This window comes from Eulemur rufifrons, chromosome 24 (genome assembly GCF_041146395.1).
Source record: "Eulemur rufifrons isolate Redbay chromosome 24, OSU_ERuf_1, whole genome shotgun sequence".
Taxonomy (NCBI): domain Eukaryota; kingdom Metazoa; phylum Chordata; class Mammalia; order Primates; family Lemuridae; genus Eulemur; species Eulemur rufifrons.
Genome location: NC_091006.1, coordinates 14,186,591 through 14,254,442, shown reverse-complemented (window position 1 = coordinate 14,254,442; position 67,852 = coordinate 14,186,591). Strand labels below are relative to the sequence as shown.

The window sequence follows — 67,852 nt, the reverse complement described above, 5'->3', positions numbered from 1 at the left end:
GCTCACAGCAACCTCAAACTCCTGGGCTCAAGCGATCCTTCTGCCTCAGCCTCCCGAGTAGCTGGGACTACAGGTGTGCACCACCATGCCTGGCTAATTTTTTCTATATATATTTTTAGTTGTCCAGCTAATTTCTTTCTATTTTTTTAGTAGAGACGGGGTCTCGCTCTCGCTCAGGCTGGTCTCGAACTCCTGAGCTCAAACGATCCGCCCACCTCGGCCTCCCAGAGTGCTAGGATTACAGGCGTGAGCCACAGCGCCCGGCCAGATAGCATAGGTCGTAAGGTCCCATATAAACACTGGGCACTCCTTGACCTCAAGACCCCTGTGTTTGTTCATTCATTCATTCAACAAGTATTTATGGAGCACGTAATTTGTGACAGCAGTGAACAAAACAAAAGCCTATTTTTATGCAAGAGACAAAAAAAAAAAAACACAAGAAAAATGAGTTGCATATATAGTATGACAGATGGTGACAGAGAGAGGGCTGGGAAGGGTGTCACAGATATTGAAGTAGGGTGGGTAGGGAAGGCCTCGGGGAGAAGGACACATTCATGCGAAGACCTACACAAGGTGAGGCAGAGAGCTCTGTAGATTGGCAGGAAAAGCATTCCTGGCAGGGAACAGCCAGTGCAAACTCTGAGATTGGAGGAAAAGGCAGAAGGGGTGCGTGGAGGAGAGAGGGAAGAGGGAGAGGTCACACAGGCTCGGCTTTGGGTTTTAGTGCTATGGAGCACGGAGGATTTTTTGAACAAGAGGAGTGATAACGATCATTCGTTTATTCACGCAGCAAACATTTCCTGACGCCTCCCAGGAGCCGAGGGGCCCTGCGCAGGGCAGTGGGGAAATAGAGCTGAGTCAGCCCAGTCCCTGCCCTCAGTGGGCTCCCTGTCTGGTCGGGGAGGTGGGCAGGGACACCAGCCAAGTCAAGTCCCAGCAGGTTACCTGTCACCGTGGGGGTTAGGAGCGACACAGGGGAGCCAGAGGTGGGGCGTCTAACCATTCCATGGTGCGTCATGGAATGCTTCCCGAGGAGGCAGTGTTTAAACCGAGACCCAAAGATGAGTAAGAATGAGCACAGGGAAGGGTGAGAGGGACAAACGTGCAAGGTAGACAGAACAGCAGGCACACAGTACCTGCGAGGAACTGCTGCTGGAGCAGGACGCAGGGCAGGTTCCCTGAGAAGGGTCACACTGCCGTGCTGGGCGGGCGTCTGTCTGGGCTGACGGGCCGCTAGGAAGGGCCAGCTCTGAGTGTCAGAAAGATCCCTCCGGGGCCATTTCAAGGGAAGAGTGGAGGGGGAAACTTATAAGCCACGAGGCCGGGGAGAAGGCTGGGGTGACAGTCCAGGCGTGGATCCAACCGCCAAAACTTAAGGCAGTGGCAGGGGCATCGAAGAGTGGGAAGAGATGTGAAGGCTACTTAAGAAGTCCTCACTTAGAGCCGGGGTCCTACTCAACACTGAGAGTGTGTTTCGTAATCCCTAGAAGCTCCTACATGAACTCAAAGACGATGCAAATCCAAGGGAAGTCTCTCCTAAGCAGGCTGAACAACAATGAACATGCTCGCCCCTTGGGCAGGTGGTCACAGTAAACCCAGGAGACTCTGGCTGAGGAGGAAGCCGTAGTAAACATGGGGGGCCAGGAGGGGGCTGCTGAGGCTGGAGGCCCTAGTCATCGTGGTGGGGGTGGCTTTTGCTGTGGTCTATGGCCTTGGCAAACACAGCCCTACAGAAACACAAGGGACTTTTTCATTCTTATAGGTTGTGACAGTGGATCTGTGAAATTCCAGCATCCCATTCCCTGGGATCGGAAGCGTTCTCCCCCCACCCCCCACCCCCCGCAGGAATCTGGAGCTCAGTCTCAGAAAGATAGGCTTCCTGCATCTTCCATCTGTGTGTGCTCTTCAGGGCTGGGTAATTGGAGGTCACTGTCAGGGCTGAAGAAGAGGCATTGGGTGCAGAGTCTGGAGAGAACCAGGCTCCAAGATAACCTCACTCACTCGGCCTGTTTTCATAGAGCCCCTGCCAAGTGCCAGGCACCAGACTGGGCACCAGGGATCCAGCAGTGAACGAGATGGACAAGGTTTCTGCCCTCAAAAAGCCTCAGTTCTAGTAAGAGAGGTGTTTCTTTGTTCCACAAATGTTTGCTGAGCACCTACTATGTGCCAAGACACAGATGCAGGTCAAGCAGGTGAAAATCTCTGCCCTGTCGGAGTTGACACTCAAGCTGTGGGAGAAAGATTACACCAAAGAGTAAGAAAGTCAATAAATAATGTGCGAGGGATGTCTGACAGTAAGTGCCGTAGAGAGAGAAAATAAACAACAATAATAAACAAGGAGGCAAACACATAAAGCAATTATAGATTAAAATAAGGTGTAGGAAGGAAACCAACACAGGGCTGAGACAGAAACTAGAAGGGAATGTCAGCTCCACAGAAGGTGATCAGGAGGTGACCTTTAAGCTGAGTTTTGCATGATGATCATGGGCAGAGTGGCAGGAAGTGTGTTCCAGGCAGAAGGAACAGCAAAGACTAAGTCCCTGAGGTGGGGAGGCACCTTTGATTTTCTCCATGAGGAGAAAATCAAAGAAATACAAGGGGCTGAGGCGCAGTACCTCATGGGGTGATGAGATTGGAAAGATGGACAAAAGCCAGACACAGGGCACCTTGGGGGTGTTTAGATTTTATTATAATTGCACTGGGGACTCACAGATGAGTTTTAAGCAGGTTTTAACACGATACTGTTTCACATTTTAAGACGTTGGTTGCCGAGTGGAGAATGGATTTGGCATAGGAGGGAGAGAAGGGTCAGGGGTCGAGCAGGGAAGCAGCCAGACCAGTTCTGATGCTATTGCACCTGGGCAGGTGAGAGATAAGGGTGGCTTGGAAGAAGGTGGCGGAGAAGAGATAAGTGGGTGGATTCTTTGCCTTCTATTTTGGAGCTAAGGCGACAGGAAATGCCACAGTGGGAGATGAGAGGAGGGAGGAATTTGACCGGAACAGCTGGGGAGAGGATGCTAACGGGGAAGACGGGGGGCACGGTGGGACAGAGGCATTCCTTGGCTGTCGACGGAGCATCAGGGACCCCAAGGTGTACACGTGGAGGCTGTCTGGCACATAGCAGAAAGGTGGCTGGAAGATTACGCAGAGAGCGACTGGATAATCAGAGAGAAACATGAAACCGGCAACAGAGGGACATCGAGTCAGGCGGGCTGGGGAATCCCAGCTCTACCATACAACATTGGACAACTGCCCTCATTTCTCTCCATCTCCTCACCTGCCAATGGGTGTCACTGTGTGCACCTCACAGGGCTGACGGGAGAATTGGGAGAATTAAGTGAGACACGGCACATGGTAGGTTCTAGAAAAACTGCCATGCAAGAGCCATCGGGACACAAGGGAAGACAGAGGAGAAGATCTGTTCGCTCATTCCACAAACATTCATTGTGCACACACTCGTGCCAGGCTGTGTGGAATGGCATGGTGTTTAACAGCCAAATGATCTGGGTTCAAGTCCTGACTCTGCCACTGGCACAAGATGCTTCCAAGGCCTGGTTTCCTCACTGGTAACATGATACTAATGAGTCCCTAACACCTGAGGCCTTCCTGAGGATTAAATGTGACAAGTACAGCCCTTGGCAACCTGCCTGATTCTGTTACAAGTGGAGACAGAGCCAGGCATTGGCTGACGCAGGGAGTTGGAACCCGTGGAGAAAGGGCCCCGCCGCCAAAAGCCTCCAAGGGCCATGAGCTGCACGTGGCCAGAGACCACCTTCCCCGCCATCCGTTCCCACAGTCACGCCCGCCACTATCTCCATGCGGAAGGGCCCCACCTCTGAAACCACAAAACCCCACATCCCACTCCCTGGCCACGGCCTCCCATGCTTCCCGTGCAGGGGGTGGCTCCGCCGTTCCTGTTCTTCCACCTCAAACACACCTGCCCCTCTTCATGCAGCCTCCCCGCCAGCCCCCTGCGTCCTGCACTCCTGCACCCCGCAGCCCACTCCATGCCGCGGTCTCAGCGCCCGTCCCGCCGCCACCCAGCCCCGCCCGTGCCCTCCCTGTCTCTGCACGCGCGCAGTCGAAGGAAAAAACAAAACCATCCAGCCGCCGAGACGGTGCCCCTTCCAGGCACGATCGCCCACTTCCCCGGACGCCTCCGCCGCCACCCGCGGCTTTCCCAGCCCCACCCGCCCAGGCGCCCCGGAGAGGAGCCGCCGCTGCCTCCCCGGTGGAAACAGAGGCCGCGGGACCCACACCCCGCCCGCACCTGGCCCGCCCTTTCCTCCTTCCTCCCTGGAACAATGGCAGAGGCGTCTTTCCCCGAGTCTGGGGCTAATCCCACCGCGCCGCCAGTTGCACCATCCTCCCTTTGTTCCCGAACATTCCGTGCGCTGCGGTCAGGAGCCCTCCGCCTGGGTCCCGGTCGCGGCGCCCCACTTAGCGTTGTGCAAACCCGGGCAAGGGGCCGGCCTCGGTCCTGGCTTCCTCCTCTGCACAGTGAGTCCAGTAACAGTCCCCGGGTGCTCGGAATTCTCACGTGACCGGAGAAGCATTAGTGAGTTATGTGAAATGAGTGAAAACACACAGATCAGTGCGCAGATGAAATTGGCAGCCTCCCGGGGCCACGATGGAAGGAGCAGTAAGGACTGGGGAGCTGAGGTTCAGACCTGAGTTTGTGCGCTGTCTCCTGCACTTAGGAGCTGCGGGACCTTGGATAAACCACTTCCCCTGTCTCAGCCTCAGTTTCCCAGTCTGTAAAATAGGGACAAGATAGTGCCTGTCCCATGGAGTCCGGACTTTCCGTGACCTCACTGCCCCCATCCATCGTCTGTTCTCCCCTCGCTCACCTTCCCCTTCCCACCCCAGGGCCTTTGCACTTGCTGCTCCTTTTCACGGGCCCTCATAACTTGTGATGTCATATGTTTGATTTATTCGCTTTTTCTTCCAGAATATGACCATCAGTAGGGCAGGGATTTTGGGGGGAGGGCCTGTTCTGTTCATTACTATACCCCATTGCCAGGGCCATGACAGAGCCACAGCAGGTGCTCAGTAAGTATCTGTTGAAAGGAGGGACGGGGACGCTAACCCACAAAGAGGACTGAGCTGGGCAAACAGAATGTGGTATATACCTACGTGGACTATCATTGAGCCTTAGAAGGGAAGGGAATTCTGACACATGCTACAACATGGATGAATCTTGGGGACATTAGATTGAGTCAACTTAGCCAGACACAAATGGACAAATGTCGTGCGATCCCACTTACGTGACGCACCTAGAGTAGTCAAATTCACAAAGATGGAAGGTATATTAGCGGTTGCCAGGGGCTGCGGGGAGGGAGACGTGAGGAGTTAGTGATAATGGGTGTGGAGTTTCAGATAAGTTTAAGTATTAAAAAAAAAACATTTAGCACAGTGCCTGGCTGTGCTGAGTGCTCAATAAACGTGAGCTACTTTGTTCTAAGTATCATCCAGTGGGTCCTTTCTCATAAACGGCCTTCACTGGCCAAGCACCCCTTCTCCTCTCCCTCACACCCAAGAGGTGTCTGCACGTACGGTCTCCACCCACCGCCTGGCTTCTGCCCCCACCACACCACCAAACACCTTTATCTCCATAGTCGCCAGTCACCTGTGTGTTCCTCCCAGAGCCATCTGACCACCCTGCCACCCCCTCATTAAAACACGCTTTCCATTTCCCTAACCCAACTCTTCCCTGGTGTCCCTCCTCTCTCTTCAGTTGTTCCTTCTAGTCCCTGGGTAACCTCTTCTCACCCTCTTAGCTGTGGGTCTTCCGTGAGGTCTTCTTACTCTGTACACACTCGCTGGTGGGTTCCACACACTCTGGCTTCCAGTGCCATCCGTGCTAGTGACATCACCTCCCAAACAGAGGGGTTCGTTCTTCTGGCAGCTATCAAGTCAATAGACACAGCCAAGTTGGCTGTAGCAAAGGGGTTTTTATTACTTGGCACAACTAAGGAGCACCCTGGGGATAATTGCCAAAGCAATGTATCCCCAAACAAGAGGGATGAGTTGGTTTTATGGCCAGAGGGTCATGAGGCATGACCCGACCAGATCCTGCCATGGGGCTGATGGCACGGGGCAACCTGATTGGATCTTGGGTCCTGCCATGTGGTGTCACTTTTTAATTCAGTCCCCATGCAGCCTCAGTCTAAGCACTTAGGTTCCGCCCGCAGTTGTACACTTGATTCATCTGGGCATGCTCAGGTTATATGACCTTCATCCCGCAGGGTCCATGGCAACTGAAAAACAACTCACAGCTTTGTTACAGGAAAGTTAAGCCAGATTGGTCTGGTGCAGTTGCAGTAACGCCCCACCACTGTCTCTACCCGGGCAGCTGTCCTCACCTTCAGAGAGTCCCCAACCAGTGTCCTGAAGGGCTCCTCTCTCCCCATCTCACTCCATCTCTCCTGTTCTCCACCCTCCCCCTTTGGGAATCTGTGACCCCCACTCTAGATCTGTGCCCCTCTCTCTGGGTCTTCATCTCTTCCTCCATCTCTGGAGAGCAGGAGTTAGGGACTGCCAGTTCTGGCACCAAACCTCCTCCTCCCTGCTGGGGTCCCTGCTCCCTCATCTCTCAGGACTATGAGTGTCCCAAAGCGAGAAAGCAAGGTGGACAGCGCTGCCCCACAGCCAGGTGCCTCCTGCCCCGTCTCCTGCCCATTCTCCAGCCCCATCGCTGCCTCTCCATCTGTTGCTGGTGCTATCGTCTCTTATCTCTACGTCCCTGTCCCCTTTGTCTGTGTCCCTGTCACCTGTTGGTATCCATTGCTCCCCTGACTCCCCACTGTTATCTACCTCTTCTCGACCTTCCTCCTTCCCTTCTTCCCCTGCATCAGGTTTCCTTCTAAGGCTAATCCTGCAGCTCATTCCGTCCTCATCATCGCCATTATTGTGGGTATGTTTGTGAGTGTGCGGCAGGCTGGGGGTATCTCTGACTCTTTTCTTTCTCTTCACTGTTGTCTGCTTCTATTCTCTCTTCACCTTCTTCCCTCTGTTTTTCTACTTTTCCACACTCATCTCTCCATGCGTCTCTGTGCCTCCCTCTCCCTCTGTCTTGATTTTCCACCTGCCTCCTGTGTTCCCGTTGCGTTTGCCTCTCTTCTCTTTCTCCGTCTCTCTCCTCAATTGCTTCTCTCTTTGACACATCTTTCTGTGTGCCTGTATTTCTTGGACTCTCTGTCTTTCTGTGCACCATTATATCTTACGTCTTATCCATTTCCCAATGTGTGTGTGTGTGTGTGTGTCTCTCTCTCTCTCTCTTTCCTCCCATGGCTGCCTCTCTTGGTGCTACTGTTCTTCCCTCTCTCAGCCCCTCCCAGCACCTTCCTCTGACCACCTCCTCCCTCAATTTCCTGAATCCACAACGAAATCCACCACCACCACTGCCTGGGAACCCTCTCCTGCCCACCCTGCCCTGAGGTCCCCCTCCCTGGATTCCTTCCAGATTATAGCATCTTCACCAGGCAGGTTCTCATTAACAATTGTGGCTGCTTCTCTGGCCAGAGAGGGGAGGGAGGGGATGGGATTAGGGAGTCCAGGAATGGGAACTAGGCAATAAAAAAAAAATATATCAAGAACAGGGCGGTGGGGGGCAGGGCCAGCTGCCTAGACCAGGGATAAAAGGCTTTGCCGGCATGACTAGGAAGAGAGACACCACTCCTACTTCCTTCACACACCAAGACGTCAAGGACAGAGCTGCACCCTGCTCAGCATCCTCCGTGCTACCATCTGAGGAGCCCCCAGGCCCCACCCTCTTGCTCTCTGGCCTCTACCTCCCTGTCCTGTCTCCATACCTCTGAGAGTCTTGGTCTCTGTGTGAGTGGCTCCCCTTGTCTCTGCCTCCAAGCCCCTGGGTCTCTCGCTGGTTCCTTCTCTCTCACTTACTCTTTGCACTTGCCAGAACCCGACCTCCAGCCCCCAGGATGTTCCTCCTGCTGACAGCACTGCAAGTCTTGGCCATAGGTAAGAGAACAGTGGAGTGTGAGGCAAGGGAGTACCCTGGAGACTCTGCAGAGAGATGGGGAAGGGTCCTGGGGACCTAGAATGCTCATGGGTGGCCTGGTGAGAAAGAGCAGGGAATGGTTTGGGGGTCATGGCTGAGGAGCATGCTGGAGGCTTGAGTTCTGAGTTGTGGATACCCTAAGAATTTTGGGGCTGGGGAGAGAGGCGGTTATAGGAAGTGGGGAGAAATGAGTAAGGAATTATGGAGAACTGTTAGGTCCTGAGTGGATCATATGAGCAGAAGGGCCACAGGGCCTTCCTTGATGGGCTTGGGAGGAAATAATATAGGGAAGATGGCTTGTCCGAGGGAAGGTGAAGGATGACGATGAGGTGCTACCATGGCAGGTTGGTGTGGTGGACCGTGTGAGTGGGGGTAAGATGGTGGATCCTGGGGGGTCGCGCTGAGTGGGGAGGTTGGGGAAGAGACAGGGAGCTCCTTGGATGTGTTGGGGAAGGACTAATGGAGGACATGTGGGAGTTGAGAGTTGTAGATGTAGCAAGGCCCCACATGAGGTGGCTGTGGGACAAAACAGTAGATACTATGGAGGTGCCTTGGGGTGGTCAGAGAACTCCCTGATTGCGTTGGGGCAATAACAGGTGCAATGTTGGACATATGTCACACTGGGTGGGGCAGACAGCAATGAGTGGTTTAGGGGTTAGACCAAAAGGAAGGCGACTTGTCAGTTCTGGACATCCTGCAGAGTTGGGGGGTGGAGAGTGTTTGCTCATGTGCTTTCCCCACTCCACCCCACCCCATCTACTCCTAGGCATGACACAGAGCCAAGAAGATGAGAACAAGATAATTGGTGGTTATACATGCATCCAGAACTCCCAGCCATGGCAGGTGGCCCTGCTGGCAGGCCCCGGGCGTCGCTTCTTCTGTGGAGGGGCCCTCCTTTCAGACCAGTGGGTCATCACTGCTGCTCACTGCGCCCGCCCGTGAGTGATCCGCACCCCGATTCTTGTGTTAAGTGAGTTCTGGAATCTAGAGCCCCAGAGCTCAGCTGAGAACCTGGAGCTCCATATAGAACCCAATGTTGTAGCTGGGTCCTGGTTTGGGGTCTAGAGAAGAGCCTAGACACAGCTCAGGTTGTGGAATCTACCCATAAATATTGAACTCAGTTTAGATTCTGAAGTCAGATCGGCAGCTTAGAACCCATTGGCCAGCTAAGAACCTAACATGTAACCAGGAGATCCATCCAGAAGCCAAGCTTTACATCGAGCCCAAAATTATCCCATTCCAGATTGGTGACTGACTCAGGGCACAGTCTACATTCCCAAACTCAGAGTGCTACCTAGCACCCAAAGCCCAGTTCAGAACCTGCAGTCTAGTGATATATCCAGAACCCCACTTACAAGTGGAACATACAGCTGTAAGAATAGAAACAGAACCAAAGTTTATTCAGAGTCTAGTCTATAGCTACTCTTTGAGTAGCCTAGAACCCATACCTCAACCTAGTGTTTAAATCCCAGAATTGTAGATCATAATCTGAAGCCACATATAAAATCCAGAGTTCGTTCCATATTTTAGACCTGAATCCCAGCCAAGAAGTTGAAGTCCAGGCTAGAGCTCACACAGTGCCTTCAAGCCATATATAATGCCATAAACTCAAGTTTAATCTAGATCCTAGAGGCCACAGCTCAGCCACGCATCTAGAACATAAAGCCCAGAATGCAAACCAGCCTCTAGAATCTTGGATCTAGGTCATAAACTAGAGCACCATCTAGAACCTAGGATCCAACCTGAGGTCAAGAGCTCAGGCCAAAGTCTAGAGCAAAGAGCCCAGACTATACCCTGCAATTCAATCTGAAACAGGGCCTTGCCTGGAATCAAGAGCTCAGACCAATGTTTAGAACCCTGACTCCAACTGGAGCAGAGCTCAAACCGTCATCTCAAACCCAGTTCATAAACCAGAGCTTAATAAAGAACCCAGAGCATAAGCTAGAAACTGGAGCTCATAGAAGTGTCCAGGGTCCATAGTTCAGATTATAGTTCCTTGCTCAAAATAGAGCCCTGAAACCTAAAACAGAAATCTCACATCAGAATCTAGAAACTATGCCATAATCCAGACTCGATCTAGAATCCTGACCCTAGCCTACAGTTAAGAGTTTAAAATGTCTAGAACTCAGAGCCCAGGCTAGAAATGGAACAGAGCCTACTCCATTATATCCACACTGATTTAGCGCCTGGAACCATAATCGAGAGTCACGCTTAGAAGTCAAAGCATAGAACCCGGCCCAGACCCTGGAACTGAGGCCAGAACTCTTGACCATCAACCTATACCCAAGCCAGGAGCTGAAACACAGCCCAAGAGAGGAAGGGGAGGAAGGTGGGGTTGGGCCAAGAGAGAATGTCCAGGAAAGGGCACAGGAGGCCAAGAAATGCTCAGCCTGCAGTTGGAGGGAAGCAGGTTAGACATAGGGGGGGAGAACTCATTGCCAGGTAAGGGCACAGGGCTGGAGGGTGGGGAGGCATCTCCTGGACAGACCGTGAGCAGTTCTACTCTTGGGGGTCGTGGGCCAGGATCCTCCGGGTAGCCCTGGGCAAGCACAACCTGAGGAGGTGGGAGGCCACCCAGCAGGTGCTCCGCGTGACTCGCCAGGTGACACATCCCAGCTACAACGCCCGGGCCCATGACAACGACCTGATGCTTCTGAGGCTGGAGCAGCCTGCCCGGCTGGGAAGGGCAGTCAATACCATCCCCATCGCCCAGTCCTGTGCCAGCCCTGGGACACCCTGCCGTGTGTCAGGCTGGGGGACCATATCCAGTCCCATTGGTGAGGGTGCCTACATCCTGGAAAGGAGGGGCTGGGAGCCTGGACCCTGGGTCTGAGGGAGGAGGAGCTGGGGGTGGGGGAAGACCCCTGGGTCTGAGGGAGGAGGGGTTGAAGGCCTGGACCCTGGGTTTCATGGGAGGGTAGACCCTAGTTGTAACCCCTCAGTTCCCCCCCAGCCAGGTACCCTACCTCTCTGCAATGTGTGAACATCAACATCTCCCAGAACCAGACATGTCGGCAGGCCTACCCTGGAGCCATCACCGCCGGCATGGTCTGTGCGGGGGTCCCCCAGGGCGGGAAGGACTCTTGTCAGGTAAGGCCCAGGTGGGAGCTGAATGTGGGATAGTTTGGGGCTGGGATTTGGATACCAAAGGATCTCAGGAGCATGAAAGTCAGCAGAGGTGGTGAGAAGAGAGGGAAATCCCAGAGACCGAAAGAGGTTTTGGTAGCTAGGCTAGCCTGCTTCCTAGCCTTCTGCTTCTTGGGTGATGGGCTTAATGCCTTTATGCCTCATTTTCCTCATCTGTCCGATGGGGATAATACCTCTCAGGGTAGTCAATGCAGTTGGATGAGACGGTCCTTGGAAAGAGTGTGGGGCAGTGTCTACACATGTGGGCAGTGGGGAAACTGTGCTGGGACTGAGAAATCTTAATCCATCCCCGAGAGAAGCAGATAGAAAAATGAAGACACATGGTTTTGTAGAGATAGAGCTAAGATGGAGAAGGGCGCAGTGAGAACGAAGGGACAGAGGCAGGGACAAAGACAGAGACAAGACCCAGGGAAGAGGAAGAGAAGTGTCCCCCACCAGAGGGCTGAGGGCTCAGAGCTGGGGCAAGATGGTGTCTCAGCCTGTCCCCCTGTCCACCTGTGCCTCTTGGGTTCTCTGTGTCCCTGGCTCTGGCCATCTCTCCATCGATGTCTCTATCTCTGTCCCTCCCCCTCAGGGTGACTCTGGGGGACCCCTGGTGTGCCAAGGAGAGCTCCAGGGCATTGTGTCCTGGGGAATGGAGCGCTGTGCCCTGCCTGGCTACCCTGGTGTCTACACCAACCTGTGCAAGTACCAAAACTGGATCCAGGAAACGATGCTGGGCAGATGGCGGTCCCCATGACTGCGTGTCAGCTGTCCCCACTGGCCTCCCCAGGCTTCCCCTGGACGCCAAAGCCCTGTCCCCCAGCACCCTGGTCCTCACTCTTGGCTCTGGCCTCCCTATTCCCAGAGCAATTGCTCCAGGTTTTTTCTCCCCAGCCATGCCCCCACCACAGCATCACCACCGTTACTCAAGACCCCCTTTAGGCACAGAGGCCAGGAGCACAGACACTCTGAACCGCAGTTGTATTCCAAAGAAGACATTTTTTAAACTCTTTGTGTCTCTAAAAACCAAATAAATAATATCAATAAAAACTGAATCCCAAATTTCATTCATCCATTTATTTAATGCATTTGCAATTAGATTAAAGAAAATGTGGTCTATATACACAATGGAATACTAGTCAGCCATAAGAAAGAATGAAATCGTGTCTTTCACAGCAACATGGGTGGAGCTGGAGCCCATGATATGTGAAACAACACAGACACAGATATTGCAGGTTCTCACTTACAGGTGGGAGCTAAATAGTGTGTACACAAGGCTGCGGAGTGTGGTGTGATGGACAAGGAGACTCAGAAGGGTGAGGAGGTGGAGGGGATGGATGATGAGAGATTACTTAATGGATACAATGGACATTACTGGGGTGATGGATACCCTAAAAGCTCAGACCTCACCACTACGCAATCTATGCACATAACAAAATTACACTTGTACCCCATAAATGTATACAATTTTTTTAAAAAAGAATCATGTACACAGTGGCCCCATCGTGACCAGCCAGGAGCCATGTTCCAACAAGTGGCTGCCTCGTTTGTGTTGTTCCTTGGGAGTCTGCCCCTGTCCCCAACCGTATCTGGAGTCTGGAAGGAAACGCCCCAGCCCTGCAGTGTGCCCTTGCGCAGGCTGCCCCTCTCCCAGCATCCTCTCTGGACGTGCTACGGTCTGGGACAAGGAGCTGCCTTGGTTCGTGGAACATTCTATGCAAATGGAGAGGTCCTCTTTTTCCTAATCAGATTCAGGTGAGGAGAGTTGAGTTAATCACACTCTTGAGTTCAAGTCCAGGCAAAGCCCTTCTCTCATTTTATTTATTTCCACCCTTCACCCCTGCCTCCCTACCCCTCTTTCCCCCCAGACACCAACACAAACGGCCTTGAACACCCTGCATCCTTAGAAAACAGGGCATTGTCAACATTGTCGTGTTGTTTCTAATTTACATGAAATCCTTGTGTTAGGAATCTCATTCTCTCTCTGCTTTCACTCTTCAAACACTATTTATCGCACATCTACCACGAACCAGGCATTGGTTTACTTACGAGCACCTTCCATGCACCAAGCGTTGTTCTAGCTGCGGGAGGAAGAGCCGTGAGCAAGCCAGCTGGAATCCCTACCCTCGCAGAGCTTATAGTCCAGCAGGAGACGACAGACAAGAAACAATAAACGCAATTTAAAAGCAAAGCAGAGTCCCTGTGAGTAAAAAGGCCCATAAACTTGGGCTGGGCGGCAGGCCCAGTGTGTGCCAGGGCCAGCTCATACACGCTCACAAGAGTCTACTGGCAAGTTCTCAGGAATTTTGAGAGCCAGTTGCCAAAGGCAGCCATTATTAAATATTAAATTACATAAACTGGCAATTAAATAATTTATTTTAAAAATAAAGGCAGTAAATACTCAAAAACTCATCCATTTCTAATTATTTTAACTAATCCCTGTGCTTTGAGGTTATCCATGTCGGTCGCATTACATCTGTAATGCTGAGCTTCTGCACATCTCTTCCCAACTCTCTGCCCTGTGACATCACATTGGTGGGTGGACATCAGCCAAAGTGGGAGTATTTACACCACAGACATCGGCAAACACTACAGAACTACAGATAAGGACTTATTTTTTTTTTTTTTTCCTGAGAGAGCCATTGTTAATCCTTTGCCAGAGCATCCCTGAACAGGTCTGCTTGGAAATGACCTAATGATCTTAGTGTCTGTCTTCTTGGAAGTTCTGTGCTTGGATACTAGAGTACAGGTAAAGTAGAACGTTGTGCTGACCTCATGTTCTGTGGGGGACAGCACAGTACTGGGGAGCTCTTAGGTGGCAGGTCTAGGACCTGCATGACTACAGCAGCACAAAGGATTGCTGGGAAATGGAAGCTGCACCTTCTTTTTTCTCCCCCTACACCACCCTTCAGGCCCTGGCAGCCACCATTCTACTCTCTGCTTCTAAGAGTTTGACTATTTTAGATTCCACATGTAAGTGAAAGCACGCAGTATTTATCTTTCTGTGCCTGACTTACTTCACTTAACATTACATCCTCCAGGTCCATCCATGTTGTTGCAAATAACAGGATTTTCTTCTTTTATATGGCTAAATAATATTCCATCATACATACATAATACATTTCTTTTATCCGTTCATCCTGAGCAGGCACTTAGATTATTCCCATATCTTGACTATTGTGCATAATGCTTCAATGAACATGACAGTGCAGATATCTCTTAAAGATATTGATTTCATTTCCTTTGAATATATATACAGAAATGGGATTGCTAGATTACATGTAGTTCTGTTTTTAGTTCTTTGAGAAGCCTCCATACTGTTTTCCATAATGGCTGTACCAATTTACATTCCCCACCAACAGCGTACAAGGATTCCCTTTTCTTTACATCCTTGCCAACATTTGTTATCTCTTGTCTTTTTGATACCATTCATCCTAACAGGTGTGAGGTGATATCTCATTGTGGTTTTCATTTGCATTTGCCTGATGATTAGTGATACAGAGCACCTTTTCAAATTATTTATTGGTCATTTGTATGTGTCCTTTTGAGAAATGTCTATTCAGGTTCCTTGCCAATTTTTTTAATTGGGTTTTTCTTCCTTGCTATTGAGTTGTTTTCATTACTCATGTATTTTGGATATTAACCTCTTATCAGATATATCATTTGCAAATATTTTCTCCCATTCTTTAGGTTGTCTTCTCACTCTGTTGATTGTTTCCTTTACTGCACAGAAGCTTTTTAGTGTAATATAATTCCATTTGTCTATTTCTACTTTTGTTGCCTGTACTTTTAGGATCATATCCAAAAAATCATCGCCCAGACCAATGTCAAGACGTTTTTTCTCTATTTCTTCTTCTAGCAGTTTTAGAGTTTCAGGTCTTATGTTTAAAGTCTTTAATCTATTTTGAGTTTACTTTTGTATATGGTGTGAGATAGGGGTCCAGTTTCATTATTCTCCATATTAGTATTCAGTTTTTCCAACAGCATTTGTTAAAGAAACCATCTTTTTCCCATTGTGTGTTCTTGTCTCTTTTGCTGAAGATCAGTTGACTGTAAATATGTGGATTTATTTCCTGGCTCTCTATTCTGTTCCATTGGTTTATATGTCTCTTTTTGTGCCAATACCATATTGTTTTGATTACTACAGGTTTGTAGTATGTTTTGAAATCAGTGTGAGGCCTCCAGCTTTGTTCTTGCTCAAGATTACTTTGGCTATTCAAGGTCTTTTTTGGTTCCATATGGATCTTAGAATTATTTTTTCTATTTCGTGAAAAATGCCATTGGAACTTTGATAGAGATTGCATTAAATCTTTAGATTGCTTTGGTTATTATGGACATTTTAACCATATTAATTCTTCCATTCCATGAGCATGGCATACCTTTCCATTTATGTGTGTTGCCTTCCATTTATTTCATTAGTGTTTTCATTTTCAGTGTACAGTTCTTTTTACTTTCTTGGTTAAATTTGTTCCTAAGTATCTTATTGTTTTTCATGCTATTGTAAATGAAATTGTTTTCTTAATTTTTTTCTGATTGCTCATTGTTAATGTGTAGAAATACAACTGACTTTTTTGTATGTTGATTTTATATCCCACAATTTCACTGAATTGGTTTATTTGTTCTAGGAGATTTTTGGTGGACTCTTCAGGGCTTTCTGTATATAAGATCATGACATCTGCAGAGATAATTTTATTTTGTCTTTTCTGATTTGAATGTCTTTTATTTCTTTTTCCTGCCTAACTGATATGGCCAGGACTTTCAGTACTATGTTAAACAGAAGTGGCAAGAATGGGCATCCTTGTCTTGTTCTTGATCTTAGAGGAAAAGTTTTCAACTTTTCACCTTTGAGTATGATATTAGCTGTGTACTTATCATATACAGCCTTATTATGTTGAGGTACATTTCTTCTATACCTAATTTGTTGACAGTCTTTGTCATGAAAAAATGTTGTATTTTTTGCATCTATTGAAATGATCAGATGATTTTTATCCTTTATTCTGTTAATGTAGTACATCATATTTATTGATTTGTATACGCTGAAAAATCCTTGCATCCCAGGGATAAATCCCACTTGATCATGGCATGATCCTTTTTATATGCTGTTGAATTCAATTTGCTAGCATTTTATTGGGTATTTTTGCATCTATGTTCATCAGAGATATTGGCCTATAATTTTCTTTTCTTAGAGTGTCCTCATCTGAGTTTGTGAAGGCTGTACCTTCTATGTCAAAGTGATAAACACACATTGTGGCTCTCATATATGGCAGCCATACAAGCCCTGTGGGTGAAAGGAGACAAAAGAAGCATGTATTTGGGTAGCTTTGGACCTCCAGTGAGATGATATAGCCCATACTGTAATTCTCATCCTGCATCCTTCTATAAAGCTAAGTAAAAATAGTTTAGATTAAAGATTACTTTAATCATATTTCCAGCTCAAATCGCAGCTGTGTTGGTTGAGCACCATATTTTATTGATTCAGAGACATGCATTCTTTTCATGTTTTTAACATCTCTGAAATTGAGAAACATCTTACAACTGAGCATCATGTCTTAGCATAATTTCATAATTTAATTGGCAGCTTCTTTTTCTTTCTGAGTGATCTACAAAACAATAGCACAAATATGATCAACAGCATTTTCTATTCAATGAAATGGAGCATGAAGGAAGGCAAATACATGTGAGGAGTTAAGTTGTAGTATTAAATAGGTGGTCTGATTTCCCTGAATGATCTTTTAGCAGTTTATCTACCTTACTGTTTGCTATCTAGTTTGCTGCTTCTAACTGCCCCAGAGTCTTCTAGACATGTACTATCCAATATGGTAACCATTAGCCACAGGGGGTCACCTAATTTTTGGTTAAAATTAACTAAAATTAGATAAACTTTAAATCCCACTCCTCAGTCTTCCTCACAACATTTCAGGTGCTCAAAAACAATATGTGGCTAGTAGTTTCTATATTGGACAGTGAAGACATAAAATATTTCCATCATCACTGAAAGTTCTATTGGACAGCACTACTCTGGTCTTTACCTTTGCTTTCCCTGTGGTCCAGGGAACAGCAGCATCAGAGTCACTTGGAGCTTATTAGAAGTGCAGAATCTTGGACCTCACTCCAGACCAACTGAATCAGTTGGTATGCAGTGTAACAAGAGCCCCAGGGAACTCAATGTACATTAAGATTTGAGAAGCACCACTGCACAGTATATATCCACCCAGTCCCCCAGTGACGTACACCTAGGTTCCCCTTACCCAAGCAACAGTACAATGACTATTTTTTAATATGCCACTGTGTACCTATAGAAGACTTCTGTGGACTATTCACACAAGAGTGGGACCACTGAACCAAAAGACTTACTCTTAATAAATTTCACCAAATATTGGCGGGTTTTATCTAGAAAAGAAGAGCTACTCTCTCTCCACCCCCTCAACAATGTCTGCAGTTCATTGATTCATTCAGCAAATATTTAATGCCTGTAGTTCATTCATTTATCCAGCAAATATTCATTCAATCCTATTGTGCACCAGTTGTTGTTCTACTAACAAAATGGTTAAACATCCCTGCCCTCAGGGAGCTTACATTCTAGAGGGGAGGCAGACAAGAAACAAGTGAATGAATGAAACATAAAGTATAACAGATGGGAATAAATGCCAAAGAGAAAAATACATCAGAGTAAAAGGATGGAGAATGTCAGAGGAGAGGTGCAATTCTACATTGGGTGATTGTACAACCCAGAAGGCCTGGGTTACCCTAAACATTGGAAAGAAAGGTTTGGCCCCTGCCTGGCTTCTGGGAGATACCTTTTAAGCCCTTGGAACATCCTGCCTGATAACAGTGTCTTTGTTTACCTAGGGGCTTTGAGCCATGCCAGACAGATAATCTACGCTAACAATGTGACTTGCAATGTGGACCTGGGGACATGTTGTATCAATCAGTTTGACCTATGGAGGATCTGGAGACCAGGGCAGCCACACAGGTGGGCAGCCTGTCTATGTGACCAACCCTCAATAAAAACCCTGGACGCCATGGCTCAGGCAAGCTTCAATATTCCATGTGTGTTGTTGCTGGGAAAATTAAGCACTGTCCCTAAGACTTCACTGGAAGAGGACAAATAGGCCCTCATGCCTGGTCTCTCCTGGACTCTGCCCTATGCACCCTTTTCCTTTGCTGATTTTGATCTGTAGCCTTTCAATACAATGAATCAAAACTATGAGCACAATAGCATTTCTGAGTCCTGAGTCCTTGAATCATTGAATCTGTCTTGGGGACCCCCAACTATAGTGGTTAACAAAGTCTCCATGGACAGGATGACAAAAATGGAGGGAACCATGTGGACCCCAAGAGGGTTCTAGGTACATAAGCCCTGAGATGGGAGCAGGCCTGGCATGAGAGGGGCACGAGAAGAGGAGAGGGTAGAAGATAACATCAAAGTGGTACTGGGGGCCAGCTGGTCTCGAGCCTTATATGCCACCATAAGGAAATACCACTACCACCCTGAGGTGGGTGGGAGCCACTGCAGGGTTTTTGAGAAGAGGAGTGACCTGCTCTGACTTACATTTTAAAAGGTCACTCTGGTGGCCGTGTTGAAAATAGAGTATAAGAAGACGGGAACAGGCCGGGAGCGGTGGCTCACGCCTGTAATCCTAGCACTCTGGGAGGCTGAGGTGGGCGGATCGTTTGAGCTCAGGAGTTCGAGACCAGCCTGAGCAAGAGCGAGACCCCATCTCTACCAAAAATAGAAAGAAATTATATGGACAGCTAAAAATATATATAGAAAAAATTAGCCGGGCATGGTGGCGCATGCCTGTAGTCCCAGCTATTCGGGGGCTGAGACAGGAGGATCGCTTGAGCTCAGGAGTTTGAGGTTGCTGTGAGCTAGGCTGACGCCACGGCACTCACTCTAGCCTGGGCAACAGAGTGAGACTCTGTCTCAAAAAAAAAAAAAAAAAGAAGACGGGAACAGAAGCAAAGAGACCAGATAGGACACTTGCCATGATCCAGGTGAGAGACAGTGGTGGCCGGTTGGGACCAGGGTGGCAAGGATGGAAGATGGTGAGGAATGGTCAGATTCTGGATCTATTTTGAAGGTAGAACTGACAGAGTTTGGTAACAAAACAGATGTGTGGTGTGAGAAAAGAAATTCAAAGGTGATACTATGGTTTTGGCCAAGTAATGAGAAGAACGGCATGACCTTCTACCAAGAAAACCAAGATCACAAGAGGAGCGAGTTCAGAACGTGAGAGGGTGGAGAACAGGAGCTTAGCTTTGAACGCAGAGATGTTGAGTAGGCAGATGGATGTTATGTGGAGAGTTCAAGAGCAAGGTCTGTCTGGAGACATAAATCTGGGAGTCGTCAGCATGTAGAAGGTATTTAAAGCCACGAGACCAGATTAGGTCACCAAGGGAGTGAGTGTAGACAGAAGAGAGGAGAGGGCCAGGGACTGAACCTTGAGGTGTGCCACCATGTAGAGATTGGGGAGATGAAGAGGAACCAGCGCTAGACATGGATGAGAATGAGCCAGCAGGTTAGGAAAACCAGGAGAGCACAGTGCCCCAGAAGCTGAGGACAGAAACTCTTTGAAGGAACAGGGAGTAACCCACTTGTTAAGTGCTGCTGACGACTCAAGTAAGATGAACCCTGAAGAGCTGGCCCTTGGACTCCGCAACGTGGTCACCGGTGCCCTTCACAGGGGTATGGCTGGTGGAGCAGTCGGACAGAAAGCCTTCCTAGAGTGGGCGTGAGGTGAGGGAGGATGGGAGGAGGGGAATTGCAGGCAGTGAGCATAGCCAACTTCTTAGGGAAGGCTTGCAGTCACGGGGAGCAGAAAATGGGCCAGGAGCTGAAGGAGAACGTGAGTGTAGAGAAAAGGTATCTGTCTGTTTGCTTTTAAATTTTAATGAAAGAGGGGACAAATTGTAGCATGTTTTTATGTAAATGGGACTGCTCATTGAGGAAGAAAAAAAATTGATGATGCAGGCAATACAGCTGAGCACTGCTGCCTGGAGCAATATCCTGGAGGAGGCAAGGGGGGACGGGACACCAGCACAAGTGGAGGGGTCTGCCTTAGCTGTAGGTGCAGACTGTTCCCCTATAGAAACGGGACAGGAGGCAGAGGATGTGGGCACGCAGGTAGGTGGCAAGACTGACCTTTCTAATTTTTGCTGTTCTGATGGGTGAAAAGTGGTATGTTGTTGCTGGAAGGGACGGGTGATCACTGAAGCCAACATCCTGAAACAGAGGTCCAGCTCTAAAGAAGAATTCATGTCTCTCAACTCCTTGTGCATCTTTCTCTCTGAATGTCCGTTTCTCCCTGGGTGTGCTGTCTATCTCTGTGCCTTTGTGCCTCTGTCTCATTTTGCATTTCCTCTGTCTTCTCCCACCCACCCTGTCTTTCTGTCTCTGTATATTTCGCTCTTTGTGTCTTTCTCTGTGTCCCCCTCCCTTCACGTTTGCATTGGGGCCTCTCCTCCGGGCCTGGGTGTGGGGCCTACTTTCTCATCCCAGCTAGCACTTCCAACCAGAACTTCTAGTTCCTGCTTGACAAAGAATCCCATTTTGAAGCCAAGCTAGGGTGGGGACTCCAGGAACCTCAAGCTGCCTCCATCTCCAGCTTTACTTATTTAACAAGAACATTTGTGCCCTTGGTCTGTGCCAGCCTCTCTTCTAAGCACCTTCAAATATTAATCCACTTAACCTTTCTCTATAAGGTAGGGCTTATTGATTGTGCCATTTTACAAACGGGGACACTGAGGCACAGAGTGGCCACATCACCTGAACTTAGGCAGTTCAGCTCCAGAGTGAGTCTGAACTCTGAACCACTAGGAACACTGTTTCTTTTTCCAGTCCTTTCTTTTTATTTCTCCAGCCGGGCTCTCTATAGGGGGAAAGATCTTGATCTGTGAGAGAGTGCACTTGGATTTGGTCCAGTTTGTGGGTGAGTTTCAGTAGCCCACTATGTGTGACTTTCAGCCACGGGTTCCTTGTTGCCTTGTTAATCACGTGAGGAGGTGGAAGGCACCCAATCCTCTGTGGGTCCATGACCTCATTTCAACCAGAGTCAACAAATCTGAGTCCCAGCCAATCACAACCCCTAATACCAGTGTTGACCTGGCACTCACCCCTCAGCAAATGCCAAAGCCAGCCACCCCTACTCTAGGCTCCAGCCCTTCCCAAGTGAGAAAGACTTCTCTGGAAGCACAGACCCAAGCCACAAGAGGACACAGGTACCCCGACTTCCCACACAACCCAGTAACCTCACTTAACCTGGCATCCTCCCTCCAGCCACGCCACCTGAACCCAACTCCACTCAGAAAGGGTCAACTCAGGCTCTGCCCTGTGAGGTGGGGGAAGTTTAGGGTGGAGAAAGACAGTATCCTTCCTTTCACCTTGAGAGGAGCTCACAGCCATGACCCAGCCCACCCTCACCAAAACCTACCTCAGCACAGACACCCAACCTCACATCTATTCCTCACCACCAATGTCAACCCACAACCCCAACTCAACCATAGCTCAACAATTCCCCATCCAAAACCTCAATCCCATCCATCTCCAGCCCCAACCCAACAGGATCCTGTCCACCACCTTATCCCCAGATGCATCCCATCTACAACCCAACCCTATCCCCAAAACCAACCCAACCACCACCTCCAACCCTATACCCATCCTCATCCAATTTCCATTCTCCTCCCCAAATGAATTGCATTCCTAATGCTGTCATCAAACCCATCCTAAGCCTGACCACAAACTCTACTCAATTCCCATATTAAGCCATAATAGTGAAAGACCTTGAAATGGACCCAACAGGTGTCCTCAATGGAAAGCTAGATAGGTTATCTGATTTTATGGGGTCTCCACATCTTTTATGGCCTTTGAGCTACTTTACAACTGTGTAACTTGTAAATAGCTGAGAGCAATGCAAATATTATAATTTTTGTCCATAACTGTGCAAATAAATTTTCCCAGGTGGAAATAAAATTGATTTCTTTCCTTCCCCCAATGTGGAACAGCCAGTTTTGCATCTATTTGTAAATTCACTTCAGCATTCCTTATTGTCTATAGAGCATGGTTCTTCATAACATCTTACTGGCTTCTGTCATTTATTAATGAGTCAAAATAAAATCTTTGACATCTGTTCATTTAGTATAGGTCAGAGAGTCATCGTTAGACCATTTTTAAAAAGTTATCTTATAACACTATTTGATCCTTACATCCAAACCTCAACTCCTCTGGTTTGGACCACACTAGTTTTGATGGGAGCCCTCACCCCATTCATCTCTACTCTTTATCCTCACTGGGACACCACCACTCTCTCACTCTTTCAAAACTTTATCTGGTCCCCATCCCTGGCTTTCTTCCAAATTCTGACTCCACCTCTATCCTTCTTAATCCCTAATCCTGCCCCCTCCACCCCCTGGATTAACTCAGGGCCCCACCCAGTCACAGTTCCTGGAGACACCCACTCATTCCCAAAACACCACCCCTTCCTCCTTCCTCCCCCCCCCACCCGGGTCCCTTGCTTTTCCCTGTCGACCTACGTTATGTCCCCATGGACTTCCTCACCCCATCTGGCCATGATGCTAAGAGGCCATTTGTCCTAAATATTGCTTTCCCAGGCTTAAGCTCTGCCCTCACCCAAATCCAAGGGCAGTTGATTTTCTATCCATCCAGTGGATAATTCCCTTCTTGTGCCTGATGGTTGGGGTAGGGGGACGAAGAACAATGGAATAAATTTGAGTATCCCTGTGTCTTTTAAAGGAAAAGGGGCTGAAGATGAGGCTGGGAATTGGAACCTGGACCAGTGGGGTTTGCTATTGAGAGATAAGCCTGGGATAAGGTTGGAGATGGGACTGGGCTTGAGGATAGGCTAAGGTAAGGGTACAGTCAAGGTTGGGTAGGGAGGTGGGACTGAGGTTGGAAACGGGCATCTGGGAGCTGACTGCGTCTTAACAATGTACACGGGCTTGGAGAGGTTAGAAAATAGGATGGAAAATGGGTTGAAGCTAGGGCTGAGCATGGGGTTTCGGGGAGGGGCAGGGAAGGAAATGAGCTTTCCCCTTCCCCTCCTGGGTCCTGCTGCCTCAAAGTTCACAGTGGGTTCACCTGGCTTGGGCGGGGCCAGATCTGGGTCCCAGCACGTCCTGGACGCTCCGCCCCAAGCGGAGGGCCAAGCCCAGGCTGGGGGGTGCCAGGCGACAGCTTGCTGAGCCATTGGGGGTGGAGAGGGGGAGGCCAGCGACAAGGAAATGCTGAGTGAGCTGGGGGAGGGAGTTCAGGGGTTAAAAGCCATGGGTCGGGGCTGAAGTTCTGAGCAGCTGGCAGCTGAAGCTCCACAAGCGGGCCCCTCACTCAGGTAGGGTCTGCCCGGGGTGGGGGGATCCGGGGCAGGGGTGTGCAGCGTTCAGGGGAGGGGAGGGCCCGAGGGGAGAGGGAGGAGGACAGCTAAGTCAGGGCGATGGAGAGGGAAGCTAGAGGCTTAGATGGAGAGAGATCAACCTGCAGAGATGCAGAGAGACGAAGCGTGCAAAAAAGGTAAGAAACGCAGGTTGACACCGAGCGTCCCGGGCAGACGCAAGACTGGGGACATGGGCTCCGGAAGCGGGGTGGGCTCCGGAGGAGAGGAGCAAGAGAGTGCACCCACCGCCGGCTTTCAGGACGTAGGGAGGAGCGGCCTCCTGGGGTGAGGGGCTGCCAACTGGAGCCCTAGGGGGTGCACCTGCCCCTCCCACCTTGCTCCTGGACCCCCACCAAGGATGGAGAGGGGCGCGGATCCCAGGTCGGGGAGCAAACGAGGGGAGGGGAGATCGAGGCCTGGAAAGCGCAGGGGAGGAGAGATCCCAGACACGCGGTTCCGGGCCGGCCCTCAACACCCCCTGCAACTTCTTCTCAGGCCCCGCCCGCCCTGCCTCTCCATCCCGGAGCCATGTGGCCCCTGGCCGCAGCGATCGCCTCCCTGACCGTGGCCTTGTCAGGAGGTAAGAATGCGCGGGGGCGGAGGCGCGGCGGCCACTCGGGACAATGGTGGGAGGGATCAGCCGGGGGGAGGGGGCGTGGGAGCCGCGAGCTCCGCCCCCCGCCCACTCGGGGCCGGGTCCCGCGGGGCCAGCCCAGAGCGCTTCCTGCTTGTCCCTGCGTGACCTGGTTTCTCCGCTGAGGTCGGCCCGGGGACCACAGTTCCTTCGCCGGACTCCGACCCCTCCCTGGGGCGTCCCAGCTCGGAGGCGCCCACCCCTCAGCTCCTAAAATACCCCCGCGGCAGCCCCTCCCACATGCAAGGCCTCCTGGGCTCCCTGAGCAGGAGTCGGAAGTACACGGGTTCAAATCCTGCTGCCGTCCCTTTGAGCAAGTAGCTTAGCTTCTTTGTGCCTAAGTTGTTTTCGTCTGTAAAAGGGATGATGTAAGTACTTACCACAGAGGGTCCTTGTGAATATTAAACTAAGGTAATGCATGTCAAGCGTGGCAGATAAAAAAGACTTGAAAGTTAGTCTTTACTACTTTATTAACAGTATTTTCTCTTCATTCTTAGCCCTTTCCAGAATCTTCTAATTTGTTCTTCCTTTAATCCTTGGGGTACCCCCAAACTTACGTGACCCCACCCAAAGTTGGTCCCCAAAGAGCCCTCTCCTGTCATTTAAGCCCCCTTTCTCTGCCTTTGCAGTCAGGTTCTCTGGAAACCCCATTCATGCATCATTCATTCAACAAACAGCCATCAAGTACCATGCAGTGTGCTGGCTGCTGTACAGAGACACAGTCCTGCTCTCAGCACCCTGAGTCTAGCGGGGATGCACGCAGATATTATTCAAACAATTACCCAAATAATTAGTTAATAGTTGAATGACGTGAGGTGAAGTCTTCAAGGAGTCAAGCCAGGAGCCTACAGGTGTAATGAACTTGACCCTTGAGCCAAGACCTGAAGGAGGAGAGGTCCAAGGGCACCTGGCATCTGGCACCATCCTTGACCTGAAGATGGGGTGGCTTCTCTTCCTTGGTGACACTCCCTGGACTTGTGCCTGTGCCTCTTCTGGGTGCCACACCCTAGGCTAGGAGCTCCACATGCTAAGTCTTGTGCAGTTCTCAACAGCATGCTGAGGTAGGTGCACTGTAATTACTCCAGTTTCACAGCTGAAAAACCCAAGACTTGGAGAAAGAAAGGTTCTGCCCCAAAGACACCAGCAATGCCTGAGTCAGGACTGTAATCCTGGTTGTCCACCCTGTACACCAACCATATCCTGGACTTGAAGCTCTGCAAACCATTTCATAATTTTTAACCTAATGTTCTTCTTAAAGTGAGATCATTTTGTTTTCTTTTACTAAAACAAAGGCATGTTCGAAAGTAAAATTTATATCACTGTCCTGAATAGAAAATGACATCCTTTGCCATAAATTAAAGGTAAGGAAAGAAATAAATTCTGCACAATGAAAACAAAACAATATATTTATTGGGTTGGACCAACCTAAATTGCCAACACTGACCTTTTTTGATCTCCCTTAAAACAGTTATTGCAGATGGTTCGACTCAATCAATTTTAGGTTGCCTGCTGAGGCTTCTGGTTCCTCCTGGTTTTAAAAAGTGAGCTCAGCGAGGATTGGAGTGATGTTAAAATCATATTAGCACCATCGTGAGACTTTATCCTCAACAAAATTAGGATTTAAAGAGGCTGGATGCTGACTCAGCGTCAGAGGGTGCCATTCAGTGTTACTTAGGCCTCATCTCTCCGCCACCTAAAATGGTCCTGTGACCACCAGGGACTCCTGTCCCTAACTGAGAACCACTGGGCTAATCGCACCACTGGCCATGCAGTCGGGGAAGCTGGCAGGGAGGAGAAGGGACCTCCTGTTGTAGCTAATAATTAATAATAACCGTCCCCACTTACTGAGCCTTCACTTTGTGCCACCTGCTATGCTGCAAGTTTGAAATGCAGGATCTTATTGAACTGTACAACTGCCCGATGAGAGAGGAACTATTACTCTTGCTACTTGACGGCTGGGGAAACTGAGGCTGATAACATGTACAAGACTGAACAGTCAGAAAGTGGGCATATTCAGGACTGGATTATCTCTGTCCCACTGGCCCATGCTGTGCCTCCAATGACAGACACAGGGCCTGGCATACACAGCATTCATTTATTGAGCACCCGTGGTGTGCCAGGCACTGTGCTAGGTCCCGGGAATGCAGCACTGAGTAAAGCAGTGGAGGTGCCTGTTGTCAGTGGAGCTTACAGTCAAGGTGGGAGATGAAAATGAATAAATAAATGTAAGCAGATTATAAAGAGAAATCAACAGTGATCATTGTTCTGATGAAAATCAATTGGAGAGATGTAACCAGGAATGACTGGGGGCCAGGAAGGGCAACATTAGACCCGGTGGCCAGGGAAGGCCTCTCTGAAGAGGAGACATTGGGCTTGAACTCTCAGAATCAAGAAGGACCCAGACATGTAACCTATAGACTCTCAGGGCCATCCCACAGCATATTCCATATATGTACATATATATATGAAATGTCCTGTGCCTGCACTGTCCAATATGGTAGCCACTGGCCACTTGAGGCTATCGAGCATTTAAAATGTGGCTGGTGTAACTAAAGAACTGAATTTTTAATTTACTTTTGTTTCATTTTAATAGCTACATGTAGCTAGTAGCTACCATATTGAACAGCATAGGTCTGGAGGAAGAACTGTCCAAAGAGCAAAAACAGCAAGTACAAAGGGTCTGATGTATTTGAAGAACAGGTTTAGGAGGCTCGACCGGAGTGAGGCAAGAGGAGAGAGGCAGGGGATGGGGTCAAAGAGGCTGGCTAGGGCCAGATGATGCAGAGTCCTGCAAACCTTGGAAAGGTTTTGAGACTTTATTTTAAAGGAAGTCAAGACTGGGAACGACATGTTCTGACTTTCTTTGTTCAAAGAGTCCTCTGGCTGCTTTGCAAAGACTGGATTGAAGGGATCCAAAAGCAGTAGGATTTAGGGTGCTGTTGTCATTTAGGCTACACAAGATGGTACTTAAACCTAGATAGTGGTGGGGAAGCTGGAGAGAACTGGAGATTTAGGAGATAAAACGAGCAGGACATGTTCGTTGTGAGTGTTTGAAGGAAAGAGGGAAGCAAAGATGACTCCTAGGTTTGAGGCTGAGCACTGAGGTGGGAAAGATCGGATGGAACAGTTTTGGTTTAGAAAAATAAAAGTGTAAGATGCTGGTAAGGCATTCAGGTTGACAATGTTTGGGTTTCGAGCTTAAACAAAGAGTTCAGGGCTGGAAATGTGAATTTGGGAGTGGTTAGCCTATGGGTGGTATTTAATATGTGTTGAAAGTAAATATGTTTTGAAAGGATGGATGGATGGATGGATGGAGGATGGATCCATGGATGAATGGATGGATCCATGGATGGGGGAATGAGTGGATGGATGGAGGGATGGAGAGATGGATGGATGAGTAGATGGATGGATCAGTGGATGGATGTATGGAGGGAGTGAGGGATGGATGGATGGATGGATGAGTGGATGGAGGGAGGATGGATGGAGGGAAGGAAGGAGGGAGGGATGGATGGATGAATGGTTGGATAGATGGATGAGTGGATGGAGGGAGGGATGGAGGGACGGAGAGAGGGAGGGATGGGTACTACCTAGATGGATATATAAGTCAGTCTCATTTCCACCTCCTGAAATCCATCTCCACGGTGGAATGATAGAGAAAATGCAGGCGGAGAGAAAGTCAGACTTCCACTTACTAATCAGAAACATTCTCATTCCATGAATTCTTCTCTTAACCCCTAGTGGAAGATTTGGCACTTCTGTGGAAAACATCACCTCTTTGCCCTGACTCATCTCTACTTAATAGAGAATGGCAACTGTCAGAGGCTAAGAAATGAATCTTCAATTCCTGGTCACCCAGAGCAAGATCCTGACCCTTTCCCCAAGCCCAGGGATCACAGCTCCAGGGCTCCTCCTCACCCTGGACTCCAATTCTCTAACAAATTCTCTTCTTCACCAGGCATCTCCCAGGAGTATCCCAAGATTCTCAACAGCACCAATGGGACCAATGGATTTCTCACAGGTGGCTACACCTGCCTCCCCCACTCTCAGCCCTGGCAGGCAGCCCTACTAGTGCGAGGGCGGCTACTCTGCGGGGGAGTCCTGGTCCACCCGAAATGGGTCCTCACTGCAGCACACTGTCTGAAGGAGTATGTGGGGGCCAGGGGAGCCTGGAGTAGGGATGATAATGGAACCGGGATGGTGGGTGGGGTGGAGCTGGATTTCAGGATGGGATTGGAGTTGAGGATGGGGAAGGAGATGTGTTTGGAAATGAGGAAGGTGGGATGGGGAAGAGGCTGCAGCTGGCATGCGGATGGAGATGGGCTCATCCTCTCCCCTAACCACTCCCTTCCTGCACCCATAGTGGATACAGAATTTACCTGGGCAAGCATGCCCTGGGGCGTGCGGAGGCCGGTGAGCAGGTGAGGGAGGTGGTCCGCTCTATCCCCCACCCTGAATACCAGATCAGCCCCACCCACCTGAACCATGACCACGACATCATGCTTCTGGAGCTGCAGTCCCCAGTCCAGCCCACAGGCCATGTCCACGTCCTGCCCCTTTCCCACCATGACTGCCTACCCACTGGCACCTGCTGTCGGGTGTCTGGCTGGGGCACTACCACCAGCCCCCAGGGTAAGTACTCACGCAGGCAGCCGGAGGTCCCACAGGGGTGGCTGGGGAAACTGGGGCAGAGATGGGAGGGAGGTTTGGAGGAAAATTCCTCTCTATATATAATAATAACATAAATATATATAAAGTTGTATATATTTTTATATATTTTATATATATACATATTTAATATATTATACAAAATATATAATATCTAACATATACTATAGATTAGCTATTATATGATATAATATACATTAGATATTCTATAGTAATATAATTTATATATTTTGTATATTAATTATATTATATAAATTGAATCAAATGCATTTTATTAATTATAACATATACATATATATTTTAGATATAATGTATCTATAATGTGTATATTATAAATATATAATATATAAATTATATATTATAAATGATTTTATAAATGTATACATTTATATATTATGATATAAATGAATTATAAGTGTATAATTTCTATATTATAATGTATAAGATACATTTAATATATTAATAAGTATGTATTTATTAATATTTTTAATAATTTAGTAATTGGTGTTTGTTACTGTTATTTATTAAATGTGATGAAATATAAATAAATATATCCTTTACATATAAGTTACATATATGTGAATATCAAGTTGGTATCTATGCCACCAAGGGCCCTCTGCACGTCCTTAGCAACCCCACACCCTCTCCCTGTCTCCTGTAGGTGTCTTTCTCCCCACATGCCCATCTCTCTTCCCGCCACTCTGTCCAGCTCTCCCACACCTCTTCCCATCACTCCTCCTGCTTCCTCCATCTCCAGTTCTCTATCTCTTACCATCTCTGTCTTCCTGTTTCTCTCCAGTCTTCTCTCCCTGACCACTGGTTCTACTTCTCTCCCCGTCAGCCTCCCAGTCCCCGCCCCATCCCTCCCCGTCCTTCCCGCCCCCTCTCTCCCATGTCTCTCCATGTTTCTGTCTCTTCCATCACTCTCCCCAGATACATGCCCATCTTTCCCCCATCTCTCTCTTCCCATCTCTACTTTCTACCAATTCTGCCATCCAACTTTCCTATTTAGCCCCCACCCCACAGCCTGCCTAGGTCAGATGTCCTTAGACCTTCTCTCTTTCCTCCCCAGTGAGTTACCCCCAAACCCTGCAGTGTGCCAACATCGAGCTACGCTCAGATGAGGAGTGTCACCAAGTCTACCCGGGGAAGATCACTCCCAACATGTTGTGTGCTGGCACAAAAGAGGGCGGCAAGGACTCCTGTGAGGTGAGGCCAAGACGTGGGTGGGTTGCCATGGCTGGATGGGAAGCCCACATGGAGGTGGGGACAGGTACTGGGCGAGAGGATTTGCTTCCAGCCTGCGAGAACCGAGATGTCATCTGCATAGAAGGTCAAAAAGGGAGTACCCAGGGGTGGCAGATAGAACTCATCTTAAGCCCCAGCTTTGACTAAGTGTCCAGAGCCCTACATTGAGATGCATAAAGGTGGAGATTCCTTTAGTTTCAAGTGACAGAACCCCAAGTCAAACTTTCTTGAGCCAAAAAAAAACCCCCCTGGCTTTTGTAACTGAAAATTTAGGGGTGTCTGACTTTAGGCACAGATGGATCCAGGTGTGCAAGTGATATGTTTGGAATATTCTTTCTTCTGTTTTGGCTTCATTCTCAGTTAGGCAGTTCCCATGGCAAGATGGCCCCAGCAGCTTTGGGCTTACATCCTACCTTCTAAGCAACCCTACTGAAAAGAGAGAACATCTCTTTTTCATAAGTTTACACAAATGTCTTGAGTACGATTCTCACGGTGCTGACGTAAGTAGTGTGTCCTGGGCCGTCGCTCTGGCCGGAGCTGTGGGAGTCTCTGACGGACCACGCTGAGTCCCACGGCTAACTGTGGGACCGGGGGAGGGGCAGGGACAGACTGCACGGAATGAGTGGGGAAGGGCAGTTCCCCAAATGCAAAAATGAGGAGGCTGTTACCAAAGCAAGGGAAAATGGGTATTACATGAGCAAAAACCAACCTATGTCTATAGAGAAGGCTGCTGAGATTGAGTATTGGTTCAGTGAGAAAGAGTGTGATGCTATAATATTTTAATGACATGTGTCTTGTTAGCTCAGTAATGTCTGCCACGGGCCCAGAGGGAGAAGCAGAAGTACACGTGTGATTCGGGTGGGTTAATGCAATACTAAGAGGTGCAAAGGACCCTTAAAGCAGGAGCAGGGTCAGCTGGTGGGGGACAGGGAGTGTGATGTGGGATTGAGTGCCAGGGAACCAAGAGTGGGTATATGAGATGAGCTGTCACCATTTTAATGAGACTGAGAAACAGAGAAAAACAGAGACGCTTCTCTCTCTCAGGGTCTATCCCCATCTTTCTGTCCCTATTTCCTTGTCTCTCACTCTCTGTCCCTCTGTGTCTGTCTTCTTATCTCTGTTTCTCACTGTCTCTGTTGCTCTGTGCGTGTCTGACTCCATCTCTCAGTCTCTCTTTGTGTCTCTCCATCTTTCATTCTCTCGCACATCTTCCTGTCTCTGCCTTTGTTTAGCCCTAGCAAAGACCCCACCTTTCTCTTTCCCTCCCACTCAGGGTGACTCCGGGGGCCCCCTGGTCTGTAACGGAACCCTCCATGGCATCATCTCCTGGGGAGACTTCCCATGTGGACAGCCCAACCGGCCTGGTGTCTACACCCGAGTCTCAAAATATGTTTCGTGGATCCGAGAAACAATCCAAAAACACAACACCCCGGAACACAAATGGACAAAGGGCCCACAATAAAACCTGTGTTAATTTACCTGCTTCCTTCCTCTCCCCATGACCTCCTCGCCTTGTTTGCTCAGCCCTTCTCCACCCCTTCCTCCCAAAGTGTCCTATTTGAACAGTGATCCACGTTCTCAAAAATGCTCAATCCCGGCTGACATTCCACGTTTCAGAAGCATTCAGGCACTGCCTGCCTTGCGGTCTCCCAGACGTCGCATCCCTGAAACATCCTGGCAACCCGAATGTCCCAATCCAGACGACATCCCAGTTCTTGCAACTGTATCAGCACGACTACTGTAAACCCAGATCACCACCAGAACGTTCTGTCTGTGGCAACATTCTTAAATACCTTCATCTGCCCGTCTCAACAATATTATGTGTCCTGCAAACAGACCGTCCTTAACATCTTGTAACCTTCCAAATATTTATTCAATGCCAGTAGTCTAAACCTTTCTGTGTTTTATAGGAAAGTTCAAGACTCCATATTTCATCCTGAAAAATATTCTCTTGTGCCCACAATCTTCTGCCCCTATGACATTCCATGAACCTCTGATGATTCAACACAGCTAAGCTTGGGTCTTCAGACTGGTTCATTCTCATGCTGTTCTGAATGTCCCAGATGTCCTGATCCGACATACATCTCGCATTCTGCCAACGCCTGGCCTCTGCCAACATTCCCCCCTCTCTGGATCCCCATCCTTACTAATGATTAATGATACTCTAGTCTAGAGTTACGCGGTTCACCATCCCAAAGGGCCTCCATGCCTGAACCATATCGTCCACCAAATATCCCTTCCTGTATCTCCTCCACAAGCATCCTTATTCAATGTCCCATGCTGTTACATCTTTGTCCATGACCCCAAAACGTAGTGATTAAGTGCTCAGCCACTGCTTTTATGCAGGTCCTGGCTGTGGACAAGTCATAAAACTCACAGCTTCTCTGCTTTCTCATCTGTAAAATGGGCTTGTAATTTTTCCTCACAGCATCATTACAAGGATAAACGTCAAGTGCCGACCACTGTTATTATTTGCATGGTTCCCTATAAAATATTACCTTAGGATGTTGATAACAACCCCTCAAATCTGCAGAGTGTCCAAAAAAAGTGTTGCACTTACTCATTTTCCTCAGCCGACGATTCGGTGCTGACCATGTGCAGGAACTCCCCTGCCTGGGTGTTAGCAAATACAATTTTGTTTGTTTTGCAGTAACATTAAAGAAACGTAGGGATACAGTCGATTCTCATTCTTCACAGTAGTTACGTTTTATAAAGGCACCTGAACACTGAATTAGCAAATACTGAAGTTTCACTCCTAGGGGGAAATACAGGATTAGGTTCCTGTGAGCCTCTGATCACAATGTTTTTATCAGTTGATGCATATGTAACCTTGTTTTATGTGTGTTTTTCTTTAAAGACGCCTTATTTAATATATGAGGGCTTCCAGAAAGTATCTAGTCATTGTTAATATAACGAGAACAGTTACATGGCTGGATACTTTCTGGGCAGCCCTCATATATTGTTACTCATTAGCAATGAACTCTCCGCTGAGGACATTATGGCTCCCGTCTGAAAGAAATTTACCTAATATGCATATTCTAATAAGGCACATCACAGCCTTCTTGTGCTCAGGAACACTAAACAGCACTTCAGCACCATGCTCAGGAGGCTCTGTCTGTCTTTCTCTCTCTCTTTCTTTCTTTCTTTCCTTTTTTTTTTTTTTTTTTTTTTTTTTTTGACAAGTTCTCACTCTGTTGCCCAGGCTAGAATGCAGTGACATCATCATAGCTCACTGCAACCTCAAACTCTTGAGCTCAAGGGATCGATCCTCCTGCTTCAGCCTCTCGAGTAGCTGGGACTACAGGCCCAGACCACCATGGCTGGCTAATTTTTCTATTTTTAGCAGAGACGGGGTATCGCTCTTGCTCAGGCTGGTCTTGAACTCCCCAGCCTTAAGCGATCCTCCCACCTTGGCCTCCCAAAGAGCTAGGATTACAGCCGTGAGCCACCACGCCCGGCATAGAGCCATTTTAAACAGTGAATCACCAACGAAAAGCACAAAAATGTGGCAAGTGTGGCACTAACTAGACCACGAAGTGGACTCTTGTTTATAGTGTGAGAGCTAAAATGAGAAGGCAGAGTGTCGCCGTGGTCAACCTCAGCTGAGAGCGTGCGCATGAGGCTGCTTGAATTTTTCACCATTCTGTGCATGTCTGCAAATGGCCACATGAGCCCTGAGAATATTGGTTTGGGGTCTACCTGTAGATTTTATCAAGTAGGCAAATTGGAAAACATGAAATCTGTGAATAATGAGCCTCAACTGTATCCGTGGGGGTGACGGGGAGAGTTGAGGATGGTTCCTCCCTCTCCCCTGGTTCTTACAGGGGGAGACTGTAGGTTAGTGTTCAAAGGCACAGAGGGTAGAGTCGGAAGGATCTGGTTTTGCCACCTTATATTTCGGGAGCCTCAGTTCCCTCATCTGGCAATAACAGGCCCTGCTGCTCAGGGCTGTGGGGAGGACGGAGTGAAAGATTGGCATTAAAGGCTTTGCACGCAGCCACTTCTGAATCATGGATCTTCGTCAGTGGAGAAGTTGGATGACACAGCAGCTGAGGGACACAGTTTCGGAGGCCAGGCTGCCTGGGTCTGAATCCCAGCTCTGTCACTTACTGAATTATATAACCTTAGAGTTACTCACCTCCTTTGTGCTTCAGTCTTCCCATCATTCAAGTAGGTATAACAATGGTATGTGTAGCTGGGCGTGGTGGCTGACACCTGTAATCCCAGCCATTTGGAAGGTCTGAGGTGGGAGGATCACTGGGGGCCAGGAGTTTGAGACCAGCCTGTGCAACATAGTGAGACCCCGTCCGTAAAAAAGAAAAAAATAAAAATCACCGAGGCGTGGTGGTTTGCACCTGTATTCCTAGCTACCGGGGAGGCTGAGGCAGGAGGATCGCTTGAGCCCAGGAGTTTGAGGCTACAGTGAGCTAGGGCGACACCACTGCACTCCAGCCTGGGCAACAGAGTGGGATCCTAACTTTAGACCCTAAGTTCTAAAAAATGGTACGTGACACCAAATGGCTTTAAGACCCATAAGGAAAAGGTCAAACTACAAAGTAAATAGAAAATAATGGCAGAGAACACTTTTGTGACTTAGGGATGAGGAAGAACTTTTTAAAACTTCAGAAGGATTAATCTAAAGGCAAAAAAAAAGTTTGATTATATCCAAGTTAAGGGTTTCTTTTCAACGAAACACACTGTGGACAAAGCAAACTGATGGATGACAGCCTGGGAGATGATGTTCAAATCTGTAATATTGACTCGGGATTGTGATCTCAAACGTGCAAGGAAATTCCTGCAAATGAATAAGCAAGGATTTGAACAGGAGATTTAAATAGAAGGAAACCAAAGAAAACTCATACAAAAAGATGTTCAGACTCATTAGTTATCTAAAAAATGCAAGTATAAATAACATATTGCTTTATATTTATTAGATGGATTTTTGAAAAGCTTTGAAGTTAAATAACCCCAAGTATTAGCAGGGATGTGGAAACACAGCACAGCTGGTGTGAATGTGGACTGGTGTAGTTATTTTGGGAAGTAATTTGACATTCCTTGGTTGAACTAAGTATACGTACACCGTAGGACCCAGAAGTTCCACTCCTGAATGTCTACACAAGAGTAATAATTATGCAGGTTACAAAGGGGCAAGGATGAGGTGTCTGTCACAGAGTTATTTGCTGTGGTGGAAATTAAAAGAAACCTGGAGGCCGGGTGCGGTGGCTCACGCCTGTAATCCTAGCACTCTGGGAGGCCGAGGTGGGTGGATCGCTCAAGGTCAGGAGTTCGAGACCAGCCTGAGTAAGAGCGAGACCCCATCTCTACTAAAAATAGAAAGAAATTATCTGGCCAACTAAAAATATATATAGAAAAAATTAGCCGGGCATGGTGGCACATGCCTGTAGTCCCAGCTACTCGGGAGGCTGAGGCAATAGGATTGCTTAAGCCCAGGAGTTTGAGGTTGCTGTGAGCTAGGCTGACGCCACGGCACTCACTCTAGCCAGGGCAACAAAGCGACACTCTGTCTCAAAAAAAAAAAAAAGAAACCTGGGAGTCCACTAATGAGGGAGTGGATGGGAGGATGTGGCAGGTGCCCACCACGGGGGACTCTGCATCAGTTAAAAGCAACAAGCTAGATGTACACACAGCAACATGAATTGAATCTTAAAGGTATAGTGCTACCAACTACAATGGTGGGCATTTAAAAGACTGACAATACCAAGTGCTGGCAAAGACGTGGGGCAACTGGAACCCTTAAACACTGCTGGTGGCAATGCAAAATGTTACAACCACTTTAAAAGACACTTGGCAAGTTCTTGTAAAGTTAAACACACACTTATCTTAAAATGCTAGCAGTCCCCCTCCTAGGTGCCCATAGAAATGAAAACGTATGTCCACTCAAAGATTTATGCATGAATGCTCACAGCATCCTTACCTGCAATAGACAGAAACCGGGAAGCAACCCAAATATACAACTGGTGAATGGATAAAGAAGTCGTGGTATATCCACACTATGGGACACTGCTCAGCAGTGGCAGGAAATAAACTATTGAGAGATGCAGGCAGTCAAAAGACAAAATTACAAGTTTAGTTTGAAGATCAAATTGGCTTTTATTTGCAATTCTGGAAAAGGGCAGCATCTCATTCTATAAAACAGAATGGGTGTTCCCATGAGCTGAGCAGAGGAGTTTGGCTTTATAGGCAGAAAAGGGCTGGAGCAGAAACTGGGAACAAAAAGTAGAGTGGTCTTTTCACAGTTACTTTCCTTACAGGACTAAAATGAGTGAACTTTCTTATCATGCCAGCTCAGGTAAACTGGGCTCCTTCTGATTGGTTGCTGTAAATCTCCTGGCTGTTTTTTGTTTATTTGTTTGTTTTTGAAAACATGCCCATTTCAAAGTTCAGTTTGATTCCCTGGCGACTAGCATACATGACCTGAATCTGGTTTGGTCTGGTCTGCTGGGGCCCAGCGCAGGAGCTTTGTTCAGAACAATATCCTCCCCTGAGTTTATTTAACGGTGCAAAACACCTGAATGAGTCTGAACTGTATGATGCTAGTGAAAGAAGCCAAATACTTATATGAGGTTCTAAAAAAGGCAAAACTTTAGAGGCTGTGTGAGCAGTGGTTGCCTGGGCCAGGGTGGGGAGGGGAGCTCTTGCAAAAGGGGCACAGGCAGCTTAAGGATGGGGGGGAGGGAGGGAGAGAGAGAGGCACACTCCCATGTTTTGACGATGGAGGTGGTTCCATGGCTGCATCCAGTTTCCAAAATGCATCAAACCGAAATCTTAAAATGGATGAATTTTCTTTTATGTCAATAATACCTTCTTGAAAAATGAACAAAGCACAACGCTGAGTGAAAAATAATGGAATAGGCTACATACCACAATACCATTGATATAAATCAAAAATACATTCACACAAAAACAACACACAATTCATAAGATCATACAATAATAAAAAGATCTGCAACTACAACAAGGTGAATGACTAAATGCCACTGAATTGTCCACTTTAAATGACTAATTTTACGATTTGTGAATTTCACTTTAATTTTTTTAAAAGGCTGTGCACTAATAAATACAATAGCAAAAGATACACAATAACAAAGATAATTGCTAAGGATACACTAATGAAAACAATAGCAAAGGATACATATAAACAAAGATACTAGCAAAAGATACACAATGATAAAGACAATTAGCAGAAGAGAATGGGATAAAAGAAAATAAAGTAAACAAGCAAAATCACTAATGATAATGTGACACCAATTAATTCACTGCTCTCCACCTGAGGGTCAAGAACTATCTAAACAGATTAATAAACTTTTTAAAATTAAAAAAGTACCCCGACTTCAGAAGGCTCTTGGGAGGATTAATTAAGCTGCTACGTGAAAAGCACTCAGAACACCGCGCACAGAGCGAGTGCTTAATAAGTGGTAGCTGTCATTATACTCATTATTGTCGCCCTTATTATTGGTGTAATTGTTATGAGGCTATGTCTCCAAGTCCCCGGTGCTGGAACAAGCTGTCTTGAGTGACAGCTGGGGCTTTGAGAGAGTAGGAGGCAGCCGCCCAGATCCTTCCTGTGGAACAGAAAATAATGACATAGCTGGGCCAGAGATCCCGACTACAACAACACCTCACTTGGGAAGGCTGGCCAGGTGGCAGCCTTCTCTGCACTCCCTCCCTCCTCCCTCCGCTGGGATTTCTCAGACACCTGCCCTCCTCTTCCTGTTTTTTGCCCAGGGGAATTTTAATAACAATGGAAACCTGTGCAGGAAGGAATTTGGAGCGAGGTGGAGATGAAGATGACTTGGGAAAGATGGCGACTTGGGAAAGATGGCGAAAAGCAAGAGAGAGAGAGTGAGGGGGGCTTTGTCAGAGGGCTAGCCATGCTTGCTGACATGTGCCCAGCTGGGGACTGCATTGGAAGCCTCTGATTTCTTTCTCCCAAGGCCCCAGCTGGATGAAACGTCATCCTCCCCATCTTACAGAGGTATAGACCTAGACTAAGGAAAATTCACTAGTGACTTAACCTCATCCAGGTCGATGGAGACACATCCTTGACATCCCCCGGGATGTCACCTCTTTAGTCTGGCCAAGCCCAGCCACAGCCCCGCTGTGAGGCTCTGTGGAAGGGACTTGGATGGACTTTCCAGGCCAGTCGGGGAGATGGGGGCCTAAGTCCACGTTTCCTCTCTGAGAGGTTAAGTGATGAGAGGTGCAGGCAGGTTGTAGGAGCATGGAGGGGGGCAGGAAACCCAGGTCAGGCTTCCCAAAAAGCAGGGGATGTCGGGTTGGATCTCAAAGACTGACGCTGTAGCCATCACACCGAAACGGGATGGGCACCCCTCTTTGAAACTTGGTTCAGATGTCAAGATTGATGATGCCACACACTTGCCAAAGGGTCCGTCCCACCTCTGTAGGGACTGTGAGCCGGGGTCTAAATGACGACTGACCACCACCACCCCACCACCCCCGGGGCTTTCTCCTCTTGCTTTGTCCTGCTCACCGGCCCTGCCACCAACGGGTGGGCACACTCCTGGGGCTGGACGCTGCGTTTGCTGAGACCTACTGAGCCTCTGTTATAGATTTAACCAAGCTGAGTCTGAAGTTTTGATGGCTGGGATTTAGGAACAGGAGTATGGGACTGGGACCCTTTTCCGAGTGGCCCTGGGTCTCGTGTCTTGGCCCAGACCTCTCTGTGTGCCTCAGATTAAATCCCTGATGTCCTGGTGCTGCCATCAGCTCTCAGGAGAACGATCTTACTCTAGGGCTACGGGTTGGTCCCAACCAGGTGTTGGCCCCGTGTTCTACCGGAGCACTCAGGGGAAAGAGTGACACTGTGATCCTCTGTGCAACATGTGGGCTCAGCAGGCTTTGGTAACTGCCCTCACTCAGGTGGAAAAGCAGCTAAAATGTCACAAGCTGAGGTCACACTCCTAAAAGAAGATTGCTCACTAGGACCCTACAAAATGCCTTTGCGGCTCCTGCTGTCTCTGTCACAACAAAGATCCTCATTCTCAGGGTTACAGGGAAACACATTCACGGCACAGCCAAGGGGTTAATTTACACCTGATTTAACCCTGGGGTCCTTAAGCCCAATAAAGCCACATTGCCATGGGCTATTATCCCATGATAATAGTGATTTGAGGCTCTCTGGAGGAAAGAAAAAGTAAGAATATAAATAGAGAGAACCCAGTCCCACCCCAAAGTATATCCAGTAACCATCAAAAAAAAAAAAAAAAAAAGGATATCAAATCTCAGTGAGACAGGAGGCATAAGTTTAAGAGATCGATTGTATAACACAGTGATTACAGTTAATAACAATATATTAGATATCGTGGTCCACCCCTTGTCTGTGGTTTTGCTTTCTGTGGTTTCAGTTATTTGTGGTCAACCGAGGTCCCAATATAGGTGAGTACAGTGCAGAACGATAAGTATATTTGGAGGGGGAAGAGACCACATTTGCACAATTTTATTACAGTGTATTGTTATAATATATATTGTTATTTATATATATTGTTATAATTATTCTATTTTGTTATTAGTTATTGTTGTTAATCCCTTACTGTGCCTATTTATAAATTCAACTTTCTCATTCATAAGTACTTTCCATGGTTTCAGGCATCCACTGGGGGTTTTGGAACGTATCCCCCATGGGTAAGGGGGGACCACTGTACTTGGGAATTGCTAAGAAAGTAGATTTTAAGTGTTCTTACCACCAAAAAATAAGTATGTGAGGCCATAAATATGTGAATTAGCTCAGTTTAGCCATTCCATGATGTATATGTATTTCAAAACATCATGTACTCATTAAGACCCCATGCCTAATATTACTGAAATGTCATCTTTCAATACAATCAGCAAGTGGCAAATAGGCGACAGCCATAGAAGAGGCCAACATGTTCTGTCCCATGCCTATTTCAGCAGCCCTCAGCTGCAGTTTGCCTGCCTGACCCAGCTGTCCTGGGGTACCTGGCAGCCTGGCCCCCACACGCAATCTTTGCAGGTGTAGGACGGAAAGGTGTGCTACCTTTTCCTAACCCATCTCAAGGTCCACGGCTGACACTCCTATAACAGAAGACAGATCAGCAAGAGAAAAGCAAAACAAATGTATTTAACCAAGTTTTCTGTGACACAAAAGCCTTCAGAAACAAAGACCCAGAGAAAACCATATTTTTATGTTTAGGTTCAGTGAAGAATGGACAGTCATGTAGAAAAAATGTGGCTGAACACAAAGGACGTGATCTGATGGCAACAGGCTGAGGGCGAACCCAGCAAAGCCCGTCCCTTCAGATTCCTTGCAGCCCCTCTCTGCAGCACTCTGTCCTCCGCGTACAGGTCAGGACACTTGTCATATGAGGGTGTTCAGGGGAGAAGGAATTCTACTGTCGATGACCTGCTTCGAAGGAGAAATGGGGGAAGGAGAAAGGAAGGTGGGAGAAGGTCAGAGAGCACCTCCTTCTCCTGAGGCCTCCTCATATCCTTCAGTTCAAAGTACTCGGCCTGCCAAAGCTCCGTGCCTTGGGGTACAGTGTTCTGAGCCCCAACAAGATCCTAACTGCATCCAGCTTCCTCCAGAAGCACAGGTGTGACATCATCCTGATGACATCCGGACATACACCTTGTCCAAGGAGACTCACCTGGTGCACACATCCAGGTCACACAGGCGCTCACGGAGGCGCTCACACAAAGGCCGTGGTCCATGGCCCCACACCGAGCAAGGCCCCCCACCTCGGTTGCATTCCTGAAAACTATTTGGTAAAGCGAGGACCCCTCCCTCTTTGACGCTGTCAAGAATCAGCTATGGAGCCTCTTGGCTCCCAAAACATTCGAACAAGCCCATGATGCTTTAGGCCTTGGGATCTGGAGGGAACCAGGACAGAGATATTCCTCACCTACAAATTTTACTGTTTAATGTTGTTACTTTCAAACCGGCCCAACCTGAATGAGGGCCCCTTCCGCAAAACGGCTCTAGAACCTGTCAAACTGCAACACAAGAGGACAACAGACAATCCCACCGTGTCCCCTGCCCCTGCATAGACTCCTTCACTGTAGAGGACTTGGCAATCTCGTATGCTTCTGGAGTCTCCAGGACAGCCGTGATGGCCACAACTGTCCATGAGCTTCTAATGCGAGAGACTGTCCTCAGACCTGCCTGTTTCTCAGGTGGGGAAGCACATTGCAGATACGGGAGGTCGGGCCGGGAGGAGAAATGTAAAGATGGAGACAGAACAAAAGACAGTAACAAACTGTCACTGCTATTTCTTCACATCTGAGGAATAAAAGATTCTGTCATCCAAGTCAGCTTTGCAAATTCCTTCTTTATACAGAAATAAACTGATCGGACCCATCTCGATGGTGTCTACACTTAACTACCCAATATTCTATCTATCTTTGGTCACTTTGTTTGACCTCCAGAGGGCAAGCAAGGTGCATACATTTAGCCTCCTGGTCCCATTTTTCAGACGTGCAAACTGAGGTTAGGAAACGAGAGTGGCCTGAGGCCCCCAGTGAACCATGGGACGAGCTAAGGTTCCAGCCCAGGTCTGAAGGGTTCCAAAAGCTGTCCCCTCTTTTAAACATGTAGAAGCATTCATCCATTCATCCATTCACGTGTACTTCTTAATTCAGTTAGTCATTCATTTGTTCATTCACGTATTTGGGTAATGAGGAAGGGACAGACTCTGGGGGCAGCCTGCATGGTTCAGCCTCTGGCTCTTCCACTTTGGGCAAATCACTTCATCGAGCCATGAGCTATGCCTCAGTTTCCATATCTATGAGGGTCTCCATGTTCTGGGTCCTCACCCTGTGTGTCGGGGTGGCTGAGTTCTCTCCAGAGAATAGGCTGCCGATGGTGCCCGAGAGGTGAGACGGGAGACACAGGGGCTGGAGACATCTGGGGGCTCCCTGGGGGCACTGGCAAAGGGTTCTCAGAGCTTTCTCCAAAAGCAGGAGGGCTGCAGGCCAGTCCCGCCCCTTTTGGGGCTTCACTCCAGCTGCAGCAAAAGGGGTTTGTCTTTAGCCAGAAGCCACGAACTGGCAGTCTGTGGGTCAAAGGAGAGCTCTGGGCAGTCCCCATTCCCCCCGCCCTGCGGCCCCTGCCAACCGCTAACCTGCTTTCCGCCTCTGTGAATCTGCCTACTCTGGACATTTCGTATAAATGGAGTCATACAGCATGTGGCCTTTTGTGTCTGGCTTCTGTCACTCAGCATCTTGTTTTCAAGGCTCATTCCGGTTGTAGCCTGTGTCAGACACAACTTCATTCCCCTTTATGGCTGAATATTATTCCCCTGGATGGATGTACTGCATTTTGTTTATCATCAGTTGACAGACGTCAATTTGACAGGCACAGAGTTTCTTCTGAAGGGGCTGAAAAGGTTCTGGAATTAGTGGTGATGGTTGCACAACATTGTGAAACGGCGAATGTGGTGGAAGTCACGGAATTGTAGATTTTCATCTCAAAATTTTCTGACTTGGAGAAAAAATAGTAGATTTTAAATTATTCAAAGATACTGAATTTTATACTATGTGAATAATACTCCCCTAAGAAAGATGAAAATGAGAGAGAGAGAGAGAGAGAGAGATCTGTTCTGTTAAGCCTACAGTTTTGTTTGTTTTTTTCCAATATTTTAAGATCAGGAAATGCCCCACTATAAACCTGAATTTCCAGCTTCTCTTGAAAAATCAGAAGATTTTGCAGTGCTAGGCTTACATTCCAGCAAGGCAGCTCCCAACTGAAGCTGAATTTTTTTAAATGAAAATTATTTATTTTTTTAATTGACAAATATAAGTTGCATATATTTATGATGTACAACATAATGCTTTAAAATATGTATACATAGTGGAATGGCTAAATCAAGCTAACTAACATATGCATTACCTCACATACTTAACATTTAATTGTGGTGAGAACATTTTACTCTGATCATAATTTTCAAGTATACAATCCATTGTTATTAACTATATATGGTAATTTTTAATTTGCATGAATGTGCCTAAAAATCATGGACCCTGCCTTATTTTTTGTATTCCATTTTATTGGATGTAAGCTACATCTCAGTAAACATGATTCCTCAAAAATCCACAAAAAGAGAGGGGTTGCGTTAGGAGGTCTCTAAGAGCAAATAGAAAGCGAAGGTTTTTTGTTTTTGTTTTGTTTTTGTTTTTGTTTTTGTTTTGAGACAGAGTCTCACTCTGTTGCCCAGGCTAGAGTGCCGTGGTGTCAGCCTAGCTCACAGCAACCTCAAACCCCTGGGCTCAAGCGATCCTCCTGCCTCAGCCTCCCGAGTAGCTGGGACTATAGGCATGCGCCACCATGCCCGGCTAACTGTTTCTATATATTTTTAGTTGTCTGGCTAATTTCTTTCTATTTTTAGTAGAGACGGGGTCTCGCTCTTGCTCAGGCTGGTATCAAACTCCTGACCTTGAGCGATCCTCCCGTCTCGGCCTCCCAGAGTGTCAGGATTACAGGCATGAGCGAGAGCTGAAGTTTTGTGATTCTGAAAACAGACAGGGACAGAGACCTGAGACCCAAAGAGAACGTGAAGAACTAAAAGACGGGCGTGGAGTTGGGGGACCCCTATCCTGTTTCTTTGCACTCTCTCTTAGTTTGTTCCTCAATCTCCCTTCCTGAATCTTAGTCCCTTTTTGTTCCCATTCATTCTCTCCCCCTCTCTCTCTCTTTCTCTCTCTCTCTCTCTCTCTCTCCCCCCCTCTACCATTTTCCTTCCCTGCCCTCTTTCTCTGTGGGCTGAATTTAAACAACGGAAGCTCTTATGCAAAGAAAAACTTTCATGGAATTAAATAAATCAACAATATATATAAAAGATCTGTGCTTCTTGAAGCAGTCAAGGTGAGGGTCCTCCCAGGTGATCAGAGTTGACCGTGCATGTAGAAAATTCAATTAGAATCAGAACCCAACCTGGACACTCTCTTCTGTCTCTCCCTGACCGCCTGTTTTGACATCTGCTTCTTCCTGTCCTCTTCTCTTTTCGGGACTCTCTCTGCTGTCTTCCTGCCCCTCACGTCTACGTCTAAGATCCTGCTTCTGCAGCCGCACCCTCTCCCCAATCCCTCCCCTGTGCTGCATGGAACAGGCCCCAGGTGGCCAGGTGTCCCCACCCTCCTCGTCACTGGCGAAGGGATTAGAACCCAGCTCCTCAGTCACCTTGAGTCATCTGTCCTGGGGCTGCTGCCAGGTTTGGGGATAAGAGAGGGAGTGGGGTGGGGTCTTCCCACCCTGGGTCCCTTCCTTCCTTTTCTCTCCATTTAGCTGTAAAGCTCAATTATGTGTCATTAGCTCAGAAGAGTTTCTACCAAATTAGAGGACGCCCCACCTCTGTCTTCCTCATCCCCCTCCTTCAACCAGGAAATTGGATGGGCTGGAACAAGGAGAGTAAAAAGCTTTTATAGTGGCTGGTCTGGGGTGACAGACGGAAGGAAGGGGACAGGTTGGGCAACATGACAAGCGGCTGAGGATCCAGGTGGAGAGTGGGAGAGCTGGCTGGCTGGGTGGCTGGCAGATGAAAGGGCAGGCAGGTAGGTGGACAGAGAGATAGCAGATAGAGAGAGAGAGACAGGCTGAACTGGTAACAGCACATAGAGGATCCCACAGATAAAGAGACCAGGTGAGATGGGTCAGGTGGTCACCAATGAGGGGGTGACCTGTGGGGACAGGTAGAGATGGGGTAGGCAGGTCATCCCCTCGGTGATCTTCCAAGAGAAGAAGAGAGGGCAGGGGTGAGGGCCCCGGGAAAAGGGTGATCTCTGAGATTCCCCACCTCTTCCCTCAGACCTTGGAGGGGGCCTGCCATGAGCATCACCATCTTTTTGCTCCTGTGTGTTTTTGGTGAGTTCTCCTGGGGCAAGACGGGGCTGGGTCCCCCACCGCCTTATCTCAGCCCCAGCCCCCACGCCTGCTTGAAGAGGGGAAGGGCTCACTCTGTGCCTTCATTTACCCCAAGCTCTTGGGGCACTGCTTATCTCTAGCTCCTACAACTTTTGATCCAGCTCTTCTTCTGTTTCCCTTCTACCTTTAAGCATCTTTCTCCCTGTGTCTCTTTGGTGTTGCACGGTCTCTTTCTATCGCTGAGTCAGTCTCTCTCTCTCTCTCCTGTTTTTCTCTCTTTCTCAGTCTCTCCGTCTCTGTCTCTCACTTCCTCTCTCTGACCCATGATCGTGTCCCCAGGGCTCAACCAGGCGGCCACCTTGAAGATTCTCAATGGCACCGAGTGTCAGCGTAACTCACAGCCTTGGCAGGTGGGGCTGTTTGAGGGTAAGAACCTGCGCTGTGGGGGTGTCCTCATTGACCGCAGGTGGGTCCTCACAGCTGCTCACTGCAGCGGCAGGTAAGCCCCAGTCTGAGTCCCCTCCTGGGGTGGGCGAAGGGGGAATTACAGGAAAGCGAGTGCTGGGAGCAGGCTCACGGGGGTGGGGGAGAGTGCCAAGGGGTAAGAAGCTGGCTCTGCCACAAGAGAGAGTCTGAGGTTAGACAAGGAGTAGAACTTCCTCAACAGTGGGCCTGGGTGGGGCTGGGTGGGGTAAAGTGTGGTGGGCGGAGGGCCAGAGAGGGTCCTGGAAGCTGCCACCTGCTCCTTCCCTTCCTGCATGGCCCCTTCTTTCCAGTATGACATCTGCCACTAGCTCCAGCCATTCCCTGACCCAGCCTGAGCCCTGGGCCCATGTCTGACCCAAACTCTTTGTGCAGCCTCAGAGACTACGCCTGCTGACTCCTCTCCGGGCTCAGAGGTGCCATTTGTAAAATGAGAGGTTGGACTTGCTAGGACTGATGCCCTGACGATTTTTGTGCAAGGGGAGCTCGGATGCAAAGAGACAGAGAGACGGGGGGAGAGGCAGCAGCAGGACGAAGAGAGGCCATGCCTCATCCACTCGTTCACTTAGTCAGCGGCACTGAGGATACGTGCTCCACGCCGGGTGCTGGGATTAAGGCGGTGAACAAGACACACAGATGTCCCTGCCTCTGTGGGCCTCACCATCCAAGAGGATCAGGAGACACAGAGGCAGTGGCATGAGAGGAAACACTGGAAATGAAAAGATGGTGACAGAGATAGAGACTGAGAACCTGGAAGAGAGACACGTAGAGGACAGTGTGCTGCAGAGAGAGGCAGGGGGCCTGGTAGGACTACCTGCCTGCCACTGAGCCGCTGCCACCACCAGCAGGTACTGGGTGCGCCTGGGGGAACACAGCCTCAGCCAGCTCGACTGGACGGAGCAGATCCGGCGCAGCGGCTTCTCCGTGACCTACCCCAGCTACCAGGGATCCCTGAGGAGCCACGAGCACGACCTCCGGCTTCTGCGCCTGGGCATGCCCGTCCGCCTGACCAGAGGCGTCCAGACCCTGCCCTTGCCCAGTACTTGTGTGACTGCTGGCACCGAGTGCCACATCTCGGGCTGGGGCACCACCAACCATCCATGGAGTAAGGGGGCCCCAGGGGCGGGGGCCAGGGTGGATAAAAGCCTGGGGTGTAGGGTCAGAGGCCTGGAGTCATGACACCCCAGAAGAAGGATGAGCAAAGGGTCAGGGTGTGAGATCAAACATCAGGATCGTGGCTTGGGGTCAGGGATCTTGGTGGATCAGGGTCTTAGGAGTCAATGGGGTTAAGGGATTGGCTACGGAGTCAGGGGTCAGAGGTCAGAGATGTGGTCGGAGGTCGGAGCGTGTCGGGGTCATCATACTGGAGCAAAAGGCATATATAAATAGGATCTGAGCATCAGGGGTTGCCTGGGTATGGGCTAGGGTTAGAGGTCACTGTAGAGCTGAGGTCATGGGATCCAGATGTTGCACAATCTGGTCAGAATCTGAGGATGGAAATCTGGATTCTATCAACACTCAGAAATCATATATCTCAGATTGGGAGTCACAGGGTTTGGGGCAAAGGTTTGGGGTCACAGAGTCCGGGTCAAATAAGCTAGGATCAGAGGACACTTTGGAGTTGGAGCCAATGAAGTGAAGGTTTAGAGGATGCAGAGCTAAGGCTGAGGGTTAAGGGGAAGACAAGGACATGGGGTCAGGAGGCAGAGAGAAGACTTGAGGTCAAGCTGGGATAAGGTAATAAGATTGAAGTTCAAAGGTCACAGCATCTGGGACTGAGGAAGAAGGGCAGGTCTGGATTCATTATATCCAAGGTTAGAGGGACAAGGATGGCCTTGAGTTATGCCAAAGTCAAATGTCAAAGAGACTGGATCAATGATCTGGGGTAATGAGTCACTATGAAATTGAGTGATAAATTGGAAACGTAGAGGTTTAAGATTATAGCACAGGTTGACGGGGGGAGGGGGGCAGGGGGCAGGGATATTGGCTTGGATTGGGCTTCCCTGGGAGGAGGGATGTGGCTTCAAAGTGGGGAGCTTTGAGTGACCCTGCAGCACCCATCTTCCATCCCCAGACCCATACCCAGACCGGCTGCAGTGCCTTGACCTCCCCATTGTCTCCGATGACACCTGCCATGCCGTGTACCCCGGGAGAATCACAGACAACATGCTGTGTGCGGGCGGCATCGCTGGGCAGGATGCCTGCCAGGTGAGCCTGTCACCAGGACAGGAAGGGAGGGGGAGAGACTGAAGCAGGAGGGTGACTGATGGGAGACAGGGACTCAGGGAGAGAGGATGGTGGAGAGAGATGGGGCCCAAAAGGAGAGACACACAAAACAAGGGAGACAGAGACAGAGAATAGGAGGGAGGAGCAGAAAATGGAGAAGGAGGGGCAGGGCGGATAGAGGGAGGGCGGGAGCAGAGGAGAGATGGGCGGGGGCACAAAGAGAGGGAGGGGGGAGGGCACGAACTGGCAGAGACACATTGTCTCTGGGGCTCTAAGCCTTTTCCATAGCAGCCTCCAGCTGGTGCTGCCCCAGCTTGAGAGAGAGATTTAAGGATGGAGTCAGGACAGGGAGCCAGGGGACCGTCTCACCCTCTGATTCTGCGTCCTTGTCCCTTTGGGTGCCCCAGAGAGGAAGCTGCTCTACCCAGCTGGCCCCCAGCCACTGTCCCTAAGAGAACTCTCTACCCTTTATGAAGTCACGCCCTCCTCCCCTGGGATTGGTCATTGGTGATGATGCTCTTTCCTCTCATTGGTCAGAGCCCCAGCCACTGTTCCTGAGAGGCCTCTCTGCCTTTTATAGAGTCCCGCCCTCCTCCTCTGGGATTGGCCCCTGGAGACAGTGCCTCTTCTCTATTGGTTAGCCATTGCCATTGTCTTCCGGGAACTTGGCTGTGCTCTTTTCTCTGATGACCAGGCTTGGAGCCACTGTCCTCAAAGCCCAGGGATGGGGTTGAGGGGTTGGGGAGGAAAATGGGGACAGGATTTCTCCCTTATTCAGACAGTGCTGCTTCTCCTCTCCCTTCCAGGGTGACTCTGGGGGTCCCCTGGTGTGTGGGGGAGTCCTTCAGGGTCTGGTGTCCTGGGGCTCTGTGGGGCCTTGTGGACAAAACGGCATCCCAGGAGTCTACACCAAAGTTTGCAAGTATACAGACTGGATCCGGATGGTCATCAGGAACAACTGACTTGCTCCCTCCACCTCCACCCCTCAACTTGGGGGCCACTCTGACCCTCAGAGCACCAACACCTTCACCACCACCACCCCCAGCTCCCACTCTTGTTGGTCTGGGGAACTTCTTAGAACTCCAACTCCTGCGAGCCCTGAGACCCATGACTGGGGCAGGAGGAGCGTGCAACTGTCTGGAATAAATATAATATAACTGGAGGAGGGGCTGTTTATTTATTTGATGTCCTCATGCTGGTTGAGACTGGAAGAAAGGCTCACTGGGTTCCCCTACCTCACAGGTGGAAAGATAGAACTCAGAGAGGGTGAGAGTCTTCCCTTGGAAAAAACAGAGTAGAAAAAGTTACTTATAGCAATAAAAATAAGGGCCATTTTTCTCCATCTGGCATACTAGGAACAGTGCCCAGCACTTATAATCTTTTCAAGGGTCCTTGAAGAACCTGAGGGGGGAAAATGAAAATTGTAAGCTCCAAAATACCAAATGAAAACTGCAAAATCAACATTCCTGACCATTTCATTAAACGTCTATAAAACATAACATTCCTTCCACCAGCCAATTGCAGCTCTATTCTCCTGTACTGAGCATACATTATATTTAATGTGGGAGGTGACTTTGTTTTAATATGTCTGCAATGACTGAGGGTGGGGTGCAGCCTTGGAAAGCAAGAGGACACAGCCTCGCACTTGAAATGGTCCTGCCCACCCCTTGGGGTCTGTCCTCACTGTGTCTCCCCAAGTGCACGGGGGGAGTTGGCGGTGGGGGGGAGGGGTGATCATAGCAGCAGTAGGGACATTTGCTGGGCCCTCCTGGAGCCCTTATTCCAATCTCCCCCCAAAGCAGGGTTGTCACCCCATCTCTCAGATGAAGAAACTGAGCCTCACAGGGGCGGAGTCCCTGGTCCCACGTCATCATGGTAGTCACAGTGGTAGGAAGAGGAAGAACAGGGGTTTGAGGCCAGGGCTGGCTGCCTTCAGAACCTAGGCCCTGCCCAGCCTTGCTCCACATCTGGTTAGGAGAGAGAAAGGCCGAGGGATCTAACTGAAAACAAAGGAGCTGGGAGAAGTGGGACCCGCACTGCACTCGGGGTTTGCAGTTGAGGTGGCCGAGGGACTGGAATTCATTGGGTCCGGGTCACACAGCAGCGAGTAAGTGCCACAGCTGGATATGGACGGCCTGGGAGGTGGAGAGGGGGCGGAAGGTAGGGTCAACAGGGAAGTGAGGCCCCAGAGAAGCCCTGGGGGAGGACGCAGCACCGGGCTCCTTTCTCTTTCCTGGTCTCAGCACCACAGGCCCCGACCTGCCTCCCCACCTCCTGTCCCGCCTCTCCTCTGCGCGCTCCAGCCCTACTGCTCCCAAAGGAGCAGGGAGGGGTCGGGGGAGCCGGGAGGCGAGGGGCCAACCTAGGCTGGGGCTGTGGGGAGGCAGGCGCGGGAACAGGAGGACAGAGACTGTGATCAGATGGAAGGAGAGAATTTGGGGCAGACTGCAAGACGGAGACGGAGTGAGAGAGACTGCGAGCCGCAGAGACATAGGAGAGGAATTAGGAAGGGGGTTCGCACAGACAGAAAAGCGCAAGTGGAGAAAGAGACAAAGACAGAGAAAGCTGGACAGAGAGAGAGACAGAAACAGAAAGAGAAAAATCACACACACGCACACAGAATTACAGAAAGACAGAGAATGACAGATACAAAGAGACAGATTCAGAGAGAGGAGCCCGAAGGGAAAGGTGCAGACAGACAGACGGATACGGAGGCACAGACAGAAGAGGGGCTCGGACAGGTGCAACAGGCGGGCGGGCAGCGCCTCCGAGGCCCCGGCGGCCGGCGGGGAGGGCACCCACACACACCCCGCCCCCAGGGCGATAAGGCAGGGCTTGGACTTCAGCCAGCCCGGCCCGCCCGTGGCCACCCCCCAGCCTGCCCGCCTGCCTGCCGCCTCTCGCTTCAACCCAGCCTGCCGCCGCCACCGCGCCACCGGCCCCCAGAGCCCCAGCCCCAGAGCCCGTGAGTCCAGGGAGGGACGGGAAGAGCCTGCTCCAGGCGTCTGCCTCCCCGAGGACGTCGGTCCTTCTCGGCCTCAGCACCTGTTTCTCCCTCTGTTCTGTCTTTCTCTGCTTGGGTGGGGGCTCCCTGCCTCTCTCGGCGTCTCTCACCTCCAACTGGCTGCCCCCAACCTCAGTGACTTCTGACCCCAGCGTCGGGCCACTGAGCCAGCCCTCTGCTCCCACCCCCGCCGGCCAGGGCAGCCGAGGGCACCGGCCCTCCCCCTGGCCAGCCCCGCCCAGCTGTGTCCAGCGCTGTCCGGCTGTCTGTCTAGGCCCCTACTCCGCCCTGGGCAGACCTCAAAGGCTCCCCGTGGCCCTGCTGCTGGGACACTGAGCACAGGGCAGTTACCAACAGGGCCCAGCTCCCCTGGTCCCTCCACCCCAAGCTGCTGGGGCCTAGCCAGGTCTCAGACGGGCAAGAAGGCAAACCTTCTCCAAACTGCCTAGGAAGTCCCATGGCCTCGACGTCCTCCCTCCACCCCCGCAGCTCTGGCCACCTCCAAGGCCACACACCATACCAGAGACTTATTTTAAGTGTTTGGAGGGAGGTTGGGGTGCTGTGAGAACCAGGGGATTCCCCAAACCTTGTTTCTCCCTGGGGGAGCCGCCAGGGGTGGAAGAAGAGGGGAGCTAGAGCCAGCCCCCAGCCTCCCCTGAAAGTGATGTGGCCCCTGTGTCCCTTCCTATTCCCAGAGGAACCTGGGGCCTGTCCTTCCCCCATCCAGGCCATGACGATCCTGAGATTAATCACGCTTGCTCTGGTGACAGGTACGGGGGTGGGGGGAGGGTGTGGGAGGGGGTGCAGGGTCTTCCCTCTGGAATCTCTAGGAACCCCCAACCCTCTGTGTCTGGAAATGGACGGGGCTGACACTCAAAACATAGCACCACCCACATGGCATCTGAATGGGCAGCAGCCATACCAATGTGCCGGTTCCCCTTTGGATGCCAGGAGGAGGGGTCTGCGGGGTCCCAGGGGAGAGCCAGGGAAGCTGGGGGTGGAGTCGCACAGAGAGCTCAGGACAGCGGCTACTAACCAGCTAGAGTGGAGTGTTTCCATCTACACGGTGCATCCTGGCAGGACGCCGGGCCGGGGGCCCAGACCCCCCAGCCCTCCTCCTAGGAGTCCCGCTGGCCCACCTCCCCTCCTTCCTGAGCCCCTTCCTTTGCCCCCACCCCTGCAGGGCACGTAGGGGGAGAGACCAGGATCATCAAGGGGTATGAGTGCAAGCCGCACTCCCAGCCCTGGCAGGCGGCCCTGTTCCAGAAGACCCGGCTGCTCTGCGGGGCCACCCTCATCGCCCCCGGCTGGCTCCTGACAGCAGCCCACTGCCGCAAGCCGTGGGTGCGGGGGCTGGGGCGGGGCTGGGAGGGGGCTGGCATGGAGAGAGTGGGAGAGGGGATTGGGGACAGGGAGGGAGTGGGGTTGGAGCGGGACGGGTAGTGTCAGCAGGGACGATGGGATCTAGCTGGGACTGCAGGTGGAGTGACAGAGGGTGTTTGAACTGGGAAGGTGTCGGGAATGGAGCTGGGGGCCAGAATGGGGATATGGCTTGGGAGGGGGCTTTGGTGGGAGATGGGGAGGAGGCTGGAAGCAGAGCCATGGTCCTTCGTCCTCGAAGGTGTCATCCACCTCTCCCATCCCGGTCCCCCCACCTCATGTCTCTCTCTACCTCTCCTCCTCTGACCACCGTCTCTCCGCCTCAGCCACTACATAGTTCACCTGGGGGAACACAACCTCCAGCGGCGGGATGGCTGTGAGCAGACCCGGACAGCCACCGAGTCCTTCCCACACCCGGGCTTCAACAACAGCCTCCCCAACAAAGACCACCGCAATGACATCATGCTGGTGAAAATGGCGGCACCAGCCCTCATCACCTGGGCCGTGCGACCCCTCACCCTGTCCTCACGCTGTGTCACCGCTGGCACCCGCTGCCTCATTTCTGGCTGGGGCACCACGTCCAGCCCCCAGTGTAAGGGCTCCAGAGGGGAACACGGGCGGGAAGCGGGGAGGGGTGGTCATGACAGGGAAAGGGCACGGGACTGGAGGGACCGTCAGAGATGAGGTTCCCAGTGATACAAGAGGAGGCTACCTGGGGGTGTCAGGGGTGGCATACGTTGCAAGGAAGAGCGGGAAAAGTCGGGGCGGGGAGGATGGACACAGATGGCATGGGCAACCCCGGACCCACAACTCGCTGCTTGTAGGATCTCAGGCGAGTGGCTTCACCTCTCTGAACCTCAGTTCTCGTCTCTGTAAAATGAGAGTAATCACCCACCTACCAGGGCTGGATTAGAGACAATGTATTTAGAGCCACCAGCGTAAAGAATTTACTCGATAGCATTACTGTTGACAGCATTGCTGTGACAAGCAGAGGGATGAGTTGGCCGCAAGTGAGGACAGGGATTCTCTCGGTGCTGGGTCACAGCAAGTGCCGCAGCAGGGGGAGGGCCCGGGGCGTCGTTCCTCACAGCCCCTCATGCCGTCTCCGCAGTGCACCTGCCCCACACCCTGCGATGCGCCAAAATCTCCATCATTGAGCACAGGGAGTGCGAGGACGCCTACCCTGGCAACATCACAGACACCATGGTGTGTGCCAGCGTTAAGGAAGAGGGCAAGGACTCCTGCCAGGTCAGAGGGCAGGGCCTGGGTCTCCAGCCGCACCCCCTCCCATCTCCAAATGCAATTCCATCTTCATCGACATCCACAGTCTCACCCCCAGCCCGTTCCCACCTCCTCCCAGCCCTTTTCTCTGACCTATGTTCTCTTTCCCCGTGCACAGGGCGACTCCGGGGGCCCTCTGGTCTGTAACGATTCTCTTCAAGGAATTATCTCCTGGGGCCAGGATCCATGTGCTGTCACCAAAAAGCCTGGTGTCTACACAAAAGTCTGCAAATATGTGGAATGGATCCAGGAGACTATGAAGAACAATTAGGACCTCGCGCCACGGCCCAGCCCCCTCAAGCTGGTGATTGGTTCCTGTTCATTCTGCAAAGAAATTCTAAGCCAGGGCGCTTTTACGAGCTTTCTTTGGGCCGCCTTGACTACAGGCGATGCTGCAGCTTAATAATGAACTTGGGGTTTGAAATTGGTGAGACCTGGATTCAAATCCTGGCTTGGACTAACTTGTGACTGTAGAAATGATAATAACTGTTTTGTTCTGTTACACCGTCCGCCCCAGAGACAGTTCCTGGCATTCAATAAATACCTGCAGAATGAACGGATCTGCTGAGTGTTTACTCTGTGCCAGACCCTGGTCCAAGGGCTTTTAAATGTATCAACTCGCTTAATCCTCACAAAACCCTGTGGGGTCAGTACTATGACCGTACCCATTTTATAGATGAGGAAACTGAGGCAAAGAGAAACAAAGTCACTTGCTCATGGTCACACAGCCAGTAAGCAGAAGAGCAAGGATTTGACGCAAGGTGATGCCTTACCTACCAAGTGATACTGCCCTGATTAAGGCTCAGTTAGTTTTATTATCTGTAAAATTGTGCGTGCAAAGGTATGACAGCACAGTAAGTAAATAAATCAGCCTGCACATACTAAAACCTAACAAAAGGGAGCTATCTTTTTTTTTTTTCCCAACCTCCATCATTAGTTAATGGAGACCTGTGTTGGCCAATATAGTAGCCACTAGCCACAAGTGGCTATTTAAATCAAAATTACATGAAATCGGGAATGTAATTCCTCTGTCTGACTTGCGACATTTCGAACGCTGGGGAGCCACATGTGGCCGGTGGCTGCTGTATTAGACAGCCCATATAGAACATTTCCATCTTTGCAGAAAGTTCGATTGGACAGCCCTGAGCTAGACAACCTCTAAAGATGCCCCTCAGATAGTGCAGAACTCAGGATCTTTTCGACGGCCTACTCACCTTGCAGGGGAGGTACCGGAATGAGGAGTAAGAGCCCAGAGCTGGAACTCGGGCCTCCAGTTTTTAGGTGGACTTGCTGTGTGACTTCCTATGAGTCACTTCCTTCTCTGAGCCTCCCATTCTTCACCTAAAATGAGGAAGTTGGCTGGGGCAAAGTCAATGCCCCTTGCAGCCTTGGCCTCCTGCAATTGATGGGCCCCTGTGTCACCTGGGGACAGGTGGATGGCAAGGAGGGTGTGAGATGGCCACACATGGGTATGACGCAGGGCGACAGCCCCCAACATGCACAAGGGCTAGTCACCAGGACACTCGGAGCCCACTGCTACAGCGATGAGCGGGGCTCCAGCCACAGACCAACAGGTGCCTCTGCCCAGGGACCCCTGGCCGACCTTCCCTTTTAACCCCGAAGGCGCTTCTGCACCCTCCCTCCAGGGATTCATCCCTCCCTCTCCCTCTGCCTAATTATACTGTGGGTGGAGCTGGCACCTGACCTGGGTCCCGGATTCCTGCCTCCGGTTCCTGCCTCCCTGTTTCCCTCTTTTCCTGTTTCTGTATGTCTTGGCCTTGGCACCCGCCGCCGACTTGGTCAGCCGGTCTCCCTTTCCATCAGTCTCTGTCTCTCCTACTGAGTCTCCCTTATCTCCGGGCCTCCTCTTTCCTCTTCCGCATTCTGGCTTTTCTCCTGTAGTCACTCTAGGTATGCATTTCCCGTTTGTTTCCTCTTCCTCCGTCACCATAACAATCACCTATGGTCCCGCCATCCCCAGGCTCCCTGGGGACACAGCACCTTCTCTCACCACCTAGGAATTCTTCTTGGAACAAGGGACCCGGGGAAGTCCCACGAAATCCAGCTCCAGAAAGGGTGTTTCGGGTACAGGGAGAAGCCTGTATTCCAGGGCCTCTCCCAGAGCAGGAATCTGGGAGCCGGGTCAGGTGCCAGCCCCACCCACAGTGTAATTAGGCAGAGGGAAAGGGAGGGAAGAATCCCTGGAGGGAGGGTGGGGAAGCTTCTTCGGGGTTAAAAGGGAAGGTCCGGCCTGGGGTCCCCCGGCAGAGGATTCTGGCGGCCCACACGGCAGGGCAGAGACACTTCTGGGTCCCCTCCCTCCTTCCGATCGGCGACTCCCAGGTGAAGCCGGGTGCACCCCACCCTGGTTGGGGCGGATTGCGAGAGGATGGGTGGGGCCCTCTCTGAGCCTCGATTTCCCTACCTGCGGGATGTGGAAGTCCCCCGGCTGTAAGGGTTTGGAAGAGGCTCCCACTGGCTTCGAGCCTCGGATCCCTACTCCACGTGCGAAGGAGGGTGAAATCCCGCGCTTGGCGTGGCGGACCGCTGGGGGAGCCCGGGCCCGAGAGGATGGGAGGACGCCCCGAGGGGCGTCCTTAGGGTAATTGCGCCCATTACCGCTGTTCCAGCCTAAACCTTCCGCCTGCCTGCCTGTGCAGTGGTCGGCTGCAGGTCGAACGGGTCCCCAAGGGCTGGGCAGGTGGGCACAGCCAGGTGGGGGTCTCTGACAGGGCATCTGTTTTTTAACCCTCCCCCGCCCTCCAGTCCAGGTCCCGGCCATGAAACCCCCGCACCGCCACCTCTCCGCCGCCTCTGGCGCTTGGGCTCTGGCGAAGCTGCTGCCGCTGCTGCTGATGGCGCAACTCTGCGGTGAGACCCCATGGGGACAGGGTCGGCGACAGGCCCTGGCAGGAGAGTGAGCTCTAATCACCCACCTCCGCGCACTTCTCCTGCGGGTGGGACCCCAGCGCCCACCCAGCGACCAGGAGCCGGGCCCGCCCCCCAGTCAGCTGAGCTGCTCTTCCGGCGCGGCCCCTGGGCGTCCCGCCCCACTCTGGCCCCGTCCCTCAGTGCCACCAGGACAGCCCTGCCCTCTGCGCCTCGCCCCTCCTTTCTCCGCACCATTCCGGCCCCGCCCCTGCCCACTCTGCGCGGATTTATCCCAAGTCCCGCCTTGGGGCTTTTCGCCCTCGCCCCTTTTCCATCCCGTTTTGTCGTTCCCACCCGCTCTTCTCCCCAACCTGCGTCTCGTCCCCGCCCTGTCCCGCCTCGCTACCCCGCTGCGCCCGATCGCCGCCGCCTTCCACTTTCCCACCGTTCGCCTCCCGCTTCCTTTCGGTCCGCGCGGGACCCCCAGCGCCCCCTTCCCACCCTCCGGTTCCGGCTGCACCCGCGTCCCCCGCAGTCCGGTCCCACGGCCCAGCGCCGACCCCAGACCCACCCGTCGCCCTGCGTGCCCTGATCCCTGGCCCCCTTTCTTTGTCCAGCCCCGGAGGCGGTGCTGCTCCCCGGAAACGACACCGGCTCGGACCCCGTAGCCTCCGGCGCCCCGTGCCCGCGCGGCTCGCAGCCCTGGCAGGTCTCCCTCTTCAATGGCCTCTCGTTCCACTGCGCGGGCGTCCTGGTGGACCAGAACTGGGTGCTTACGGCTGCGCACTGCTGGAACAACAAGTAGGAAGCGGTCCTCGAGGAATCCGGGGAGGGGCGGGGAGGGCTGGGGCTCTTGGAACTCTCGCAGTTCCAGATGGGGTCAGCCCTGGAGGGCTTCCTGTAGGAAGAGAGACGGGGCTTTGTGCTGTGGCCGCCAGGAGGCGATGTGGTCCTTCCCAGTTATTTCATTCCTGGGCCCATCACTGCTGTGGGCTGATTCTCCAAGGGTTCTATTGAGGAGTCGCTAGTTGTATGAAACAGACAGAAGTCAGGGTCTGATGTGGTCAGGAATTTAGAACTAAAGGAAAAAGTTCACTTTAGGAGTCCCCATTGAAGGAAGAAGGGCTGGATGTCATCACAGAGAAAGCATAAGGTAGACTTTCCTAGGAGTCCAGGTCCCCAGCCCTCAACTCCTGCAGAACCTCCAGGAGCTCAAACACCTGCTTCCTCCTCCCAGTGTCCAGGAATCCAGGCCCGCAGCTCCCTTCCCCTGCAAGCCCCTCTTCCCTCAGACCCTTCCTGTCTCAGGACCCAGATGTCTGTCCCCAACCCACTGCCTGTACCAGCCCCATGGACTCAGAGTCCAGGCCCAGTCCCTATGAAGGTTTTGCTCCCATGTGGCTCTTCCCTCCCCCAGGCCACTGTGGGCTCGAGTTGGGGATGACCACCTGCTGCTCCTCCAGGGCGAGCAGCTCCGCCGGGCAGTTCATGCTGTTATCCACCCCAAGTACCGCCAGGGCTCGGGCCCCATCCTGCCAGGGCGAACAGACGAGCACGACCTCATGCTGCTGAAGCTGGCCAGGTCCGCTGTGCTGGGGCCCGGCGTCCAGACCTTGCAGCTGCCCTACCGCTGTGCCCAGCCCGGAGACCAGTGCCAGGTGGCTGGCTGGGGTACCACGGCCACCCGAAGAGGCAAGAGCTGGGTGCCCTGAAGCCTGTATCTCTGGAGGAGTCAGGCTGGAGACCTGGACCCCTGGGGCTGGGGGAGGAGGGGCTGGGGGCCTGACCCCTGGGGCTGAGGGAGGAGGGGCTGGGGGCCTGGGACCAGGATAGGAACGATCTTGTATCTGGACTGCTGAGTCCCACAGGATTGCGGGCTGGACCCAGGGATTACCTGGCATTTTCTCCCATCAGTGAAGTACAACAGGGGCCTGACCTGCTCCGGGGTCACTCTCCTGAGCCCTAAAGAATGTGAGGTCTTCTACCCTGGTGTGGTCACCAACAACATGATATGTGCCGGACTGGACCAGGGCCAGGACCCTTGCCAGGTAGCGTCTGGCAGGGAAGGGCTCTGACTCGTGGGAGGGAAGGCAGGAAGGTTATGGGAAAAGAGCAGACCCCGGCCCTGCCCCCCAACTCCATTCCCAAACCCACCCTCAAGCCCAACCCCCTCCTCATCCCTGTGCTCAGCCCCGTTCCCAGCCTCAAGCGGTTCCTAACCCTCCCGCCTCTGTACGTACTGACCCATCTCCACCCCTCACCTAGCGTGCACTCCAGTCTCACTGCCTCTCCATGCTCAGCCCCAGCCCAACCCAGGACCCCAAGTCCATCTCCATTTCCAGCCCCACCCTCCAACCTCATGCCTATTTCCACCCCCCACAACCTCTTCTTTATTCAAGCCTACCCCAACACCTCCCTTCCCTGTCACTGCCCCAGACCCCACAGTGGCAGTTCTCACGTTGGCATACTTATTTGATCTCTTCTTCCTCCCACCCCCAGAGTGACTCGGGCGGCCCCCTGGTCTGTGACAAGACCCTGCAGGGCATCCTCTCATGGGGAGTTTACCCTTGCGGATCTGCCCAGCATCCGGCCGTCTACACCCAGATCTGCAAATACAGCACCTGGATCAAGAAAACCATACGCTCCAGCTGATCCAGACGGCCAGAGATCCCTTCACCGTCTCTCCTGCCCGCCGCCCTGCAGTGCTCGGACCTCTGCCACCATCCACACCTGTTAACATCTCTCCTCTCCCCTCATTCCCCTCCTCCTTTCCATTCTCTGCCCACACTGAAGCTGACAAGCAGCAAGTGGCGACAAAGTTTCATTCAAGAGAAGTGAGGAAGCCGGGGGTCACCCAGTCTCTGAGAGATGTTATCAGAGTCAGCCAACCTGGCTTCCTCTACTGCTCCCTGCTGTGTGACCTTGGGCAAGCCAAGTACCCTCTCTGTGCCTCAGTTTCCTCACCTGCAAAATGGGGACAGTGAAGTGCCTACCTCTTAGACGTGTTGTGAGACTATGATATAATGTGTGTGTGTAAATCTTCACGGTAATTATCACGTAAGCCTTAACAGTGGGTGGTGAGCTCTGAATAAATGTTACCTGTTGTCATGATCTGACCACATTTTGGTGACAGCACGTGTGCCTCTGTCCAGGCGAGAAGTTCGTAGGGGTCCTCAATCCCACCCCTCATGCCCATCCACCTGGGCTGATGGGAGAATCACATTCCCCGTCTTCCTCCCAAGTCCCAGGAAATACCTTTTAACCACTTCCTTCACCCCTCCCACTGTTTCCTATTTTGGGGTCCACCCAACACTGGCTCCTCCTGTCCCAGCAGAGCTAAGCTGGCTCTGAGTCACCTGGTACCTTCTCTGCCATCATGGGGACACTGGGAGTCACCGTGCATCCATCCCGTCCTCCAAGACCAGAGGGCTGAGGGGGTGGGAAAGCCTGGAGGACTGTTGCCACCACAATTGCTGAGTTTGGGCCAAGAAGCCCCCCTCTGAAATGTAGGGGAAAATCTTGAGTTTGTTATTAATCGGCTTTGAGATTTTTGTCCTGAAAACTCGAGAGAAAGGGTTGGTTTCCTCTCCCCGATGTTGTCTCTGTGTAAATATTTCTACCCTGGGAGGGTGGTGGGGTCTATACACAGAATCCAGGCAAAGCTGATGGGTGTTTGTGTCTCGGTGTCTCAGCTTAGCCTGGACTTCGGAGCAGTAACCTGAGCTGGACACAGGCACAACAAGGAATTTCCCAGAAAGCATGGGCTGCTTTGGTTTCACCTTTCTAACACTGACTTAGTGAGCATCTGTCGTGTGTGAGGCCCAGTGCTGAGTGCGGGGCACATACGTAGTGGTAACCACCGTGGACCCCTGCAGAACCCACAAAAGATTGGGGTACAAGGTCTGAGCACAGAGTCTGGTATACACAGTCTTCCATGGCCTCTTCCACATTCCACCCCCATTAGCACACCCAGGAAATGTCAGTCAGGCGTATCAGCCGGCTTTGTCATCCAACGATCAGAAGCAAGGTAGGTAGGAAATTGAAAACTCGATTCAGTTCCCAAGGCAGTTCCTTTGACCCGTTCCTTTAGCCACTCCCCAATGTTTATTGAGCCACGTCCTCTGCCAGGCCCTAAGGATGAATCAGACCAGGCCCTACCCTCAGGGAGCTGCTAGTCAGGTCAGGAAGACAGGCAAGACTTACATTCTTGTCATTCAGGTCTCTGCTCAAAAAGTCACCTCCTCGTGGAGGCCTTCCTGGATTGCCCTGGCTAAAGGGGTCCCCTTTAGGTCACCAATCCTGTTGCTCGGTTTATTTCTTTCGTAGCACTTGTTAGAGCTGGAATTATCTCATTTGTCTGTTTACTTGATAATGGTCTGTGTCCCTTCTCCCCACAAAGTCCAGGAGGGCAAAGATGCAGATATTTGTTCACTGTGGTTTTCTGAGCACCTGCTACAGTGCCTGGCACTCAGAACCACCCAACACATTGCTGAGAGAACAACACAAATGGGTCACTACTGTAACAGAAGGAGGTACAGGATGCATCAGGGTAGGTCCAAGGATTCTGCCTGAAGCGGTCAGGGAAGGCTTCTCACATGTGGGGACATTTGCATGGGGTTATAAAGGATAAGTAGGAGTTCACCTACTTATCCTAGAGAAGGAAATGCATTTCAATCACTTGCTGTGTGATCTTGAGGAAATTACTTAGATGTTCTCGCTACCTCAATTTTTTACTCTGTGAAATGGAGCTACCTGTTTGATTAGACTCTCATGATAATTTTTTTAAAATTTTTTACTTTTAGGGCCAGGCGAGGTGGCTCACGCCTGTAATCCTAGCACTCTGGGAGGCCAAGGCAGGGAGGATCGCTTGAGGTCAGGAGTTCAAGACCAGCCTGAGCAAGGGAGAGACCCTGTTTTTACTAAAAATAGAAAAATTAGCTGGGCATTGTGGTGTGCCTGTAATCCCAGCTACTCAGGAGGCTGAGGCAGGAGGATCCCTGGAGCCCAGGAGTTTGAGGTTGCTGTGAGCTATGATGATGCCACCGCACTCTACCCAGGGTGACAGAATGAGACTCTGCCTCAAAAAAAAATATGTTTTTAATTATTATGGGTACATAATAGTTGTATATATTTATAGGGTACATGTGATGTTTTGATACAGACATACAATGTGAATTAATCAAATCACAGTAATTGAGGTATCCATCATCTCAGGCATTTATCATTTCTTTGTGTTGGGAACATTTCAATTCCACTCTTCGTTCATGAGAATTAAATAAGATAACATATATGAAAGTTTTATGTAACACCAAGCATAGAGAAAGCAGTTAATAAAGGTGGCTTATCAAAATGTTTTTAAAAGCAGTTAGAGTGGCATTTAGCACATAGTGGGTATCCAGTCCCTGGTCTCAAGGACTTCCGAGTCCGGACAAGGAATAGGATGATTGCAAGCACGGATGATATGTACCGTGATGAAGGCAGTGCAGGACCCTGTAGGAGATGGACGGACATATTTATTGGGTGCTTACCATGTGTTAGAATCTGTTGTAAGTGCTTCATATGTGTTAGTCCACTTAATCCCCCCACAACCCTGGTTATCACTGCTGCTTAACAGGCAGAACAACTCAGACAGATCCGGTGACTTGCCCAAAGTCACACACTAATCCCTGCCAGCACTGAGATGTGGACACACATGGTTCGGTTCCAGAGTCCATGTTCCAAATCATGACACCGTAGTGAGGGAGCATTCGAGGGCGAGCCCAGCCCCAGCTTCATAATCAGGCCAAGGGTCAGCGAGAAGTGGAAGGGGTTGTGAGTGTCCAGGGGAGGGGAAGATTGACTCTGCCTGGAGAAATCACAGAATGCTTCCTGGGGGAGGAAGCACTGACGTTGAGTCTTGAAGGATGAGTAGGAGTTCACCAGGAAAAGAAAGATATGGAGAAAGACATTCACTCATTCAATTAACATCTCCTGAGGACTCTTGTGAGCCCAGCCCAGAACTGGGTGATGCTGGGGACACAGAGATGAGTCAGATGGGGGTCCTCCAGAGGCTGCCCAACTGGTGAGAAGGAGAGGTGGAGAGAGAGGCGGGAAGGACAGGGTGATGGGAAGGACAATGTTGTAGGGGATGGGTGGGGAAAACATAGCCAATGTTCTTAGGATTTGGCAAAGATCAGGAGGTGCTGAGAGAGAGGGTAGGGTGCTTCGTTCCAGGCAGGTTGGGCGCCTGGGTCCTTGGAGTGGTGAGGCTACGGGGGCAGGTTTTGACAAGAGTGGGTTAATCCGGATGGGACCAGATTTCTCAACGTTCTAGGAGAAGCCTTTGTCCTTGTGGGAAGAGGCCCAAACCCCCAGGGCAGGGAAGGGTCTGCACGGTGTGCAGACCTGTGCAGCATTCTTTGTGGGTTTTGTCTCTCTCCATCTGGATCTCTCTCAAGCCTTATCCTGTTCTCCCTCCCCTCCTCCTCCTCCTCCTCCTCCTCCTCCTCCTCCTCCTCCTCCTCCTCCTCCTCCTCCTCCTCCTCTCACCCTGGGTCTTTCTGTGCACGTAGCCTGCTTTCTGGGCAAGGCCCCTGCACACCTGCTGGCGAGGTTGGTCCCAGCAGGCTTTACCCAAAATAAACTTGCTTCCAGCCCAGGACCTTAGGCTTTAAGCATCTTCCTCCTTCTCCAGGACACAAAAGATTCTGTATCCTGGAGCCCGAGGTCATGGGGAACGGGCTCTCTGCACTCTGAAGACCCCAGAGGCAGCGCCCACAGCCTCTCCACACCCCAGAGCCCCGCCCTTCACTGAATCAAGCAAGCTCTGGCCTAGCAAGCTGCCAGTTCATCCGGACAGGGGGACCCCGCTATCCACCTCCCCTCCCAAGGCCCCTGTCACTGCTCCAGGGCTTCCCCCTCCCCCAGGGATATTTCCCAACTCTGATTAATCATGGGGGTGGCCCCAGGGAGGAGGAAGGAGATGGCATGGCTTACCATAAAGAAGCACCCAGCACACTGGAGGACCTAAGCGCCCAGAGGTCATGAAGCTGGGATTCACCTGTGCTCTGCTCTCTCTCCTGGCAGGTGAGGCTCCTGCCGTCCACCCCGATGCCCCTCCATGGCTGCTCTGCCACCCCTCTGGCTCTTCCCGCTGCCCTGGGCTTCTGCCCTGCTGTCCTCCAGGCTGCTGAGCACCCTCTCCCAGCCCTCCCAGCCAGCTCCTCACTCACCCAGTTGCCTCTCACCCCACCCCAGGGCACTGCTGGGCAGACACACGCGCCATCGGGGCCCAGGAATGTCGCCCCAACTCGCAGCCTTGGCAGGCTGGCCTCTTCTACCTCACCCGGCTCTTCTGCGGGGCGACCCTCATCAGTGACCGCTGGCTGCTCACAGCTGCCCACTGCCGCAAGCCGTGAGTGACTGGGGCTGTGGGGCTGGCCACGCAGGGGAGGGGCGGGTTAGGGTCAGGAGAGGGTGAAGGAGGCTGTAGGCAGGAAGTGTGGAGCCTCTATTTCTTATACCTTAAGTTCCATGCTTAGGATTTCAAAGGGTAGCCTCTCAAATCCTAAAATTCTAGAGTCCTAACATATCTAGTTCTAAGAGTCTAAGACTCGAAACTTGGACTCTTAGAATCCTAGACTGACCCAGAGAAATCCAGAATCTAGAATCCTAAAATCTTGAATCCACGAAATTTTTTCAGTAGCCTTAGCAAATTCTAGAATCATAGATTCAGACTATTAAAATCTTAGCAATCTAGATCAACACTGCCCTATGGAATCATACACCAGCTACATGTGTAAGTTTTCATTTTCTAGCAGAGACATTAAAAAAAAGAAGCAGGTAAATTTAATTTAAATAATGGATTTAACTTGATGTACTCACAATATTGTTATTTCAACATGTAATCAATTTTTAAATAATTATGAATGATGTAGTTTACTGTCTTTTCTTGGTGCTAAGCGTTTGAAATCTGGCTTGTATTTTATACATAGCGTACATCTCAGTTTGAACTAGTTGCATTTAAAGTGTTCAATAGCAGTATTGGTTAGTGCAATCCTAGAATCTTAGAGCCAGAGTTTTCTAGGTTTGTTCAATATTGAACCTCACAATATCCTAGAATACTGCGATTCAGAGAATTCTAGAGTCTTAAACTATTTGAATCCCAGACTCTCAAATTTCTAAAATTGTAGATGTACAGAATTCTAGAATGATACAATTCTAATTTTCTCATCCCAGAATATTAGAATTCTAGGTTCTTTAAGTCTTAGACTTAATTGAAGTCATTTTAAAATCCTGGTGGGTTTTTTTTTTTTTTTGATCCAGAGAAATCTAGAACGTTAGAGTCTTAGATTCATAAGAATCTAGAACTTGAGCCTCATGGAGTTCTAGAATCATGAATAATAGGGTGTCAGAATCTGAGAATTCTAGAATCTTAGATTCTGGGCATTCTGACAATATCCTAGAACCTACCCGATGCAGGAATCTTCTCTACGTTAATCTTGAAAAGTGACCATCCACACTGCTCCAATACTCTGCCCCCCAAGAATAAAGCACAGGTGCTGGTATGAGATGTTTTGTGGGAATTTCCCATCATGCATCACTCCATGAAGGGACCTCTTTTAACTCAGGCCTGTATATCAGGTTGGGAGAACAATTTTTAGGTTTTGGCACAAAGACAAAGCAGGAGAGATGCAGAGACAAGGAGTTAGAAGAAATTCAGAGGCAGGGACAGGGGCTACCATTCCAAACCCAGAGCCACAATGAGGGTGACAGAGAGGGACAGAGCTAGAAGTAACACCTCATACCCCCCAGACATTGAATTCTCAGTCATTAGCCTGCTGCCTAATGTCAGAGGTCAGAGGCTGGGGATGGGTCCCCAGGTGCCTCGGACATGGACCAGGAGCAGAACAAGTGGTCTGGGACTGCCCTGAGAGGGCTTCAGCCTGGACCTCAGGACAAAGTGCATTGCAGGGTGAGGGCTACGATAGACAGAAAAAGCTTGAGGCCATAGATGACCCCTAGTGTGGGGATTTTCCATACTCCATCCCCTCCATACACACGCAGAGCCACTCCCACAGAAGCCACCAGACCTGTGGGGACAGGGGGCGTGGCTGTTATTGTGTAGTAGGTGGGGCCCCCAAGTGCCCACACCGTTCCAGGGGACCCAGGTCACCATCAAGGATCCAGGTGGGGTAGGGAGGAAGGTGGCTCACTCAGCACAGGGCAAGGAGGGGATGCAAGCTTGCTTAAGATCACACAATCGTCTGGGTTAGACATAGATGATGGAGGCCCAGAGAGGGTGTGTAACTTGCAGAGCATCATTCAGCACCCTGATGGACAGAGAAAGAGGACTGGGGCTGAGAAGACTCCTACCTTCCCCCAACTTGACCTCTGAGGTATGTCCCAGCAGGTATTTGTGGGTCCGCCTTGGAGAGCACCACCTCTGGAAATGGGAGGGTCCAGAGCAGCTGTTCCGGACCACAGACTTCTTCCCCCACCCTGGGTTCAACAGTGACCTCAGCGCCAATGACCACAATGATGACATCATGCTAATCCGTCTGCCTAGTCCGGCACAGCTGAGTCCTGCTGTGCAGCCCCTCAATCTTAGCCAGAACTGCGTCTCCCCAGGCACGCAGTGCCTCATCTCAGGCTGGGGTGCCGTGTCCAGCCCCAAGGGTACGACTTCATCCATGGCACTCCCTTACGTCTCATGCCCAGGGTCTGACTCCTCTCCTCCCCACTGTCTCTGTCTGTCTCTCACTCTCTACCGATCAATGTATCTCATCAAATCTAAGATGCTAGAAATTTTAAGTTGCATCATTATTTTATGAACCACTAAGAATGAAAAAAAAAAAAAAAACAAAGGTCGCATTGAGGCTATGACACGATTTACTGGAAGACACATCCTGATTTCAGAGATGTTTAAATGTGAAAATACACGCACCTTAGAATCTAAATAGGACCTATGTCTCTTAGAGGCACAAATCGGTCACCCATTAGCCAAATTAGTTTTCAAGGTATCTCGAAAAAACAGTTTGAATTTGTTGCTGCCAATGGCTAAAACCTGGGAGGTTTTACATAAAAGCCAGGTTTCTGGATTCACTTGAAAAATTCAAAGAACTCACCTATATTCCCAAAATAGCAACCACTGGACAGCGCCAGTAGAGGCTGCCCACTCCAGACAAGGTGAGTTCTCTGGTCTGCTCCAGGTGACCCCAACAGCTGATGCCTCCCTGCCCAGTCCCCTCCCCAACTTCCATTTACTTATCAAGTCCCTGGATACATCTGAGTTTGTGCCCGTATCTCATACAGATGCATAAATGTATGTCTGTATCCACATGAATACTGGCTATGCGGAATCTATCTCTGTCACTATCTAGTGCCTCTAAGTCTTTGTCTCTGTCAGTGACCACCTTCCTGCAAATGTCTTTTCCCCTTTATCTCACTGCCTTTCCCCACCTTGATGTCTATGGGTCTGTTTCTCCCTATTTCTTTATTACCTCCTCTGCGAATCTCTTTTCCCTTAAGTGGTCTCTGTCTCCCTCTACGGTCTCTGTCTTTCTCCGTGTTACATTATGTGTGTATCTCTTCTTGTCTCGTTCTGTTTCTCTTTCTGTCTTTTGACCCTCTCCCCTCCGCATTTCCATCTACTTCTCTTGCATGCTACGATTCTCTTTGTCACTGTCTCTTGGCTGTATCTTTGAGAGTCCTGCGGTTTCGCTCCCTGGGTCCGCCTTTGGAAAGGCTGCAGGGAGGGTTCAGGGAGGCGGTGGCTGAGTGTGATGGGGACAGTTGCTGATGCCCGTGTGGATCTCCTTCCTCAACAGCGCTGTATCCACTGACGCTGCAATGTGCCAACATCAGCATCCTGGAGAACAAACTCTGCCACTGGGCATATCCAGGCCACATCTCGGACAGCATGCTCTGCGCAGGCCTGTGGGAGGGTGGCCGAGGTTCCTGCCAGGTGAGCCCCTAGTCTGGGGAAGATGAGGCCGTCGTGCTGGTTTTCCTGGGTCTCGGGGAGAAGGCTGGGGCCCCAGGCTTCCTGGGTCAAAGTGAGGAGGGGAATGGGTCATCTGGTTCCTGCGACAGAATGGGGCCAGGGCCAGGGCCCGGACTCCTGTCTGTACAAGAGAAGAGGGCTGAGGGCCCAGACTCCCGGATCTAAAGCGGGAGGGGGCTGGAGGTCCAGACTCCTGCGTGCTGGGGAGGAGGGGGCTGGGGGCCTTCCTGGGAAGGAGGAAGTGGCCTGTGCAATCGCCATGAACAGACCGGCCTAACAGTTCCTCTGCTCTTCTCTGCGCACAGGGTGACTCTGGCGGCCCCCTGGTTTGCAACGGAACCCTGGCGGGCGTGGTGTCTGGGGGTTCCGAGCCCTGCTCCAGACCCCGGCGCCCCGCGGTCTATACCAGCGTGTGCCACTACGGGGACTGGATCCGAAAAACCATGGAAGAAAACTGAGCCTTCAAGCCTCAGACGACCAAGAGAGGAGAGTGGGCGCGGGGTGCGGGGTTACTGCAGGGCTTGACCTCCAGCAGCCCTCCGGGTAGGGAGGCTCCGCCCCCGCACGCGCCGGGTCAACTGCGATGGAGTCACGCCCCCTCAAGCAGAACAAGGACACGCCTTCGCCCTGCGTGGCCCTGTCTCTATGACGTCACCAAGAATTGGCACCGCCCTCCCGGAA

General features: G+C 50.6%; 6 protein-coding genes across 9 annotated transcripts; all 6 read left to right on the top strand.

Moving 5' to 3' along the window:
• The first annotated feature begins 7,940 nt into the window (after positions 1-7,940).
• Positions 7,941-11,909, top strand: KLK14 (kallikrein related peptidase 14). Its single transcript, XM_069456924.1, has 5 exons — positions 7,941-7,983; positions 8,790-8,961; positions 10,547-10,800; positions 10,977-11,113; positions 11,745-11,909. Exons 1-5 carry the CDS (start codon positions 7,944-7,946, stop codon positions 11,907-11,909), a joined length of 768 nt encoding a protein of 255 aa, XP_069313025.1. The 5' UTR covers positions 7,941-7,943.
• A 12,160-nt stretch (positions 11,910-24,069) lies between these two features.
• Positions 24,070-31,550, top strand: LOC138374816 (kallikrein-13-like). 3 transcript variants are annotated; one of them, XM_069457961.1, is made up of 5 exons: positions 24,070-24,121; positions 28,131-28,320; positions 28,536-28,585; positions 29,913-30,049; positions 31,362-31,550. In XM_069457961.1, the coding sequence occupies exons 1-5, from the start codon at positions 24,070-24,072 to the stop codon at positions 31,548-31,550; spliced, it is 618 nt and encodes a 205-aa protein (XP_069314062.1). The 3 variants fall into 3 exon arrangements, with proteins under 3 accessions (XP_069314062.1, XP_069314061.1, XP_069314063.1); XM_069457960.1 differs by having other exon boundaries at positions 28,536-28,804; XM_069457962.1 differs by lacking the exons at positions 28,131-28,320; positions 28,536-28,585.
• A 13,355-nt stretch (positions 31,551-44,905) lies between these two features.
• KLK12 (kallikrein related peptidase 12) lies at positions 44,906-48,613 on the top strand. 2 transcript variants are annotated; one of them, XM_069458166.1, is made up of 5 exons: positions 44,906-44,942; positions 45,282-45,441; positions 46,271-46,530; positions 47,500-47,633; positions 48,458-48,613. In XM_069458166.1, exons 1-5 carry the CDS (start codon positions 44,906-44,908, stop codon positions 48,611-48,613), a joined length of 747 nt encoding a protein of 248 aa, XP_069314267.1. The 2 variants fall into 2 exon arrangements, with proteins under 2 accessions (XP_069314267.1, XP_069314268.1); XM_069458167.1 differs by lacking the exons at positions 44,906-44,942; positions 46,271-46,530 and having other exon boundaries at positions 45,315-45,441.
• A 2,668-nt stretch (positions 48,614-51,281) lies between these two features.
• Positions 51,282-53,839, top strand: LOC138374544 (kallikrein-11-like). Its single transcript, XM_069457469.1, has 5 exons — positions 51,282-51,425; positions 51,839-51,995; positions 52,362-52,627; positions 53,147-53,283; positions 53,435-53,839. Exons 1-5 carry the CDS (start codon positions 51,320-51,322, stop codon positions 53,585-53,587), a joined length of 819 nt encoding a protein of 272 aa, XP_069313570.1. The 5' UTR covers positions 51,282-51,319; the 3' UTR covers positions 53,588-53,839.
• Positions 53,840-56,096: 2,257 nt separating this feature from the next.
• Positions 56,097-58,889, top strand: KLK10 (kallikrein related peptidase 10). Its single transcript, XM_069457763.1, has 5 exons — positions 56,097-56,187; positions 56,805-56,988; positions 57,605-57,879; positions 58,102-58,235; positions 58,687-58,889. Exons 1-5 carry the CDS (start codon positions 56,097-56,099, stop codon positions 58,837-58,839), a joined length of 837 nt encoding a protein of 278 aa, XP_069313864.1. The 3' UTR covers positions 58,840-58,889.
• Positions 58,890-63,209: 4,320 nt separating this feature from the next.
• On the top strand, positions 63,210-67,629 carry KLK9 (kallikrein related peptidase 9). The gene is made up of 5 exons (XM_069457923.1): positions 63,210-63,252; positions 63,424-63,580; positions 65,579-65,844; positions 66,996-67,132; positions 67,477-67,629. The coding sequence occupies exons 1-5, from the start codon at positions 63,210-63,212 to the stop codon at positions 67,627-67,629; spliced, it is 756 nt and encodes a 251-aa protein (XP_069314024.1).
• Positions 67,630-67,852: the final 223 nt, after the last annotated feature.

Excerpts from the sequence above, each read along its gene's own strand:
- KLK14 (XM_069456924.1), top strand. The coding sequence starts at position 7,944 with ATGTTCCTCCTGCTGACAGCACTGCAAGTCTTGGCCATAG. Across the intron at positions 8,962-10,546 it reads GCTGCTCACTGCGCCCGCCC|GATCCTCCGGGTAGCCCTGG; the intron begins GTGAGTGATCCG and ends GTCGTGGGCCAG. Across the intron at positions 10,801-10,976 it reads GACCATATCCAGTCCCATTG|CCAGGTACCCTACCTCTCTG; the intron begins GTGAGGGTGCCT and ends GTTCCCCCCCAG.
- LOC138374816 (XM_069457960.1), top strand. The coding sequence starts at position 24,070 with ATGTGGCCCCTGGCCGCAGCGATCGCCTCCCTGACCGTGGCCTTGTCA. Across the intron at positions 28,805-29,912 it reads CACTACCACCAGCCCCCAGG|TGAGTTACCCCCAAACCCTG; the intron begins GTAAGTACTCAC and ends TTTCCTCCCCAG. Across the intron at positions 30,050-31,361 it reads GCGGCAAGGACTCCTGTGAG|GGTGACTCCGGGGGCCCCCT; the intron begins GTGAGGCCAAGA and ends CCTCCCACTCAG.
- KLK12 (XM_069458166.1), top strand. The coding sequence starts at position 44,906 with ATGAGCATCACCATCTTTTTGCTCCTGTGTGTTTTTG. Across the intron at positions 46,531-47,499 it reads CACCACCAACCATCCATGGA|ACCCATACCCAGACCGGCTG; the intron begins GTAAGGGGGCCC and ends TTCCATCCCCAG. Across the intron at positions 47,634-48,457 it reads CTGGGCAGGATGCCTGCCAG|GGTGACTCTGGGGGTCCCCT; the intron begins GTGAGCCTGTCA and ends TCTCCCTTCCAG.
- LOC138374544 (XM_069457469.1), top strand. The coding sequence starts at position 51,320 with ATGTGGCCCCTGTGTCCCTTCCTATTCCCAGAGGAACCTGGGGCCTGT. Across the intron at positions 51,996-52,361 it reads GCAGCCCACTGCCGCAAGCC|CCACTACATAGTTCACCTGG; the intron begins GTGGGTGCGGGG and ends TCTCCGCCTCAG. Across the intron at positions 53,284-53,434 it reads AGGGCAAGGACTCCTGCCAG|GGCGACTCCGGGGGCCCTCT; the intron begins GTCAGAGGGCAG and ends CCCCGTGCACAG.
- KLK10 (XM_069457763.1), top strand. The coding sequence starts at position 56,097 with ATGAAACCCCCGCACCGCCACCTCTCCGCCGCCTCTGGCGCTTGGGCT. Across the intron at positions 56,188-56,804 it reads GCTGATGGCGCAACTCTGCG|CCCCGGAGGCGGTGCTGCTC; the intron begins GTGAGACCCCAT and ends TTCTTTGTCCAG. Across the intron at positions 58,236-58,686 it reads AGGGCCAGGACCCTTGCCAG|AGTGACTCGGGCGGCCCCCT; the intron begins GTAGCGTCTGGC and ends TCCCACCCCCAG.
- KLK9 (XM_069457923.1), top strand. The coding sequence starts at position 63,210 with ATGAAGCTGGGATTCACCTGTGCTCTGCTCTCTCTCCTGGCAG. Across the intron at positions 63,253-63,423 it reads TCTGCTCTCTCTCCTGGCAG|GGCACTGCTGGGCAGACACA; the intron begins GTGAGGCTCCTG and ends ACCCCACCCCAG. Across the intron at positions 63,581-65,578 it reads GCTGCCCACTGCCGCAAGCC|GTATTTGTGGGTCCGCCTTG; the intron begins GTGAGTGACTGG and ends ATGTCCCAGCAG.